Here is a 72,089-nt window from a genome sequence, read left to right as displayed (position 1 = left end):
CCCATCTCTTACATGTTAGGAAGTTCAAGAGGAAAATCAAGAAATGTCTCATTGTTTTGTCTTAGAAACATCTACAGAATAGCGGAATCTGAGTGTAACAAAGGTTCTTCTCGCCTCTCTGCTCCGGGTCTTCATGATCTGCCCGGCTTTCCTTTATGTGCTTTGTTCTTCTCACTTCCTGTTTAGAATTTCCACCCCGATCCGATCTCAGACAACAAAAGGGTTAACAATAAACAACCAATCGCAGACATAGGAATGATCGGAAACATTGCATTCCTGGTATTCAAGAAGAACAATTGCATCCAAATGGGATTAGAAATTCGAAAAAGTTCCTTGATTGCTGATATTTTGCTCCAGATGCCAAAATATAATAAATAGAAGGCAGAAAAGGGATTAAAAAATCATAAAATATTTTCGCTTGTCCTCGGTCCACCCCTCTCGCCTGTTCACTGGATTTGTTAGAATCAGATCCCCAAAATTTGAATTCTCCAGAATCTGAAATTTTCAGGAAATTCCAAATAAATTACATTTGCTACAAATGGATTTGCTCAGCTCTACTGGTGACCCCAACGTAGAGACAATGAAGAGCAGACATAAATGTAACAGTGGAGGAAAGTTATGTAATCATTTTTTCTTTTTATTAGATTTCAGTCTGTAGATGAAAATAATTTGCTTATTACTAGAGATGAGCAAAAAGATTTGCGCAACGTCTTGTCCGATACTCCATGTCCACCGGACCAGAACTGACTTCCCTTCTACAGTCAGCAGCCTTAGTCTGGGTGTCTCTGCCATTTATTAGACCTTCAACGCCATGACATTTGGTCTGGGTGTCTCTGCCATTTATTAGACATTCAACGCCATGACATTTGGTCTGGGTGCCTCTCCCATTTATTAGACCCCCAATGCCATGACATTTGGTCTGGGTGTCCCTGCCATTTATTAGACCCCCAACGCCATGACATTTGGTCTGGGTGCCTCTGCCATTTATTAGACCGCCAACGCCATGACATTTGGTCTGGGTGCCTCTCCCATTTATTAGACCCCCAACGCCATGACATTTGATCTGGGTGCCTCTGCCATTTATTAGACCCCCAACGCCATGACATTTGGTCTGGGTGTCTCTGCCATTTATTAGACCCCCAACGCCATGACATTTGGTCTGCGTGTCTCTGCCGTTTATTAGACCCCCGACGCCATGACATTTGGTCTGGGTGCCTCTGCCATTTATTAGACTCTCAATGCCATGACATTTGGTCTGGGTGTCTCTGCCATATATTAGACCCCCAACGCCATGACATTTGATCTGGGTGCCTCTCCCATTTATTAGACCGCCAACGCCATGACATTTGGTCTGGGTGTCTCTGCCATTTATTAGACCCCAACGCCATGACATTTGGTCTGCGTGTCTCTGCCGTTTATTAGACCCCCAACGCCATGACATTTGGTCTGGGTGCCTCTGCCATTTATTAGACCCCCAATGCCATGACATTTGGTCTGGGTGTCTCTGCCATATATTAGACCCCCAACGCCATGACATTTGGTCTGGGTGCCTCTCCCATTTATTAGACCGCCAACGCCATGACATTTGATCTGGGTGCCTCTCCCATTTATTAGACCCCCAATGCCATGACATTTGGTCTGGGTGCCTCTCCCATTTATTAGACCCCCAATGCCATGACATTTGGTCTGGGTGTCTCTGCCATTTATTAGACCCCCAACGCCATGACATTTGGTCTGGGTGCCTCTGCCATTTATTAGACCGCCAACGCCATGACATTTGGTCTGGGTGCCTCTCCCATTTATTAGACCCCCAACGCCATGACATTTGGTCTGGGTGCCTCTGCCATTTATTAGACCCCCAACGCCATGACATTTGGTCTGGGTGCCTCTGCCATTTATTAGACCCCCAACGCCATGACATTTGGTCTGGGTGTCTCTGCCGTTTATTAGACCCCCAACGCCATGACATTTGGTCTGCGTGTCTCTGCCGTTTATTAGACCCCCAAGGCCATAACATTTGGTCTGGGTGCCTCTGCCATTTATTAGACCCCCAATGCCATGACATTTGGTCTGGGTGTCTCTGCCATATATTAGACCCCAAACGCCATGACATTTGGTCTGGGTGCCTCTGCCATTTATTAGACCCCCAGCGCCATGACATTTGGTCTGGGTGCCTCTCCCATTTATTACACCGCCAATGCCATGACATTTGGTCTGGGTGCCTCTGCCATTTATTAGACCCTCAACGCCATGACATTTGGTCTGGGTGCCTCTCCCATTTATTAGACCGCCAATGCCATCACATTTTGTCTGGGTGCCTCTCCCATTTATTAGACCCCCAATGCCATGACATTTGGTCTGGGTGTCTCTGCCATTTATTAGACCCCCAACGCCATGACATTTGGTCTGGGTGTCTCTGCCATTTATTAGACCCCCAACGCCATGACATTTGGTCTGGGTGTCTCTGCCATTTATTAGACCCCCAACGCCATGACATTTGGTCTGGGTGTCTCTGCCATTTATTAGACCCCCAACGCCATGACATTTGGTCTGCGTGTCTCTGCCGTTTATTAGACCCCCAACGCCATGACATTTGGTCTGGGTGCCTCTGCCATTTATTAGACCCCCAATGCCATGACATTTGGTATGGGTGTCTCTGCCATATATTAGACCCCCAACGCCATGACATTTGGTCTGGGTGCCTCTCCCATTTATTAGACCGCCAACGCCATGACATTTGATCTGGGTGCCTCTCCCATTTATTAGACCCCCAATGCCATGACATTTGGTCTGGGTGCCTCTCCCGTTTATTAGACCCCCAATGCCATGACATTTGGTCTGGGTGTCTCTGCCATTTATTAGACCCCAAACGCCATGACATTTGGTCTGGGTGCCTCTGCCATTTATTAGACCGCCAAAGCCATGACATTTGGTCTGGGTGCCTCTCCCATTTATTAGACCCCCAACGCCATGACATTTGGTCTGGGTGCCTCTGCCATTTATTAGACCCCCAACGCCATGACATTTGGTCTGGGTGTCTCTGCCGTTTATTAGACCCCCAACACCATGACATTTGGTCTGCGTGTCTCTGCCGTTTATTAGACCCCCAAGGCCATGACATTTGGTCTGGGTGCCTCTGCCATTTATTAGACCCCCAATGCCATGACATTTGGTCTGGGTGTCTCCGCCATATATTAGACCCCAAACGCCATGACATTTGGTCTGGGTGCCTCTGCCATTTATTAGATCCCCAACGCCATGACATTTGGTCTGGGTGCCTCTCCCATTTATTAGACCGCCAATGCCATGACATTTGGTCTGGGTGCCTCTGCCATTTATTAGACCCTCAACGCCATGACATTTGGTCTGGGTGCCTCTCCCATTTATTAGACCGCCAATGCCATCACATTTTGTCTGGGTGCCTCTCCCATTTATTAGACCCCCAATGCCATGACATTTGGTCTGGGTGTCTCTGCCATTTATTAGACCCCCAACGCCATGACATTTGGTCTGGGTGCCTCTGCCATTTATTAGACCGCCAACGCCATGACATTTGGTCTGGGTGCCTCTCCCATTTATTAGACCCCCAACGCCATGACATTTGGTCTGGGTGTCTCTGCCATTTATTAGACCCCCAACGCCATGACATTTGGTCTGGGTGTCTCTGCCATTTATTAGACCCCCAACGCCATGACATTTGGTCTGCGTGTCTCTGCCGTTTATTAGACCCCCAACGCCATGACATTTGGTCTGGGTGCCTCTGCCATTTATTAGACCCCCAATGCCATGACATTTGGTCTGGGTGTCTCTGCCAGATATTAGACCCCCAACGCCATGACATTTGGTCTGGGTGCCTCTGCCATTTATTAGACCCCCAACGCCATGACATTTGGTGTGGGTGCCTCTGCCATTTATTAAACCCCCAACGCCATGACATTTGGTCTGGGTGTCTCTGCCATTTATTAGACCCCCAACGCCATGACATTTGGTCTGGGTGCCTCTGCCATTAATTAGACTGCCAACGCCATGACATTTGGTCTGGGTGTCTCTGCCATATATTAGACCCCCAATGCCATGACAATTGGTCTGGGTGCCTCTGCCATTTATTAGACCGCCAACGCCATGACATTTGGTTTGGGTGCCTCGGACATTTATTAGACCCCCAACGCCATGACATTTGGTCTGGGTGCCTCTGCCATTTATTAGACCCCCAACGCCATGACATTTGGTCTGGGTGCCTCTCCCATTTATTAGACCGCCAACGCCATGACATTTGGTCTGGGTGCCTCTGACATTTATTAAACCCCCAACGCCAAAACATTTGGTCTGGGTGCCTCTGCCATTTATTAGACCCCCAATGCCATGACATTTGGTCTGGGTGCCTCTTCCATTTATTAGACCGCCAATGCCATGACATTTGGCCTGGGTGCCTCTCCCATTTATTAGACCCCCAATGCCATGACATTTGATCTGGGTGTCTCTGCCATTTATTAGACCCCCAACACCATGACATTTGGTCTGGGTGCCTCTGCCATTTATTAGACCGCCAACGCCATGACATTTGGTCTGGGTGCCTCTGCCATTTATTAGACCGCCAACGCCATGACATTTGGTCTGGGTGCCTCTCCCATTTATTAGACCCCCAATGCCATGACATTTGGTCTGGGTGTCTCTGCCATTTATTAGACCCCCAACGCCATGACATTTGGTCTGGGTGCCTCTGCCATTTATTAGACCGCCAGCGCCATGACATTTGGTCTGCGTGTCTCTGCCGTTTATTAGACCCCCAACGCCATGACATTTGGTCTGGGTGCCTCTGCCATTTATTAGACCCCCAATGCTATGAAATTTGGTCTGGGTGTCTCTGCCATATATTAGACCCCCAACGCCATGACATTTGGTCTGGGTGCCTCTGCCATTTATTAGACCCCCAACGCCATGACATTTGGTCTGGGTGCCTCTCCCATTTATTAGACCCCCTATGCGATGACATTTGGTCTGGGTGCCTCTGCCATTTATTAGACCCTCAACACCATGACATTTGGTCTGGGTGCCTCTCCCATTTATTAAACCGCCAATGCCATGACATTTGGTCTGTGTGCCTCTCCCATTTATTAGACCCCCAATGCCATGACATTTGGTCTGGGTGTCTCTGCCATTTATTAGACCCCCAACGCCATGACATTTGGTCTGGGTGCCTCTGCCATTTATTAGACCGCCAACGCCATGTCATTTGGTCTGGGTGCCTCTCCCATTTATTAGACCCCCAATGCCATGACATTTGGTCTGGGTGCCTCTGCCATTTATTAAACCCCCAACGCCATGACATTTGGTCTGGGTGTCTCTGCCATTTATTAGACCCCCAACGCCATGACATTTGGTCTGGGTGCCTCTGCCATTTATTAGACCCCCAACGCCATGACATTTGGTCTGGGTGTCTCTGCCATATATTAGACCTCCAACGCCATGACATTTGGTCTGGGTGCCTCTGCCATTTATTAGACCCCCAACGCCATAACATTTGGTCTGGGTGCCTCTGACATTTATTAGACCCCCAACGCCATGACATTTGGTCTGGGTGCCTCAGCCATTTATTAGACCCCCAACGCCATGACATTTGGTCTGGGTGCCTCTCCCATTTATTAGACCGCCAATGCCATGACATTTGGTCTGGGTGTCTCTGCCATTTATTAGACCCCCAACGCCATGACATTTGGTCTGGGTGTCTCTGCCATTTATTAGACCCCCAACGCCATGACATTTGGTCTGCGTGTCTCTGCCGTTTATTAGACCCCCGACGCCATGACATTTGGTCTGGGTGCCTCTGCCATTTATTAGACTCTCAATGCCATGACATTTGGTCTGGGTGTCTCTGCCATATATTAGACCCCCAACGCCATGACATTTGATCTGGGTGCCTCTCCCATTTATTAGACCGCCAACGCCATGACATTTGGTCTGGGTGTCTCTGCCATTTATTAGACCCCAACGCCATGACATTTGGTCTGCGTGTCTCTGCCGTTTATTAGACCCCCAACGCCATGACATTTGGTCTGGGTGCCTCTGCCATTTATTAGACCCCCAATGCCATGACATTTGGTCTGGGTGTCTCTGCCATATATTAGACCCCCAACGCCATGACATTTGGTCTGGGTGCCTCTCCCATTTATTAGACCGCCAACGCCATGACATTTGATCTGGGTGCCTCTCCCATTTATTAGACCCCCAATGCCATGACATTTGGTCTGGGTGCCTCTCCCATTTATTAGACCCCCAATGCCATGACATTTGGTCTGGGTGTCTCTGCCATTTATTAGACCCCCAACGCCATGACATTTGGTCTGGGTGCCTCTGCCATTTATTAGACCGCCAACGCCATGACATTTGGTCTGGGTGCCTCTCCCATTTATTAGACCCCCAACGCCATGACATTTGGTCTGGGTGCCTCTGCCATTTATTAGACCCCCAACGCCATGACATTTGGTCTGGGTGCCTCTGCCATTTATTAGACCCCCAACGCCATGACATTTGGTCTGGGTGTCTCTGCCGTTTATTAGACCCCCAACGCCATGACATTTGGTCTGCGTGTCTCTGCCGTTTATTAGACCCCCAAGGCCATGACATTTGGTCTGGGTGCCTCTGCCATTTATTAGACCCCCAATGCCATGACATTTGGTCTGGGTGTCTCTGCCATATATTAGACACCAAACGCCATGACATTTGGTCTGGGTGCCTCTGCCATTTATTAGACCCCCAGCGCCATGACATTTGGTCTGGGTGCCTCTCCCATTTATTACACCGCCAATGCCATGACATTTGGTCTGGGTGCCTCTGCCATTTATTAGACCCTCAACGCCATGACATTTGGTCTGGGTGCCTCTCCCATTTATTAGACCGCCAATGCCATCACATTTTGTCTGGGTGCCTCTCCCATTTATTAGACCCCCAATGCCATGACATTTGGTCTGGGTGTCTCTGCCATTTATTAGACCCCCAACGCCATGACATTTGGTCTGGGTGTCTCTGCCATTTATTAGACCCCCAACGCCATGACATTTGGTCTGGGTGTCTCTGCCATTTATTAGACCCCCAACGCCATGACATTTGGTCTGGGTGTCTCTGCCATTTATTAGACCCCCAACGCCATGACATTTGGTCTGCGTGTCTCTGCCGTTTATTAGACCCCCAACGCCATGACATTTGGTCTGGGTGCCTCTGCCATTTATTAGACCCCCAATGCCATGACATTTGGTATGGGTGTCTCTGCCATATATTAGACCCCCAACGCCATGACATTTGGTCTGGGTGCCTCTCCCATTTATTAGACCGCCAACGCCATGACATTTGATCTGGGTGCCTCTCCCATTTATTAGACCCCCAATGCCATGACATTTGGTCTGGGTGCCTCTCCCGTTTATTAGACCCCCAATGCCATGACATTTGGTCTGGGTGTCTCTGCCATTTATTAGACCCCAAACGCCATGACATTTGGTCTGGGTGCCTCTGCCATTTATTAGACCGCCAACGCCATGACATTTGGTCTGGGTGCCTCTCCCATTTATTAGACCCCCAACGCCATGACATTTGGTCTGGGTGCCTCTGCCATTTATTAGACCCCCAACGCCATGACATTTGGTCTGGGTGTCTCTGCCGTTTATTAGACCCCCAACACCATGACATTTGGTCTGCGTGTCTCTGCCGTTTATTAGACCCCCAAGGCCATGACATTTGGTCTGGGTGCCTCTGCCATTTATTAGACCCCCAATGCCATGACATTTGGTCTGGGTGTCTCCGCCATATATTAGACCCCAAACGCCATGACATTTGGTCTGGGTGCCTCTGCCATTTATTAGATCCCCAACGCCATGACATTTGGTCTGGGTGCCTCTCCCATTTATTAGACCGCCAATGCCATGACATTTGGTCTGGGTGCCTCTGCCATTTATTAGACCCTCAACGCCATGACATTTGGTCTGGGTGCCTCTCCCATTTATTAGACCGCCAATGCCATCACATTTTGTCTGGGTGCCTCTCCCATTTATTAGACCCCCAATGCCATGACATTTGGTCTGGGTGTCTCTGCCATTTATTAGACCCCCAACGCCATGACATTTGGTCTGGGTGCCTCTGCCATTTATTAGACCGCCAACGCCATGACATTTGGTCTGGGTGCCTCTCCCATTTATTAGACCCCCAACGCCATGACATTTGGTCTGGGTGTCTCTGCCATTTATTAGACCCCCAACGCCATGACATTTGGTCTGGGTGTCTCTGCCATTTATTAGACCCCCAACGCCATGACATTTGGTCTGGGTGCCTCTGCCATTTATTAGACCGCCAACGCCATGACATTTGGTCTGGGTGCCTCTGACATTTATTAAACCCCCAACGCCAAAACATTTGGTCTGGGTGCCTCTGCCATTTATTAGACCCCCAATGCCATGACATTTGGTCTGGGTGCCTCTTCCATTTATTAGACCGCCAATGCCATGACATTTGGCCTGGGTGCCTCTCCCATTTATTAGACCCCCAATGCCATGACATTTGGTCTGGGTGTCTCTGCCATTTATTAGACCCCCAACACCATGACATTTGGTCTGGGTGCCTCTGCCATTTATTAGACCGCCAACGCCATGACATTTGGTCTGGGTGCCTCTGCCATTTATTAGACCGCCAACGCCATGACATTTGGTCTGGGTGCCTCTCCCATTTATTAGACCCCCAATGCCATGACATTTGGTCTGGGTGTCTCTGCCATTTATTAGACCCCCAACGCCATGACATTTGGTCTGGGTGCCTCTGCCATTTATTAGACCGCCAGCGCCATGACATTTGGTCTGCGTGTCTCTGCCGTTTATTAGACCCCCAACGCCATGACATTTGGTCTGGGTGCCTCTGCCATTTATTAGACCCCCAATGCTATGAAATTTGGTCTGGGTGTCTCTGCCATATATTAGACCCCCAACGCCATGACATTTGGTCTGGGTGCCTCTGCCATTTATTAGACCCCCAACGCCATGACATTTGGTCTGGGTGCCTCTCCCATTTATTAGACCCCCTATGCGATGACATTTGGTCTGGGTGCCTCTGCCATTTATTAGACCCTCAACACCATGACATTTGGTCTGGGTGCCTCTCCCATTTATTAAACCGCCAATGCCATGACATTTGGTCTGTGTGCCTCTCCCATTTATTAGACCCCCAATGCCATGACATTTGGTCTGGGTGTCTCTGCCATTTATTAGACCCCCAACGCCATGACATTTGGTCTGGGTGCCTCTGCCATTTATTAGACCGCCAACGCCATGTCATTTGGTCTGGGTGCCTCTCCCATTTATTAGACCCCCAATGCCATGACATTTGGTCTGGGTGCCTCTGCCATTTATTAAACCCCCAACGCCATGACATTTGGTCTGGGTGTCTCTGCCATTTATTAGACCCCCAACGCCATGACATTTGGTCTGGGTGCCTCTGCCATTTATTAGACCCCCAACGCCATGACATTTGGTCTGGGTGTCTCTGCCATATATTAGACCTCCAACGCCATGACATTTGGTCTGGGTGCCTCTGCCATTTATTAGACCCCCAACGCCATAACATTTGGTCTGGGTGCCTCTGACATTTATTAGACCCCCAACGCCATGACATTTGGTCTGGGTGCCTCAGCCATTTATTAGACCCCCAACGCCATGACATTTGGTCTGGGTGCCTCTCCCATTTATTAGACCGCCAATGCCATGACATTTGGTCTGGGTGTCTCTGCCATTTATTAGACCCCCAACGCCATGACATTTGGTCTTGGTGTCTCTGCCATTTATTAGACCCCCAACGCCATGACATTTGGTCTGCGTGTCTCTGCCGTTTATTAGACCCCCAACGCCATGACATTTGGTCTGGGTGCCTCTGCCATTTATTAGACCCCCAATGCCATGACATTTGGTATGGGTGTCTCTGCCATATATTAGACCCCCAACGCCATGACATTTGGTCTGGGTGCCTCTCCCATTTATTAGACCGCCAACGCCATGACATTTGATCTGGCTGCCTCTCCCATTTATTAGACCCCCAATGCCATGACATTTGGTCTGGGTGCCTCTCCCGTTTATTAGACCCCCAATGCCATGACATTTGGTCTGGGTGCCTCTGCCATTTATTAGACCCCCAACGCCATGACATTTGGTCTGGGTGCCTCTGCCATTTATTAGACCCCCAACGCCATGACATTTGGTCTGGGTGTCTCTGCCGTTTATTAGACCCCCAACACCATGACATTTGGTCTGCGTGTCTCTGCCGTTTATTAGACCCCCAAGGCCATGACATTTGGTCTGGGTGCCTCTGCCATTTATTAGACCCCCAATGCCATGACATTTGGTCTGGGTGTCTCCGCCATATATTAGACCCCAAACGCCATGACATTTGGTCTGGGTGCCTCTGCCATTTATTAGACCCCCAACGCCATGACATTTGGTCTGGGTGCCTCTCCCATTTATTAGACCGCCAATGCCATGACATTTGGTCTGGGTGCCTCTGCCATTTATTAGACCCTCAACGCCATGACATTTGGTCTGGGTGCCTCTCCCGTTTATTAGACCCCCAATGCCATGACATTTGGTCTGGGTGTCTCTGCCATTTATTAGACCCCCAATGCCATGACATTTGGTCTGGGTGTCTCTGCCATTTATTAGACCCCCAACACCATGACATTTGGTCTGGGTGCCTCTGCCATTTATTAGACCGCCAACGCCATGACATTTGGTCTGGGTGCCTCTGCCATTTATTAGACCGCCAACGCCATGACATTTGGTCTGGGTGCCTCTCCCATTTATTACACCCCCAATGCCATGACATTTGGTCTGGGTGTCTCTGCCATTTATTAGACCCCCAACGCCATGACATTTGGTCTGGGTGCCTCTGCCATTTATTAGACCGCCAGCGCCATGACATTTGGTCTGCGTGTCTCTGCCGTTTATTAGACCCCCAACGCCATGACATTTGGTCTGGGTGCCTCTGCCATTTATTAGACCCCCAATGCTATGACATTTGGTCTGGGTGTCTCTGCCATATATTAGACCCCCAACGCCATGACATTTGGTCTGGGTGCCTCTGCCATTTATTAGACCCCCAACGCCATGACATTTGGTCTGGGTGCCTCTCCCATTTATTAGACCCCCTATGCGATGACATTTGGTCTGGGTGCCTCTGCCATTTATTAGACCCTCAACACCATGACATTTGGTCTGGGTGCCTCTCCCATTTATTAAACCGCCAATGCCATGACATTTGGTCTGTGTGCCTCTCCCATTTATTAGACCCCCAATGCCATGACATTTGGTCTGGGTGTCTCTGCCATTTATTAGACCCCCAACGCCATGACATTTGGTCTGGGTGCCTCTGCCATTTATTAGACCGCCAACGCCATGTCATTTGGTCTGGGTGCCTCTCCCATTTATTAGACCCCCAATGCCATGACATTTGGTCTGGGTGCCTCTGCCATTTATTAAACCCCCAACGCCATGACATTTGGTCTGGGTGTCTCTGCCATTTATTAGACCCCCAACGCCATGACATTTGGTCTGGGTGCCTCTGCCATTTATTAGACCCCCAACGCCATGACATTTGGTCTGGGTGTCTCTGCCATATATTAGACCTCCAACGCCATGACATTTGGTCTGGGTGCCTCTGCCATTTATTAGACCCCCAACGCCATAACATTTGGTCTGGGTGCCTCTGACATTTATTAGACCCCCAACGCTATGACATTTGGTCTGGGTGCCTCTCCCATTTATTAGACCCCCAATGCCATGACATTTGGTCTGGGTGTCTCTGCCATTTATTAGAACCTGCAACGCCATGACATTTGGTCTGGGTGCCTCTCCCATTTATTAGACCGCCAGCACCATGACATTTGGTCTGGGTCCCTCTCCCATTTATTAGACCCCCAATGCCATGACATTTGGTCTGGGTGTCTCTGCCATTTATTAGACCCCCAACGCCATGACATTTAGTCTGGGTGTCTCTGCCATTTATTAGACCCCCAGCGCCATGACATTTGGTCTGCGTGTCTCTGCCGTTTATTAGACCCCCAACGCCATGACATTTGGTCTGGGTGCCTCTGCCATTTATTAGACCCCCAATGCTATGACATTTGGTCTGGGTGTCTCTGCCATATATTAGACCCCCAACGCCATGACATTTGGTCTGGGTGCCTCTGCCATTTATTAGACCCCCAACGCCATGACATTTGGTCTGGGTGTCTCTGCCATTTATTAGACCCCCAGCGCCATGACATTTGGTCTGCGTGTCTCTGCCGTTTATTAGACCCCCAACGCCATGACATTTGGTCTGGGTGCCTCTCCCATTTATTAGACCCACAATGCGATGACATTTGGTCTGGGTGCCTCTGCCATTTATTAGACCCTCAACACCATGACATTTGGTCTGGGTGCCTCTCCCATTTATTAGACCGCCAATGCCATGACATTTGGTCTGTGTGCCTCTCCTATTTATTAGACCCCCAATGCCATGACATTTGGTCTGGGTGTCTCTGCCATTTATTAGACCCCAAACGCCATGACATTTGGTCTGGGTGCTTCTGCCATTTATTAGACCGCCAACGCCATGACATTTGGTCTGGGTGCCTCTCCCATTTATTAGACCCCCAACGCCATGACATTTGGTCTGGGTGTCTCTGCTGTTTATTAAACCCCCAATGCCATGACATTTGGTCTGGGTGTCTCTACCATTTATTAGACCCCCAACGCCATGACATTTGGTCTGGGTGTCTCTGCCATTTATTAGACCCCCAACGCCATGACTTTTGGTCTGGGTGCCTCTGCCATTTATTAGACCCCCAACGCCATGACATTTGGTCTGGGTGTCTCTGCCATATATTAGACCTCCAACGCCATGACATTTGGTCTGGGTGCCTCTGCCATTTATTAGACCCCCAACGCCATAACATTTGGTCTGGGTGCCTCTGACATTTATTAGACCCCCAACGCCATGACATTTGGTCTGGGTGCCTCAGCCATTTATTAGACCCCCAACGCCATGACATTTGGTCTGGGTGCCTCTCCCATTTATTAGACCGCCAATGCCATGACATTTGGTCTGGGTGTCTCTGCCATTTATTAGACCCCCAACGCCATGACATTTGGTCTGGGTGTCTCTGCCATTTATTAGACCCCCAACGCCATGACATTTGGTCTGCGTGTCTCTGCCGTTTATTAGACCCCCAACGCCATGACATTTGGTCTGGGTGCCTCTGCCATTTATTAGACCCCCAATGCCATGACATTTGGTATGGGTGTCTCTGCCATATATTAGACCCCCAACGCCATGACATTTGGTCTGGGTGCCTCTCCCATTTATTAGACCGCCAACGCCATGACATTTGATCTGGCTGCCTCTCCCATTTATTAGACCCCCAATGCCATGACATTTGGTCTGGGTGCCTCTCCCGTTTATTAGACCCCCAATGCCATGACATTTGGTCTGGGTGTCTCTGCCATTTATTAGACCCCCAACGCCATGACATAACGCCATGACATTTGGTCTGGGTGCCTCTGCCATTTATTAGACCGCCAACGCCATGACATTTGGTCTGGGTGCCTCTCCCATTTATTAGACCCCCAACGCCATGACATTTGGTCTGGGTGCCTCTGCCATTTATTAGACCCCCAACGCCATGACATTTGGTCTGGGTGTCTCTGCCGTTTATTAGACCCCCAACACCATGACATTTGGTCTGCGTGTCTCTGCCGTTTATTAGACCCCCAAGGCCATGACATTTGGTCTGGGTGCCTCTGCCATTTATTAGACCCCCAATGCCATGACATTTGGTCTGGGTGTCTCCGCCATATATTAGACCCCAAACGCCATGACATTTGGTCTGGGTGCCTCTGCCATTTATTAGACCCCCAACGCCATGACATTTGGTCTGGGTGCCTCTCCCATTTATTAGACCGCCAATGCCATGACATTTGGTCTGGGTGCCTCTGCCATTTATTAGACCCTCAACGCCATGACATTTGGTCTGGGTGCCTCTCCCGTTTATTAGACCCCCAATGCCATGACATTTGGTCTGGGTGTCTCTGCCATTTATTAGACCCCCAATGCCATGACATTTGGTCTGGGTGCCTCTGCCATTTATTAGACCGCCAACGCCATGACATTTGGTCTGGGTGCCTCTGCCATTTATTAGACCGCCAACGCCATGACATTTGGTCTGGGTGCCTCTCCCATTTATTAGACCCCCAATGCCATGACATTTGGTCTGGGTGTCTCTGCCATTTATTAGACCCCCAACGCCATGACATTTGGTCTGGGTGCCTCTGCCATTTATTAGACCGCCAGCGCCATGACATTTGGTCTGCGTGTCTCTGCCGTTTATTAGACCCCCAACGCCATGACATTTGGTCTGGGTGCCTCTGCCATTTATTAGACCCCCAATGCTATGACATTTGGTCTGGGTGTCTCTGCCATATATTAGACCCCCAACGCCATGACATTTGGTCTGGGTGCCTCTGCCATTTATTAGACCCCCAACGCCATGACATTTGGTCTGGGTGCCTCTCCCATTTATTAGACCCCCTATGCGATGACATTTGGTCTGGGTGCCTCTGCCATTTATTAGACCCTCAACACCATGACATTTGGTCTGGGTGCCTCTCCCATTTATTAAACCGCCAATGCCATGACATTTGGTCTGTGTGCCTCTCCCATTTATTAGACCCCCAATGCCATGACATTTGGTCTGGGTGTCTCTGCCATTTATTAGACCCCCAACGCCATGACATTTGGTCTGGGTGCCTCTGCCATTTATTAGACCGCCAACGCCATGTCATTTGGTCTGGGTGCCTCTCCCATTTATTAGACCCCCAATGCCATGACATTTGGTCTGGGTGTCTCTGCCATTTATTAGACCCCCAACGCCATGACATTTGGTCTGGGTGCCTCTGCCATTTATTAGACCCCCAACGCCATGACATTTGGTCTGGGTGCCTCTGACATTTATTAGACCGCCAATGCCATGACATTTGGTCTGGGTGTCTCTGCCATTTATTAGACCCCCAACGCCATGACATTTGGTCTGGGTGTCTCTGCCATATATTAGACCCCCAACGCCATGACATTTGGTCTGGGTGCCTCTGCCATTTATTAGACCCCCAACGCCATGACATTTGGTCTGGGTGTCTCTGCCATTTATTAGACCCCCAACGCCATAACATTTGGTCTGGGTGTCTCTGCCATTTATTAGACCACACAACGCCATGACATTTGGTCTGGGTGCCTCTGTCATTTATTAGACCCCCAAAGCCATGACATCATGGAGCAACACACGTAAGGACATTGCGAGAGACCTAGTGACTAGGATGCCGGGCGATGATCAATGGCAAAGTGTCAGTATTACACCGGAGAGAATGAGACCTTCAGAGAGAGAGAGAAGAACCGTGTTCCATTCTGGCCATGAGATGTGGATGCCGAGCAGAAGACCCCCACACTTCATAATTATCCCCTTTAAATATGAACAATCTGACAATCATTTCAATACACATCTAATCATAAAAGGCAAATCAAAGATTCCCTTTCATTAAAGTTTTTCCTATAAGCTCCAATAATAGTAAAAAAAAAACATGCATTACACACCTTCCTCAGGTCCAGTCTCCTCCTCTGCTCCCGGTTTCTGTTATTGTCTGCAGCGCTGACATCACGTCAACATTGCAGCAGCCAATCAGTGAGCTCATGTGACGGCTACATCAATGGATGTGACAATAGTGCTGCAGACTCATTCATGGACCTGGGCATGGTGAGTAAAGCACAGTTTCTTTGTTTTTACTACTAGCAGATCTTATAGGAAAAACTTTTCTCTTTAATTATAATAATGAATACTTATTTATTAACAGGTGCTTCCTCTTTAGGAATGTAAATGCAGCGCCCTCTAGAGGTGTCGCTCCAAACTTCCCTAATAAGTTACGACGTGATGCAGGTTTTACATCGGCTGCACCTCAGGCTTTTGTGGCTGTGATAACTCGCTGCACAGAAATACACGGCCGACACTTCCGAGGTTGTGTTATTACACTGAAGAGAGGAACTTGTATCCTCGGGTCGTTTCATCGTCCACAAAGAACTAAAATCTTTCTCTACAGTGAAATCATTTTGTGAAACAGACCAGCCCATGAGCTGCAGCCCCTTCCCTGGTCTCTGCTGGTACCAGAACATGGTGTATGTCCCTGATGGTGCTTTGTAACCACAATGGAGAAGAAAGGATTCCTCGGCATGGACTATTGTAAAGTTTTTGTCTTGAGTGACCGTCACCTGCTGGCAGAAACCTGGGAAGGGAAGCGAAAAAGAAACCCATGAAGGTGCAACCGAAATATCAAAGATCATCAGTCCATTGTTTACAGACCAACTCCTTTAAGAAAATGTTTAGTATAAGTTCTTACATGTAAGAAAGTTCAAAGTGAAACTAAGGAGAATGGCGCTCATTGTCCTACCGCATCTGCAGTAAAATCATCAAATTGTACATGTTCTGGTTTCAGGTCCTCAGATATTCCTCATGTCATTTCCTGCCATGAAGTTCCACCCCTGGATTTCCACCCATCATGAATGCAGAATGGAGCTGGTGTGAGTCCAGTTAAGAGTGGAAATATTGGCCGATGAGAGAGGAAAGGGAGAGGGGAGAGAGAGGAGAGGGAAAGGAGAGAGAGTGAGAGGAGAGAGAAGGAAGAGAGAGAGAGGAGAGGGAAAGAGAAGAGAGAAAGAGAGGAAAGAGAGAGGGGGAGAGGGGATAGGGAAAGAGAGGAGAGGGAAAGGAGAGAGAGTGAGAGGAGAGGGAAGGAGGAGAGAGAGGAGAGGGAAAGAGAAGAGAGAAAGAGGAAAGAGAGAGGGGAGAGAGGAGAGGGAAAGAGAGGAGAGGGAAAGGAGAGAGAGTGAGAGGAGAGAGAAGGAAGAGAGAGAGAGGAGAGGGAAAGAGAAGAGAGAAAGAGAGGAAAGAGAGAGGGGGAGAGGGGATAGGGAAAGAGAGGAGAGGGAAAGGAGAGAGAGTGAGAGGAGAGGGAAGGAGGAGAGAGAGGAGAGGGAAAGAGAAGAGAGAAAGAGGAAAGAGAGAGGGGAGAGAGGAGAGGGAAAGAGGGGAGAGGGAAAGGAGAGAGAGTGAGAGGAGAGAGAAGGAAGAGAGAGAGAGGAGAGGGAAAGAGAAGAGAGAAAGAGAGGAAAGAGAGAGGGGGGAGAGGGGATAGGGAAAGAGAGGAGAGGGAAAGGAGAGAGAGTGAGAGGAGAGGGAAGGAGGAGAGAGAGGAGAGGGAAAGAGAAGAGAGAAAGAGGAAAGAGAGAGGGGGAGAGGGGATAGGGAAAGAGAGGAGAGGGAAAGGAGAGAGAGTGAGAGGAGAGGGAAGGAGGAGAGAGAGGAGAGGGAAAGAGAAGAGAGAAAGAGGAAAGAGAGAGGGGAGAGAGGAGAGGGAAAGAGAGGAGAGGGAAAGGAGAGAGAGTGAGAGGAGAGAGAAGGAAGAGAGAGAGAGGAGAGGGAAAGAGAAGAGAGAAAGAGAGGAAAGAGAGAGGGGGAGAGGGGATAGGGAAAGAGAGGAGAGGGAAAGGAGAGAGTGAGAGGAGAGGGAAGGAGGAGAGAGAGGAGAGGGAAAGAGAAGAGAGAAAGAGGAAAGAGAGAGGGGAGAGAGGAGAGGGAAAGAGAGGAGAGGGAAAGGAGAGAGAGTGAGAGGAGAGAGAAGGAAGAGAGAGAGAGGAGAGGGAAAGAGAAGAGAGAAAGAGAGGAAAGAGAGAGGGGGAGAGGGGATAGGGAAAGAGAGGAGAGGGAAAGGAGAGAGAGTGAGAGGAGAGGGAAGGAGGAGAGAGAGGAGAGGGAAAGAGAAGAGAGAAAGAGGAAAGAGAGAGGGGAGAGAGGAGAGGGAAAGAGAGGAGAGAGGAGAGGGAAAGGAGAGAGAGTGAGAGGAGAGAGAAGAGAGAGAAGGAGGAGAGAGAGAGGAGAGGGAAAGAGAAGAGAGAAAGAGAGTAAAGAGAGAGGGGGAGAGAGGAGAGGGAAAGGAGAGAGTGAGAGGAGAGAGAAGGAGGAGAGAGAGGAGAGGGAAAGAGAAGAGAGAAAGAGAGGAAAGAGAGAGGGGGAGAGAGGACAGGGAAAGAGAGGAGAGATGAGAGGGAAAGAAGAGAGAGTGAGAGCAAAGAGAAGAGAGAGAAGGAGGAGAGAGAGAGGAGAGGGAAAGAGAAGAGAGAAAGAGAGGAAAGAGAGAGGGGGAGAGAGGAGAGGGAAAGGAGAGAGAGTGAGAGGAGAGATAAGTAGGAGAGAGAGAGGAGAGGGAAAGAAGAGAGAAAGAGAGGAAAGAGAGAGGGGGGAGAGAGGAGAGGGAAAGAGGAGAGAGGAGAGAGAGGAGAGAGAGAAGAGAGGAGAAAGAGGAGAGAGAGGAGAATGAGGGTAGAGAGAGAAGAGAGGGAAGAAAGAAGAGATAGAAAGAGGATAGAGAAAGGAGAGAGAGTGAGAGGAGAGAGAAAGAGGAGAGAGAGAAAGAGAGAGAGGAGAGAGAAGAGAGATAGAGGAGAGAAAGAGAGAATTCGGGTGTCCATTATCTTCAATGGGGTTTGGGTTTTGGTGGAAGTTCGGGTACTGTTCTGGTACCCTAACCAAACTTTCTCAAAAGTTTGGGTCAGGTACCAGAACCCGAACTTCCACCGGTCCGCCCATCCCTAATGGTGATGTGATTTTTTTAAGCATGGCCAGTACATGTCCAATTTAAAGGGGGGAGATGAATGTGTCGAAATTTCAGACTTTGAAGTTTAATTATGTGTAAATTGGGAATTATTTTTTATGCAGCTTTTTAAGTGTTTTTTTCTGGTACCGTTAATATTGATGGCCTTTCCTTAGGATAACTCACCAATACTAGATCGGATGGGGTGCAACACCTGGCACCACTGTCAATCAGCTGTTCCGGCTAACGCAGTGGAAAAATGCATATCCTCTCCTAATGCTTTGAATACTGGCGGATGTGCAGTATCCAGCTGTGGCCACTATAGAGTTGATGGAGCTGTGCTGTGCAGCTCCACGACTGGTCACATCCCACCACTGACACCAGGAACAGCTGATCGGCAGGGCTGCTGGATTTTGCGCCCACACCGATCTGGTATTGATGACCTATCCTAAGGATAGGCCATTAATATTAAAGTGCAGGACCAGTCCTGTAAGAAAGTTGTTACAAGGAAATGTTGCAAACTGCACAAAAATTGGGGTAGCAATGTAATGTTAAATCGAATTTAGAATTTCCGCGCTGGTCCTCCACAGGCTTCCTCCTCTGCAGTGTCGGTCTCCTTTTCACTCTTTGTCGGTACTTCCGATGTGACCATATCATGATGTCAGAATGTGCATCGAAGTCTAGTCGGCATCGGAGGTACAAAGAGTGAAGAGGAGATCGGCGCTGGAGCGGCGCCGGGTCCTAGGAAGCCAGCCAGGGATAGGCACGGAGCAGCAACGGCAGGGACAGGTGATGGGTGTGGCGCCCCTGAGGGTTCGACCGCCACAGGGATGCTGCACTTCTTTAATGGAGTGTAGTGTTCCTCCTCTGAGGTAAGACCAGTGTGATAATCGTGACCCAACCTTTGCATCCAACACCACACTTCTCCACCAGAGGGGGCTGATATGCACTAGGTGCTGCCCTCCTGGTTACAGGGAGGCTGGGGAACCAAGAGTTAGGGGAACCAGTTAGTGGGTGAGGGTGGAGGACTTACAAGTTAGTTACACTTTAAATTTCATATTTAATAGAAAGCCATCTTTGGTCTTGCTCTTTTGTCTGTCAAGCGGTCTTTGTGCTGTTAAATACTGTGTGTTACTGTGACCTCCCTCCCGGAGCGCAGATCCTGTGTGGGCCTGCAGGGTTGGGAGACACAGCCCTCGTACCCCGGCCTTGGGACGAGGGGCAGATTGTAGACGGGAAATGTCTCAACCCGGCCAATGACCAGGACCAAGAAGGCCCAGAGCTTAAGAGCGTGGCTCCACAGCAAATGGATCCCAGGCAGGATGCAGACTTAGCTGTGTACGCCACCTGTCCTCGCCATGCTGATATATTCAGAGGGACTCCGGCTGCAAGAGGGGTACCGGCCCCCGACACCCGACCTTGCTACTCCATGTCCTGGTCGGGAAAGCCCGGTAGGCCCAGAGAATCCCACCGGGTATCGGACGGAGCGGAGCTGCCACGCGTGCCCTTGTTCTGAGAGGAGCTCAGAGGGAGTCCCGGCCTATTTGCACACACACGGACAGGAAAGGATTCTGTCTGTAGTTCAGAAACACTCTGCTGTAGGGTCCCGACTGAATGCTGGACTTACTCGGAGGTTGTCGGACCCCCGTCTCTGGTGAGCGCAGGACTCCGCGGGGAGCAAGGAGTCGCCTTCCTTTGCCAGCTATGTGAGTAAAGCCTTGGAAGTTCACCCCTATGGCCTCCGGACTCTTCATTTTGCGCCACACCGTGAGACGCGGAACCCGCACTCCTCTACTACTACCGCCTCCATCCTGTCCTTCTGCCCTGAGGCCACGCTCCGCCTGTGGGGAGTAGTAATAACTTTGGCCGCCATAACATCATGCCTCAGCAGACTGCGGCGGCGCTGGTGGCCCTTCACCAGGCGCCACAGGTGGTGTAGTCGTTAACCAGCCACTCAACCCGGATAAGCCCACACCATCTCTTTTAACTGTGACGGCCCTGAGCACGGGTCGGGTCTGGGCCACGGCTGCACCCCATCTCTCCATCATAGGACCCGACACCGAGTCCCCCATCACCCAGGGTAAACACGGGCTTTACGAGTGAGAGGCGTCACAGAACTGGCGTAGTCGGCAGGATTGCGTGCCCGCAGCAAAGGAAGGAGTTGCCCATTGCTACCGGGTACTGTGTGCCTTACACCTTGAACTGTCGTTTTACACTTAAAAATGGCGCCCGCCCTAGAAGAACAGGTGCCATAATACTGTGAAAAGACTGCCTTTGAACACCTCCCATCGTGGGCTGGGCTCCCGCTTGGCACCAAAAATGTGGACTGCCCCTTCCATCAGAGACTGTCCGCGGGGTAATGCCCGTCAAACCGGATGGGCTGAACGAAGGCGGGCCTGTCAACATGCCGCCCAGGAACCGCCCTGAAAGAGTAGGAAGAAGAGAAGGAACGAGGTGCGGCCATGGCAGTCTCAGCATCGCCACCACTGGAAGCTGACATGGATTGTGCGGAGGGAACTCGAAAAGAGCCTTCTGCAGCTGGCCCAGCTGCCGATACCGGTGGAGACAGAGCTAGCAGATATTCGTACTTGGGAGTACCCCTGATTCCCGCCGATGGACCGAGCTAGCTGGCCCGAAGGTGCATGGAGGCGGCTGCGCAGCGGTAGGAGGAGCAACGGCGGGAGTATGGAACACTCCGCCAAGGAGCAGCAGATCAGGAGAAAGAGGCTTCGGAGGGCGCTTGCGGCCTAGAGAAGGGTGAGTCGGAACCCCTTAACCCGCTGATGAAATAGTGCCCCTCCTAGACTTCTGGTCTGAGTGCCTACTGCCCTGCTCAGTGACCTAGGAGCAGGCTCTAGCCCCGGAGCTTTAGGCTGCCACCACCTCCGGAGACCTCTGTGGTCTCCCACCTCCGTTACCGGAAGATCCCGGGCCTGTATGGGAATCTATGGGCCCCAGCCAGGAAAGGCCCATGGACTCGGGCCTGCTGCAGCGCCCCCTAACACTGCTTTCGGGCCCCACAGTTATCTGCCTGGCGGCGGAAGAGAGGGCTTGGGATAACCAGTGGGGCAACCAAGAAGGCTTCCCCCGGGAACCCCAGGCCGAAGAGAGGAGAAGGGAGCAGTGCCTCCAGCAAATTCTCCAGCTAAACCGGGAGCAGCAGGAATGGGAGGCACGGTGCGAGCTGCTCCGAGTTCAGGCCAAAGCTGCGAAGTCTAGAGCCCGCCAAAGGCAGGCGTCCCACCCAAGCCCCCATGAAGAGGGGCAGGTGGTCCGCTTCCACAAGGAGGCAGGATGGGGCTTCATCAGGAGTCCCGGGCTGAGGCAGGAGGTCTTCTTCAACCGTCGCGACGTCGAGCCCCAGCTCAAAAAGGGACACCCTGGCCGGAACCTCACCCCGGGTGATGTAGTGTCCTTCACCAGCCACAGTGGGGTGCGAGGGTGGTACGCCCTGGATATTCACAAAGTCTCCAGGGGTGAAGCCCCCGCGTACCCACCTGTGGAGGGCCAGCCAGCCTCTGTCAGGAGGAATGAGCCCTTTCCCCGGCGGGATTACATGGACTGAACAGCCTCCCCCCCCCCCCCCCCGGCTGCTGTTGTAGTTAAATTGTTTTTAGAATTTTTGTTGATTTATTTCCCGTTACCAGAGACATTGGTCCCTGTGGACCATGGCAGGCGGCAGACTTTACTTGTATATAGTTTGCATCTTTTCAGGTGCTCCATATTGATTTTATGCAAAACCGTGTATACTTTTCTACCTCAACGCATCAGGAGGAAAACCTGTCGGGGTGGCTCTCTGGGAGGTCCAACTCGGGATCTTCATGCCCTGCAGCCATCCCAGGGCCCACGTTGAGGGATTGGGACAGGTACCTTGCACTTCTGAACTGACTCTGTGTCTTTGCACTTTAACCCGCCTGTCTGCACAAAAATGTCTCTGGAAAATGCTAGCACTTTTATAATTTTATATTTTGTACTTTTATACTGTATACCCTGCTATGCAACGTTCAAGGAAATGTGCCTCCCATAAAGGGAAGATAGTTCTTGTTATTATAAAAAAGACATTTCCTGGGTGTTACTTCTTTTGCAGCCCGCGGACGTGCTGTGTTTTACCAGGGGGGAATGTGGCACCCCTGAGGGTTCGACTGCCACAGGGATGCTGCACTTCTCTAATGGAGTGTAGTGTTCCTCCTCTGAGGTAAGACCAGTGTGATAATCGTGACCCAACCTTTGCATCCAACACCACACTTCTCCACCAGAGGGGGCTAATATGCACTAGGTGCTGCCCTCCTGGTTACAGGGAGGCTGGGGAACCAAGAGTTAGGGGAACCAGTTAGTGGGTGAGGGTGGAGGACTTACAAGTTAGTTACACTTTAAAATTCATATTTAATAGAAAGCCATCTTTGGTCTTGGTCTTTTGTCTGTCAAGCAGTTTTTGTGCTGTTAAATACTGTGTGTTACTGTGACCTCCCTCCCAGAGCGCAGATCCTGTGTGGGCCTGCAGGGTTGGGAGACACAGCCCTCGTACCCCGGCCTTGGGACGAGGGGCAGGTTGTAGACGGGAAATGTCTCAACCCGGCCAATGACCAGGACCAAGAAGGCCCAGAGCTTAAGAGCGTGGCTCCACAGCAAATGGATCCCAGGCAGGATGCAGACGGAGCGGTGTACGCCACCTGTCCTCGCCATGCTGATATATTCAGAGGGACTCTGGCTGCAAGAGGGGTACCGGCCCCCGACACTCGACCTTGCTACTCCATGTCCTGGTCGGGAAAGCCCGGTAGGCCCAGAGGATCCCACTGGGTATCGGATGGAGCGGAACTGCCACCCGTGCCCTTGTTTAGAGGAGTTCAGAGGGAGTCCCGGCCTATTTGCACGCACACGGACAGGAAAGGATTCGGTCTGTAGTTCAGGAACACTCTGCTGTAGGGTCCCGACTGAATGCTGGACTTACTCGGAGGTTGTCGGACCCCCGTCTCTGGTGAGCGCAGGACTCCGCGGGGAGCAGGGAGTCGCCTTCCTTTGCCAGCTATGTGAGTAAAGCCTTGGAAGTTCACCCCTATGGCCTCCGGACTCTTCATTCTGCGCCACACCGTGCGACGCGGAACCCGCACTCCTCTACTACTACCACCTCCATCCTGTCCCTCTGCCCTGAGGCCACGCTCCACCTGTGGGGAGTAGTAATAACTTTGGCCGCCATAAAATCATGCCTCAGCGGACTGCTGCGGCGCTGGTGGCCCTTCACCAGACACCACAGGTGGTGTAGTCGTTAACCAGCCACTCAACCCGGATAAGCCCACACCATCTCTTTTAACTGTGACGGCCCTGAGCACGGGTTGGGTCCGGGCCACGGCTTCACCCCATCTCTCCATCACCATCACCTGACACCGAGTCCCCCATCACCCAGGGTAAACACGGGCTTTACGAGTAAGAGGCGTCACAATGGCAATATACATATGATATGTTACTGTTTTTTAACCCATTCTTGGCCCATCAATTTATTATGAGGTCGGCTAGTGCCACAGGATTGGAGGAGGCCAACGTGGTACCGATATTTAAGAAAGGTAAGAAGGTGGATCCAGGTAACTACCGTCCGGTAAGTCTGACATCAGTAGTGAGTGACATATATGAGGGCATCATAAGAGATGAGCTGCGGAGATATATCGAAGAGGATAATATAATAAATGATAACCAGCACAGATTCCTGAAGAATAGGTCGTGTCTGACAACATGTCGGGTTCTATGAGGAGGTAAGTGCAGATCTGGATGTTGGTAATGCGGCTGATGTGATTTATCTGGACCTTGCGAAGGCATTGGATACTGTACCACATAACAGCCTTATACTGACGCTTCAGAAGCCGGGACTGGGGGAACTATATGTAGATGGGTAAGGAACTGGCTAAATGATAGGAAATAAGAGCCGTCATAAATGGTACGTTCTCTAAATGGGATCTAGTCAGCAGTGGGGACCGCAGGGATCTGTACTAGGAGCATTGAGGACCACAGGGATCTGTACTGGGAGCAGTGGGGACCACAGGGATCTGTACTGGGAGCAGTGGGGACCGCAGGGATCTGTATTGGGAGCAGTGGGGACCGCAGGGATCTGTACTGGGAGTAGTGAGAACAACATGGATCTGTACTGGGAGCAGTGGGGACCGCGGGGATCTGTACTGGGAGCAGTGGGGACTGCAGGGATCTGTACTGGGAGCAGTGGGGACCGCAGGGATCTGTACTGGGAGCAGCGGGGGCCGCAGGGATCTGTACTGGGAGCAGTGGGGGCCGCAGGGATCACAGGGATCTGTACTGGGAGCAGTGGGGACCACAAGGATCTTTTCCTGGAGCAATGGGGGCTGCAGGGATCTGTACAGAGAGCAATGGGGGCCGCAGGGATCTGTACTGGAAGCAGTGGGGACCGCAGGGATCTGTACTGAGAGCAGTGGGAACCACAGGGATCTGTACTGGGAGCAGTGGGGACTGCAGGGATCTGTACTGGGAGCAGTGGGGTCTGCAGGGATCTGTACTGGGAGCAGCGGGGGCCGCAGGGATCTGTACTGGGAGCAATGGGGGCCGCAGGGATCTGTACTGGGAGCAGTGGAGATCACAGGGATCTGTACTGGAAGCAGTGGGGATCTGTAATGGGAGCAGTGGGGACCGCAGGGATCTGTACTGGGAGCAGTGGGGATCACAGGGATCTATACTGGGAGCAGCGGGGACTTCAGGGATCTGTACTGGGAGCAGCGAGGACTTCAGGGATCTGTACTGGGAGCAGCGGGGACTTCAGGGATCTGTACTGGGAGCAGCGGGGACTTCAGGGATCTGTACTGGGAGCAGTGGGGACCGCAGGGATCTGTACTAGGAGCAGTGGGGACCGCAGGGATCTGTACTGGGAGCAACGGGGGCCACAGGGATCTGTACTGGGAGCAGCGGGGACAACAGGGATCTGTACTGGGAGCAGCGGGGGCCACAAGGATCTGTACAGGGAGCAACAGGGGCCACAGGGATCTGTACTGGGAGCAGTGGAGACCACAGGGATCTGTACTGGGAGCAGCGGGGATCACAGGGATCTGTACTGGGAGCAGCGGGGACTTCAGGGATCTGTACTGGGAGCAGTGGGGACCGCAGGGATCTGTACTGGGAGCAGCGGGGACCACAGGGATCTGTACTGGGAGCAACAGGGGCTGCAGGGATCTGTACTGGGAGCAGTGGGCCGCATGGATCTGTACTGGGAGCAGTGGGGACAACAGGGATCTGTACTGGGAGCAGCGGGGGCCACAAGGATCTGTACTGGGAGCAGCGGGGGCCGCAGGGATCTGTACTAGGAGCAGTGGGGACAACACGGATCTGTACTGGGAGCAACGGGGACCACAAGGATCTGTACTGGGAGCAGCGGGGACCGCAGGGATCTGTACTGGGAGCAGTGGGGACAACAGGGATCTGTACTGGGAGCAACGGGGACCACAAGGATCTGTACTGGGAGCAGTGGGGACCCCATGGTTCTGTACTGGGAGCTATGGGGGCCACAGGGATCTGTACTGGAAGCAGTGGGGACCGCAGGGATCTGTACTGGGTGCAGTGGGGACCGCAGGGATCTGCACTGGAAGCAGTGGGGACCACAGGGATCTGTACTGGGAGTAGTGAGGACAACATGGATCTGTACTGGGAGCAGTGGGGACCGCGGGGATCTGTACTGGGAGCAGTGGGGACTGCAGGGATCTGTACTGGAAGCAGTGGGGACCATGGGGATCTGTACTGGGAGCAACGGGGGCTGCAGGGATCTGTACTGGAAGCAGTGGGGACCGCAGGGATCTGCACTGGGAGCACTGAGGACCGCAGGGATCTGTACTGGGAGCAGTGGGAACCACAAGGATCTGTACTGGGAGCACTGGAAACCACAGGGATCTGTACTGGGAGCAGTGGGAACCACAGGGATCTGTACTGGGAGCAGTGGGGACCACAGAGATCTGTATTGGGAGCAGTGAGTACTGCGGAGATCTGTACTGGGAGCAGTGGGGACCACAAGGATCAGTACTGGGAGCAGTGGGAACCACAAGGATCTGTACTGGGAGCAGTGGGAACCACAAGGATCTGTACTGGGAGCAATGGGGACCACAGAGATCTGTATTGGGAGCAGTGGGGACTGCAGGGATCTGCACTGGGAGCATTGGGGACTGTAGGGATCTGTATTGGGAGCAGTGGGGACCGCAGGAATCTGTACTGGGAGCAGTGGGGACCACAGGGATCTATACTGGGAACAGTGGGGACCACAGGGATTTGTACTGGGAGCAGTGGGGACTGTAGGGATCTGTACTGGGAGCAGTGGGGACCACAGGGATCTGTATTGAGAGCAGTGGGGACAACAGGGATCTGTACTGGGAGCAGTGAGGACAACAGGGATCTGTACTGGGAGCAGTGAGGACAACAGGTATCTGTACTGGGAGCAGTGGGGACCGCAGGGATCTATACTGGGAACAATGGGGACCACAGGGATCTGTACTGGGAGCAGTGGGGACTGTAGGGATCTGTACTGGGAGCAGTGGGGACCACAGGGATCTGTATTGGGAGCAGTGGGGACAACAGGGATCTGTACTGGGAGCAGTGGGGGCCGCAGGGATCTATACTGGAAACAGTGGGGACCACAGGGATCTGTACTGGGAGCAGTGGGTACTGTAGGGATCTGTACTGGGAGCAGTGGGGACCACAGGAATCTGTATTGGGAGCAGTGTGGACAACAGGGATATGTACTGGGAGCAGTGGGGGCCGCAGGGATCTGTACTGGGAGCAGTGGGGACCGCAGGGATCTGTACTGGGAGCAGTGGGTACTGTAGGGATCTGTACTGGGAGCAGTGGGGACCACAGGGATCTGTATTGGGAGCAGTGGGGACAACAGGGATATGTACTGGGAGCAGTGGGGGCCGCAGGGATCTGTACTGGGAGCAGTGGGGACCGCAGGGATCTGTACTGGGAGCAGTGGGGACCGCAGGGATATGTACTGGGAGCAGTGGGGACCGCAGGGTTCTGTGCTAGATCTGATTCTTTTTAACCTTTCTATTAATGACCTTGGGGATGGGATTGATGGTAAAGTGTCAGTCTTTGCTGACGACACCAAACTATACAAAACTAGAGGAAAAACGAGTGTACTGGCATAAAAAGAACTTTATTTATAGACCATTAAAATATCATATAGATAAATGCATAGTATAAAGTGCAGACATGCAGATCAAAACCCCATTAGGTCTCCAGCCCAAAAAATGTGAGGACGTATACCAATCACTCAGGGCAACATATAAACGTTCCTAGATAATCCTAACATCAAATCAAGCAATAAGAGAGGAGTGAAATATAAAGATACATAAGAATAGTAAGGGGTAAGATGTTTAAAGGAATGTGACACAAATAAAATTGGGATAATATAGACACAGTCAAATGTTCAATATTAGCTTCCAGCGTACAAAGCATTCATAGAACAATAGTCGCTTACCCCAAAATATAGTGTCACAGATGGTGCAGGGACCACAAGAGGGGGAGTGCCAGGAGTACAAGGAGGCCTCGACGCGCGTTTCGCGTGAGCTTTTTCAAGAGGCGTCATACGTCATCAAACTATGTAGGATATTAAAATCTGATCTTGACGTTACGATGTTGTAGAATGATCTGAATAAGAGACTGAATGTAGAGTAGGATAAATGTAGAGTAATGCACCGAGGACGGAGTAATCCTATTGCTGCATATACATTAAATGGGAGTATACTCGGGACTACAGAACAGGAGAAGGACTTGGGCATTCTGGTTACAAGTAAGCTGAGCAGCAGTACTCAATGTCAAGCAGCAGCCGCAAAAGCAAACAAGATTTTAGGATGTATAAAAAGAGAAATAAAATCCTGCCATCTGAAGGTATTGTTACCCCTGTATAACTCACTGGTGAATCCACATCCAGAATATGGGATCCAGTTTTGGGCTCCACATTTTAAAAAGGATATTCAGAAGTTAGAGTCAGTTCAAAGGCAGCAACTAGATTATTACACGGGATGGAGGCCTCTCCTATATTACACGGGATGGCGGCCTCTCCTATATTACATGGGATGGAGGTCTCTCATATGATGAGAGGTTGAAAAAGTTGAGTCTGTTTAGCTTGGAGAAACGATGCTTCAGAGGAGATCTCATTTACATGTATAAATATGTGTGTGGTCAGTACAAAGGACTAGCACATGACTTATTCCTTCTAAAGACCATACTAAGGACCAGGGGGCACTCATTATGGGTGGAAGAAAGGCGATTTCGGCACCTAAACAGGAAAGGGTTTTTGGCTTCTTCTGGATCAACAGATTTAGGCATAGGGATTTTAGTAATACCATTATTAGAATCACAAGAGTAATACAAAATATAAAACTAATTTAAAAAATTATAAACAATTTAATTTTTAATTGTAAAAGTGCAGCAATAATAAAAATGGTAATAATACCTTGGTGAGGCCAAGTCCCAGTAAGTTAGTAAGTTAGTGTAGGGAGTACAATTCGGGGAGAAAGGTTGAACTGGATGGACCTAGGTCTTTATTCAATCTACGTTACTATGAAGCACAAAATCAATTGGGGCTCATTAGACTCACATGGAATAGATTGGATGCAAATCGAATTTTCCGACCGGTTTTGAGTAAATCCACCAAATTTGAATTTTGTCAGATTCGCTCATCTCTAGGTATCATCCATCTTTGCCACGAGAAGATACAATGTAACCAAGAGATAATTGAAAATAGAATTTGTTACAACTTGTTCTCATTCTGTAAGGAAGGAATGAGCGCCTCCTGTTGGAGGAAGTTGGTATTTTTCTTCAAACTTTAATCTAAGTTTTCTCCTGCCTCGCCCATGTTGTGTATGGCTGTGTACTAGATGCGCAGAAGTAGACGGCAGAGTCCAGAACTCCAGCTTTTTTTATTTTTAAGTAAGATTCCAGAATGTCCGGTCTTTCCAAACCCCATTTCTCTTTATTTTCCTTATCTTCTATGTCATGATGACCTTTTCCCGTGGAATAAACGATGAGCTTCATCCCTCCTTCCTTTTTCTGTTGGTACCAAAGCATCGTTATGTAGCTCTGGTCATTGTGTCTGCAGGACATGGTCACCTCATCTCCAGCCGAGCAATTTAGGAACTTCTCTTTCTGTATAACTTCAATTCCCAGACATAGACCTGGAGTGGAGTAATAACGGCAAGATGGGTCAGATACCCCAAAAATCTCAATATGTCATAGTTTGTTTTCTATAAGTGTACAGTACCCCTCAAGGCACAACCTTCTCAGGATGCTTCATGAAGCCTCCTTAGATAAGTAAGGTGGCCTTTATAATATGGTTTTCTCAGGTTGCCAATATAATACTATATAAGACAGGACCTTCACCTGCAAGAAGAAAATCTCAAGGGTTTTAACTACACAAACCATGAAGGTCCCAAGTCTTGACCTTCTTCATGACCTATACAGGTAATACCCAGATGAGTACGGTGGCGGTCTCCTTCTAGTAAAGTTACTACTCCTTCTTCTTGTGGGCTTCACATGATCTGGAGACCCTCTGCATGGACCACCACTACTTACAAAGGAGAAGATTTTCCACCAAGATCAGTTCCAGCAGTTTCTTCATTGCATCCAAGTGTTGGGGGCTTCGTAGACTTATGTTCTCGCTTGTGTTTCCTGCCCCCGTCTCCCTTGTTCTCTCGGTTCCTCTTCATTATCTGCAGGTCCCTGGTTTCCGGCTTCTGTACAGGAAACATCTTCACTATTTCTTCTCTTCATCTTTTAACGTAAATTCTTGTCCTGTGTGAAACTTCCACTGTTGTTTGAATCTACAGGAAGCGTACGTTACCTCCGCTGCATCGGACATTGCTCCAAACTAGAGCCATAAATCATGGCGTAGTCTTAGGTAGAGACACAGTAGAGCCAAATTTGTCATTGGAATATATGGGATGATACGTTTGCACACAATGGGGTCTGCTAACCACTGCAATCTGCAATCTAGCTATTGAGAAACTACATCTCCCAGAATGCCCTGATAGCGGCCTGACACCATAATTCGTTAGGGAAAGCTGGGAGTTGTAGTGTCACAGCAGCTGGAGTGCTGAAGGTCGCTGACCCCCATTTTAGCACTAAATTGACATACGTGTCCATGAACCCTTTTAGGACATTTGCATGTTAAAGGCATGGTGGTCCCTCTCTGAGAATCGCCCCCTATTGGTCAAAGCAGAGAGTTCGTACAATTCTGTAACTGCCTTGTCTTATAGGGCAGTTTCTGTAGCTAATCTTAAGTCAGATAGTCCTAGGCTTGAGCTGACTTTAGACTCCATCCCACCTACAACCTCTTTGCCGTCACTTCCATATTTAATATATTTAGTATGCCTATATGAAAATTGTATCACAGATAATACACCATGTGTAGCACTCCTCTAGCCATTACAGTTTAGTCCAGCTTGCATAGGTAGCATTTTCCTGCAGAAGCCACAAGGAGGAGCTCTTTAGATTTGTTCTGCTCCCATTGAGTTCAATAGCAGATATATAAATCCCCATAGCATGAGCTCCCCCTAGTGGTGGCAGCAGGCAGCCAGAATTTCATCATGTAGCTCTGTGTCTGTGCGGAGCTTTATTCTGCAGCTCCAAAGTCTATTATATATTTATATATAGTATAGATGCATTAAAAATGAAGAGCGAATAAAGAATAAACACAATCTCTCAATGTCTCTATATACAAGGATGATGCTGTCCCATGAAAAGCTGAAACTTTATTACTTTGACTGTCCCCAGTAAATTGTGGAAGGATAAGAATAATTTGGCCATACCAACAATAGATTCAAAAGGGATTTTCCAGGCTCCACATAGAGTGACAGAATATTGGTGAATCCTGTAATATACACACTGTCAGGACTCCCCTTTGCTGCATATAATGTCCCCCATCTTGTGCCCTTCCAGGAATAATGTCCTGCATCATGGGCCCCGTGCTATAACAATGTCCCCCATACAGCACCACTTTTTTGTACAATGTCCCCCATCCTGGGTCCTTCCAGTAATAATGTCCTCCATCCTGGGCACTTCCAGTAATAATGTCCCCCATCCTGGGCCCTTTCAGTAATAATGTCCCCCATACTGCGCCCCTTCCAGTAATTATGTCCCCCATCCTGGGCCCTTCCAGTAATAATGTCCCCCATCCTTGGCCCCATGCTATAACAATGTCCCCCATAATGTGCTCCTTCCTGCTATAATGTCCCCCATCCTGGGCCCTTCCCAGTAATAATGTCCCCCATCCTGGGCCCCATGCTATAACAATGTCCCCCATACTGTGCCCCTTCCTAGTATAATGTCCCTCATCCTGGGCCCTTCCAGTAATAATGTCCCCCATCCTGGGCCCTTCCACTAATAATTTCCCCCATCCTGGGCCCCTTCCAGTAATAATGTCCCCCCATCCTGGGCCCTTTCAGTAATAGTGTCCCCCATCCTGGCCCCTTTCAGTAATAATATCCCCCATCCTGGGCCCTTCTAGTAATAATGTCCCCCATCCTGGGCCCTTCCAGTAATAATGTCCCCCATCCTGGGCCCTTCCAGTAATAATTTCACCCATCCTGGGCCCTTTCCAGTAATAATGTCCCCCATCCTGGGCCCTTCCAGTAATAATGTCCCCCATCCTGGGCCCTTCCAGTAATAATTTCCGTCATCCTGGGGCCCTTCCAGTAATAATGTCCCCCATCCTGAGCCCTTCCAGTAATAATTTCCCCCATCCTGGGCCCCTTCCAGTAATAATGTCCCCCATCCTGGGCCCTTTCAGTAATAGTGTCCCCCATCCTGGCCCCTTCCAGTAATTATGTCCCCCATCCTGGGCCCTTCTAGTAATAATGTCCCCCATGCTGGGCCCTTCCAGTGATAATGTCCTCCAGCCTTGGACCCATGCTATAACAATGTCCTCCATACTGTGCTCTTTCCTGCTATAATGTCCCCGATCCTGGGCCCCTCTCAATAATAACGTCCCCCATCCTGGGCCCTTTCAGTAATAATGCCCCCCATCCTGTGCCCCATGCTATCACAGTGTCCCACATACTGTGCCCCTTCCTTCGATAATGTTCCCCATTGTATAATAATGTCCCTCATCCTGGGCCCTTTATTTAATAATGTCCTCCATTTTGGGAAACTTCCAGTAATGATGTCCCATCTTGGCCTCTTCTAGTAATAATGTCCCTCATCCTGGGGCCCTTCCTGGTACAATGTCCCCCTTCCTGAGCCCCTTCTGTTCTTCTCCAGCACATTTTAAAAAGAAACAAACAATTCTTATTACCTTCTTGCGCTCCCACAATGCGCAGCGTCCTCCTCTATAGCCAGCGCAGAAGCTGGCAACGGACTTTGGTGCCACCTGCCACTGCCATGTGCCACCTGTCAAGCACAAGCCAACGTCCGCTGCCAGCCTCTGATTGGCCGACAGTGTGTATTACATCGCAGTCGGACCCTCTGCGACCGTGATCGTTGCGCCTCGGAACGTTTGTATGAACATGTTTGGATGTGTCCATTGTTACTTTGAATTGTTAAAAGACTGCAATTTTTCACAATACAAATTTGTTACATTATTGCAACATTCTTGCAAAATCCTGGACAGGCTGCAATTCACATCACAACCACTGGGTGGCCATGTGCAGACACATATAGCATAAGCATCTCCCAACAGAGTATCGCTAATCATGTTTTTAAAGCTGATCATGTGCTGAGTCAAGAAGAAAGGTAAGAAAGGGCACATCTGAAGCCCAGCCCCAAATTGTTGTGTACCCCCAACCCTGTTTGTTATGTATAATCCCCCCTGTACTTTATATACTGCTGGATCAGTAACAGGATTAAACGGCAACCAGGACAGACATTGCTCCACATCCGACAAAGAATAATCCCTTCAAGACGTTTTTGGTTGTTGGGGTTTATTCACTGCCACAAACTGAGATTTTGGAAATGCTGTAAAATTTAAACAAAACAGCGGCCTTGTGTGAACAGCGTTCAACCTCTATTTACTTTAAATCAGGAAACTCCTATAACCCCATAAGGACCAAACATTTATTTCAGATTTTTATTTTCTTTTGCAACAGTTTTCCTTGTCTTTTCTTCTTTAATAAATATTATTTTGGTAGATTTTATCATAGGTTCATCACTAAACCTCTGCAAGAAATTAGCAAAAAAAAGTCAGCACACATCCCGTGCCGCAGGGTCGGGGGTGCTATGTTGGGTGCATAGACTGTGGTGGAGCTCTAGTCTGTAGTAATTAATAGCCCATCATAGGTCTATGTGGAAAGTCCGACTAGGAAACCATAAATGAATACAGTGTGGTGAGTGTCCATAGCGTGTATCACCTGCTGGGGGCGCTGCTCTGGTGTCAGTTCTGCACACTCTCGCCCTCCCTCTGTGCCGCTGTGGAGGCTGCTGGCACAATAATACACAGCACTGTCTGCAGCCGACACCTTGGAGAGACTCAATGTGTTTCTCTGAGCACCATCAGGCCTCATAGATATTCTCGTGTCATCGACCTCCATGGTGGCGGCGTCCGTCCTGTATGCATAGCCGAGAAGCTGCAGAGCTTGGCCCGTCTGCTGCCGGTACCAGTACTTGTAGTTCTGACTGGAGTCCTCATGGGAGCAGTTCACGGATACGGTGTCCCCCGGAGATGCCAGGATCAGCGGCGGGGTCTGATCTACATCCGCGGCCAGAGACCCTGCAAACACAAAAATAAAATAAATCCCTAAAAAATCAATCTATTATCTATCACATATCTATCTATTATCTATCATCTATCTATCATCTATCTATTATCTATCATCTATCTATCATCTATCTATTATCTCTCTATCATCTATCTATTATCTATCATCTATCTATTATCTATCTATTGTCTATCTATCTATCTATTATCTATCTATTATCTCTCTATCATCTATCTATTATCTATCATCTATCTATTATCTATCTATTATCTATCTATTATCTATCATCTATCTATTATCTATCTATTATCCATATATTATCTATTGTCTATTTATTATCTCTCTATTATCTATTATCTCTCTATTTATTATCTATCTATCACAATATTACTATGCGTTGTGCCGGGTGGCAGTCTCGGCTCTGCTGCATCTCCCCTGCTCTGTTACAGACTCTGCTGTGTGCAGGTTCCTCCTTTGCTGCGGTTCTGCACAGTCTCTCCCTGCACTTTCCCCGCTGTGGAGGCTGCTGGCACAGTAATAGGTCGCACTGTCCTGGGGGGACAGGTTGTAGATCTGCAGGGTGGTCTTCTGGGGGGTATCAGGAACCATCATCATCTTCTGCTCAGGAAATTCCTTTTCCATATCAGCTTTTTCTGCATTATAGGAATATCCGATCCGATCCATTTTTCCATCCTTCATTCGGTACCAGAATTTGGTCAGAAAGCTGGAGTCAGCATGAGAACAGTTCAGGGAAACGCTCTGCTCGATCTTTGCCCCCACAAACAGAGGCGTCTGCAGCACATCTGCTGACCAGGCGGCTGCGGAGGAAGAGGCGAGCGGTCAGGAGAGTCCACTGGTGTCCAACTGGTCGGCCCAGTAATTCCCAGTGGTGCCACATATTGGACTGGACTCAAACTTACAGATGTAGCAGCGCTGATTAAGTCTTAATTGTGGATTTACATAGGACTGCAGGAAAATCTTGCATTATATTAACATGTAAAATTATCAATTCAGCAGCACCAAATGTTAACTGAAGTAGCAAATTCAGCTCTGCTATAACTGTATGTATTACTTAGCCTTTATATAGTAGAGCAGTAACAAGGAATCTATACAGCGGAGCTGAGTTTGTCACTTAGCACAATTTTCTGCTATAATAAAACCTACAGAACTCACTGATATATCAGACACATTCAGCTCCGCTCTACCCACACAGCATAAGAAAATGCACAATTTGCATATAAATCTCATAATAAATTATAATATTTGTATTTATGAACTAAGTATCAATAAGTAACGGACAACACAGATATCCTTACAATGTATCCACCAGAGCGTCAGACACCAGATCACGAGTCCCATCATCTCTAGGCTCCAGGCACAAGTGACAACCTGAGCAGATGAGAACCCAGGAAGTGACATCATCACATGTGGATCTACATACAGTGACATCATCACATGTGGATCTACATATAGTGACATCATCACTGTGGACCTACAGTACAGACCAAAAGTTTGGACACACCTTCTCATTTAAAGATTTCTCTGTATTTTCATGACTATGAAAATTGTACATTCACACTGAAGGCATCAAAACTATGAATTAACACATGTGGAATTATATACTTAACAAAAAAGTGTGAAACAACTGAAAATATGTCTTATATTCTAGGTTCTTCAAAGTAGCCACCTTTTGCTTTGATGACTGCTTTGCACACTCTTGGCATTCTCTTGATGAGCTTCAAATCATCAATTATGTTACTATATACTGTATATAAGTATAAAATGACGATGTGGCTAAAAAAACAATATAAGTATAGTAAAACTTAAAAAACTGGAGGCGAGAACACAACTGTACCTGCACCGAGGTTGCTGTTGTGTAACTATCATATCCTATCCAGGGAAAAAATATATATATATGCATATTTTTGTACCGTGTTATCCAGGAGATAGAAAAATATTTAGATTTGAGAGTCCTCAGTGGTTGATACCTTTTAATGGCTAACTGAAAAGATGGTAATAGGTTGCAAGCTTTCGAGACTACTCAGGCCTCTTCATCAGGCATAGAATAACACAAAATCTGAAGAGTCACATATTTATACCCAATAGGGCACAGAAATAATGCAATAGATGAGACAAGTGATGAAAAGCAGAGTTATTTCTATGGGAGAGATAAACATTTCAGGCTGTAAATATTTAATATTGCCCTGTCTCCTCTACATAAAGACCCCCAGCTGGACATTTGGTACATATAATTAAGTACACTACATTAGATGTGATACAGCTGAACGTACCTGGGATCTTATAGTCCTGATGTGAATTGGGGATCTTTATCTTGTCTGTGGTCGTTATACACGGACAGGTTTCCCATTTTTTCTTGTTTCAGGGAAAGGTTCCTGTAGCTGGTGGAGATGACAGGGAGCTTCTGACAATGATGCTTCTTAGATTTGGGGGCTGCCTGAAACACTGAAGTGGGGGGTCTGGAAATATGGATTGTAATCAGGCATCTTTTTGTAGTAAAGGTTGTAGTTTCTGTACAGCTCTCCTTAGCGCCTCCAGATTTGTAGGTGACTACTAGAGACACCCGGTTGCTTTCTTGTTCGGTTTTGTAATGTAGGAGATGATTCCTTGATATTCTGGTGGCTCTTGTAATCTGGTTCTCAATTGTTCTTGGATGGTGGCCCTGATTCAAAAAGGTCTTTCTGAGGCCATCAAGGTGTTTGTCTCTATAATAGTGATGATGAACACATCAGACTACATGAAGGAAGCAAACAGACAACTGATGGACACGCGCTACTACAAAAAACTGGAGTCTGACCCTACACAGGACTATTACAAGGAACTAAACGAGTTAGTATCTTGTCTGCCTGACGAATCCATCAGAGCCGATGACCTGATACCAGAGAGTCCAAGAATAGGTACATTCTATATGCTCCCCAAAATTCACAATCTGGAAATCCAGGAAGACCAATTATTTCATGTGTGGGCACCCTTACTGAGCAAGTTTCTGGATGGGTAGAGGGTGTTCTTAAACCACTGGTACAGATTACACCCAGCTACATTCAGGACACGACAGACCTACTGAATAAACTAGCAGCAATAGGTCCTCTACCAGAAGGAACCATCCTGGCCACCATGGATGTGGAATCTTTGTATTCTAATATCCCACACAAGGATGGATTAAATGCCTGCAAAATCTTCATGAAAAATACAGGAATTAATGCTGATTCCGTGGTCAAACTTACAGAATTCATCCTCATCCACAATTACTTTGAATTTGATAACAACATATATCTACAGGAGACTGGTACAGCGATGGGAAGTAAAATGGCTCCACAGTACGCAAATCTTTTCATGGCCAAGCTTCAAAGTGACTTTTTGTCCTCATGTCCCATCAGGCCTCTGACCTACTGTCGTTACATTGACGATATCTTAATCATCTGGACGGGGTCTGAACAACAGCTGAAGACGTTCCATCAACACTTCAATCGATTTCATCCCACCATCAACCTAACACTCAACTACTCCTGTACTGAAATTAACTTTTTGGACACCATCATCAAGCTACAGAACAATGAAATAGAGACATCCTTGTACCAGAAACCAATTGACCGTCCAACATATCTTAAATGGGACAGTTTCCATCCGAAACACATAAAAAAATGTATTGTCTACAGCCAAGTCATCAGATACAATCAGATATGCTCCAACCTTACGGATAGAGGGTGACAAACACCTTGATGGCCTCAGAAAGACCTTTTTGAATCAGGGCTACCATCCAAGAACAATTGAGAACCAGATTACAAGAGCCAAGGTACAAGATATCAAGATATCAAGGAATCATCTCCTACATTACAAAACTAAACAAGAAAGCAACCGGGTGCCTATAGTAGTCACCTACAATCCAAATCTGGAGGCGCTAAGGAGAGCTGCACGGAAACTACAACCCTTACTACAAAAAGATGCCCGATTACAATCCATATTTCCAGAACCTAATGATGACCTTTGACACCTTCAGAGGAGGAATGAATGTGTCGCATGGATTTATGTCTTTCTACATCAACTAAGGAATGTGCTCATCAGACTTTTGGGATCATCACAACACTGCACCAAACAATAAAACTTTCACAGTCCGTATCTATGATCTGCTAAAATATTTACAGCCAGAAATGTTTATCTCTCCCATAGTAATAGCTTTGCTTTTCATCACCTGTCTCATCTATTGCATCATTTCTCTGCCATATTGTGTATAAATATGTGACTCTTCAGATTTTCGGTTATACTAGCCTGATGAAGAGACCTGAGTAGTCTCGAAAGCTTGCAATCTGTTACCATCTTTTCAGTTAGCCATTAAAAGGTATCAACCACTGAGGACTCTCAAATCTAAATATAATGTCCTATCTGTAAAGTGTCCCACAATCGTAGAGGTGAGTTCCTGCTCTTCTCCTTATTACTACATGTTAAAAGTGAGAAAGGGGACAATGTTATCCAGATATTATGCTAAAATGTATCGTGATAAAATGTGAAAGAGGGATCAAGTTCCTGGAGGAAAAATAAGGAACAAATTCTGAAATGTGTCAAGATAAAAACACAAAAATCTAAGACCAGATGGTGATTTAGCGCCGTCTAGTGTTCATTTAGTGACATTGCTGCCTGTTCAAAGAATGCAGTCAAGAAAACAGCAAAAAGGAAAAAATGGAAGGAAATTAGTTACTAAAAAAGAGATATAGCCATACAATTTATGGGAAATAGTGCAGAACAGTATGCATCATGGGGAAAAAAAGCTTAATTTATAATGTTCAGTATTGGCCGATTAGTACCTTATAGAAAGAACAGGATGTAAAGTGGAGAGGTGACCCCAGTATTTAACACACCAAACCTGGATAGTTACTCATCCCCTTTGGAGCCACCAAGAAATCTTCTCTTTTTGAAGTTTTGATGAATCAGGTACCAATCTGATTCATTCAGGTAAATTAGGCCTTATGTGTTCACCAAAAAGTTACCTTCAGACTGTCTGTGGTAGAACAGTGCAAAATTATTTTGCTGTGGCAGAGAATCTGTCTGTCCTTCCCCTAGCTGCCAAATCTGCAACATCCGACATCCATCAGAGCTCCTGCTCCTGGTGCTGATGGTTCTCTCTGCTCTCCCCTCCTATCAGCAGGAGAAGGTGGGACTTTTACAGGTAGATCAGAGAGGAAGGAAAGCATTTAAGGTATTAGGGTGGGTAGCTCACTCAAGTTGTAGATAGGGAGGAAAGCACATATGTAATCTTTCATGAACATTAGATGGGGAAATCAGTCCAGGAATAAAGCTGTGCTAAGACATGATACACAGCAGCACCTAGGACTCAAAGAGCTGACATCTAGCAAAAAGTCTGAATATACCTTATTCTTGCAGTAGAAATGCTGGGGAGGAGAACAAGCACAAATGGTAAAAGGAAATAAAATAGGAGAGTAATTCGCTCACCTGATAAGGTTGCACATTTGCAACCTTTCAAAGGCATAAATCAGCTGCTGCAGGACACGGCTCATCAGACTGAATAAATTGTGGTTCCAGGCAAAATGTGTATAACCTGGGCTGCTGATGAAGATTCCAAGACGACGATGTGTTCTTAATACATTTTATTTGTACAGGTTAAAAAGTCAACGCGTTTCGAAGTCATACACAACTTCTTCCTCAGGACATAAACTCCTGTCCTGAGGAAGGTTATGTCCCAAGAAAGAAGTTGTGTATGACTTTGAAACGAGTTGACTTTTTAACCTGTACAAATAAAATGTATTAAGAACACATCGTCGTCTTGGAATCTTCATCAGCAGCGCAGGTTATACACATTTTGCCTGGAACCACAGAATCTTATTCTTCTCATTTACATTGTGACAAACAGAGCAAAACAAGAAATGGTGGAGTTTCAATAGTAATAATAAATGGGTGATGATGTTATTGATTTTTACATGGTAAAGTGACATCACACCATTAGGCACCACTGGTGAGGAGGACACCTGACTATGCTGATCAATGGCCCAGCCATACGTAAATCTTGTGGGATGCCCAAAGGTTGTCCTCGAGATTGGTCACTATGATGTATGACATTTGACTCTACACTGGGTCAGCACATGGAAGACACACCAAATAGATGGATTGGCTTCAAAAGGGGCAGCAACAGGAACCTGAGGCCACTTTCTTATTAAACATTTAGGATTGGTGGTTTTGACTTTTCTCATTGACCTCATCTATGTTCTTGGGCCTTGTATACACCATCCTGTTGCATGTGAAGAACTCGTAAATAGGCGTGATAGCTCAGTGTCCATCATGGAAACCCATTCTGGAGCCCATGTTATACCATGAGACGGCTATGATGCAACTAGGAAGGGTTCCAGCTCTGGGACATCTCATCCCCTCCCTTTGTTCCCTGGTGGCAAAAACATGTCCAGGTTCTCCTCTCTAAGATATAAGAGTCATGAGCGTCATGAAGAGGGTTTAGAGAGAGAAAGCAACACCAGGCTCTACATAAAGGGCAGAAAACCTGATTTTGATTGATGCTATGAAGCCCTTTCTCTATTATGTGTGCCTCCACCTGGTTTTTAAGTTTGGGGCTTCAGTACACTTTCAACTTTCGACATTTGGAATTTTTTGCGATCATGTTCATTTGCATTATGGATCTATGTAGCAGTGGCCATGGGACTTGCATTGTGGTCTAACTCGTAGCCCCAAAATGTAATATGATTCAAGATGACCATACATATTAGACTTAGGTTATAGCGATGTGTTTGGTAGACAGTATAATGTGTATGGGGGCTCCGGTCAAATGAGGGTCGGGGGAGATGTCGATCGAACATGTCTGATTTCGGACTGATGATCACATTGTTCTCCCTGAGATAAGACGCCAACCTAGGTGTAAGTTGTTGGCTCTCTCGTGGAGAACAAAAGAGAGCTATGCAGAATGAATGCACCTGCTTATTGGAGAGTCGGAGGAGATGGATGCCAGCTGAACGATATTTTAGCCAGTGGCCATCTCATATGTATTGCCGGCCATAGTCTATGTAAGTGTTAGAAGATTGTTGAAGCTGTAACCTATCATCAAATGAGTGATACATAGACGACATCACGTTTGTGGGAAGTGAAGAAGAGATCTAACACATCTGTAGAATACACCCGTTACTTATCAGTCATTATCTCCACTATCATATCCACACTATAAAACTGTCATGTCATGGGGAGGGGGCTCTGCGTCTGAGTTTTGCACACTCTCTCTATACGATTCTCTCGCTGTGGATGCTGCTGGCACAATAATACACAGCACTGTCTTGGGCAGAGACATTAGAGATGTTCAAGTGACTGACATTGGTGCCGTTGGGCTGGATGATTATTCTATCATCTTTGAACTTGTTCTCCATGGTGACTTCACTATAGACGGTGAATCCGATAAGAACAAGTCCCTGCCCTCTCTGATGTTTGTACCAATATTTTGTGTTGTAGCCGGATTTATCATGCACACAGGTCAGTATCACATTGTCCATGGAACGAGCAGGATGAAATCTTGGCTTCTGGATGACATCTTCTGCCAGGCACGCTGCGGAGTAAGATAACAGGTTATAATTGTGGTCTGAATGTCATCGATGTAATGTAACCCATTTATGCAAATTCCCAAATTTTATTCATTGACTATTTTAATCAAACTTCTCTACTATTTTGAGGATGCACTAGGCTTTATAAACTTTTTAGATCCTTCAGAACAAAAAAAAAGAATGTAAATAGTGTTTTGAGGAACCTTCACCAGTAACATTCGGAAGGGAACTGGAGTGCATAACTACACCCAGGAATCTACATCATGTACCATGGAGATGATCCAAAATAGAACCTGATGAATAATGAATCATGTTGGATTGTAATAGTTAAAAGTGTAAGAATTAAAGCCATGATGCCGGGGTAGAAGCACTGGTCCAATTCTCCAAAAATATCACACAATAGAAGATCTACATGTGTTTTGTATACTGTTCAGCTTCCTATATATAATTCATAAGGTGTCAATCTCTTAGATGTTTTCTACTCACTCCGTGACCAGCAGAGAAGAATGAGAAGCTGTAGAATGATTGTCATCTCCTGGAGCCAGGGTCAGCAGTGACACAACGCAGCTCAGGATACAGCTTACTATGAATAAACGAGTGACATCACGGCTGTCAGTGACATCACGTCAGCTCATTGGTCTATACTCCTCTAATCATAAGGATGGAAAACACAACTTCTGAAGTGTCCGAACACTGGAGTCCATAATTACTGATGGAACAAGGATTTTTGAAAGAGCACGAACTCCATTTTTTTTATCCTACATCATTTGACCACATTTTTGAGTGCAGTCAGTTGGAGACAACTTGGAACCTACCACTTACAACACAAAAAATGTAGTCATATTTGTGATATTTTGTAGGCAGCTGTATTATGTTAGGTCAGGCACATGTTTTGATCATGTAGAAGCAAGCACCGGTGGTGTTGCTTTTTGGTTTCAGTACATGTTGGTGGGGCTAATAGACTCAATAACTCTACTTTTCTCTACAATGTTGGGGAGATACACAGATTCCAATGGAATAATTGAAAATACAGATGTAGCAAAGGTTCTCATAATCCACAATTCACCATCTTCATAGTTGGTCACATAAGGTTCTCATGATTCACAATGCACCATCTTCATAGTTGGTCACATAAGGTTCTCATGATTCACAATGCACCATCTTCATAGTTGATCACAGAAGGTAAGAGTATTTAGGTCACTTAATAATGCACAAGCCATTGACCGACGTCAAGTTCGGTGTCGAATTATCCAAGTGCTGAGCTCTCTGAGTGAAAGTAACCTTTGCTAGGTCTGAAGTAATGTCAGCTATGTTTTACCCATTGGCAAGAATTAGGCACCTTTTAGTTGCTACTTGGCTGAACAAACTTGTAATCACCACCAAAAGGTGGTCCTGGTGGCCTCATATCATTTTTATGTTTGTCCACTTTATAGCACCTCTGAAAAATGGCTGAAAAAAGTCTGATTCTCATACTACCGTTACATCTTGTCAATCTCTTTACTTTCCTCGGCTTAGTTGCCCTTCTTCTTCTTCTCCATTGGACTGAAGGCCACAGTATTCATGGTGTGATTAATGCAGAAATCACAATATCTGACAACCTCATTAAGCAAGAAACACACATTCCCTGCCTAATGGCACTGTCAGGTGAAAATTACAGATAAATTACAGATAAAAAATTGATTCTAAACGAATCAAATTTGTTTCGAATTTTCCAAAATTCGATTCAGGCCAAACCAAATTTGAGAATTTCACTTCATAGGACTCCAGCAAAATGGTGGCCACAATTTCACTTGATTCTGAGGGTTGGGAATGGATTAAAAAAATGAGTTTTTTACTCACCTCTCCTCTGACCTCTCCATACCTGTCTCCACCTGGTTCTTCAATTGGCTCCTCTTCCTTCTTTTTCTCCATTCGGGTCTTCTGGCGGACGCTGCTGTTAAGCCCCAACCAGTCACTTCGGGCATGATGCATTTCAATGACTGCATGGGCCTCATCAATGGCAGACCCACCGAAAGACTTGGAGAATAAGAAGAAAGAAGAAGATCCAATTCAAGGAATGGTCTGGGAGCAATGGGAGTGGGAGAGGATAGGGGATAAGAGTTTATTCTTTTTTAACCCCTTTTCAATAGTTTTTATTTGCACCCAATATCTTCAATCCAAACTGAATCTTCCCCTCTGAAAAGAGAAAATTTACCTGAAATTGAATTTTGGGAGATTCCCTCAACTTTATCACATAGACCCTTTTAAAGTGAAAGGCCACAAAAAAGTATATTTAATAATATTATGCACATTCAATATTCTGATTTATTTATTAGCAAACCTTTATAGTTGATAGAGCCCCATTTTTTTTAAATACAGAGCTCCAAATTCCTGCCATGGACAGAATTAAAAGCCAAAAATCTGATCTCTTCTAGCCACCACTAGGGGGAGCTCATTTCATGTGTTTGTATATTGAACTCAATGATAAATCAGTGTGCAGTGAGCTCCCCCTAGTGGTAGCAATAGGTAGCACTTACTGGCAATGCAAAGGATATGAAGTTTCAATATCAGCAATATAAAGGTCTGATCACTCTACAGATATATTAAGAAACCCAGCATAGAAGTGCTGGACCGTGCCAGGTATTATAGCTAAGCATCTTTGAAGTGATGGAAGCTGAACTTGAATATTATACATGACCTTCAGGACAGAGGTGGAACTGTTTTTGGAAGAAATCAGCCATATTTTTCTAATCTTGGACAGCCCCTTTATTGTATCTGCCATGTACTGGTGGGAGATAATACTGGGTAGATATTAGATAACATCATGTATTCCAGGAAGGAAGACGTGACCACACACAGCTGTACTTTATAACGGTTCATTATAACATCTACTTTCTCTGCCTCTCACTTCTACCCTCTGTTTCCATACGAGTCTCTCGCTGTGGATGCTGCTGGCACAGTAATACATGGCACTGTCTTGGATAGAGGCAAAATAGATGGTCAGGACACTGATTTTATTGCCATTAGGTTGAATTTTCGCTTTTTTATCATTAAACTATCCAATAAGCACAAGTTCTTTCCCCATCTTCTGTCTGTACCAGTATTTTGCGTAGTAGGCGCTGTCATCATGTTCACAGTTTAGTGTGATATTGTCCTCAGGAAGAGCAATGTGGAGCTGTGGCTTCTGGATGACATCTGCTGCCAGACACCCTGTCGGGATAGATGACCATGTTATGTGGCTGGTATGTATATCGTCTATGTAGCGTTATGTTAATTGCCTATCTCTGTTTATCATATTTATGGATGTAGATCTCATTCAATTGTGACCCAAATGATTATTGTTAGAAATATAACACACTATCGGGATAAAAGAACATCGTCTATATAACGTTCCTCAAACTCTCGACATAAAAGAACATCATCTATATAATGGTCCTCAACCTCTCGGCATAAAATAACATCATCTATATAACGTTCCTCAACCTCTTGACATAAAATAACATCATCTATATAATGGTCCTCAACCTCTCGACATAAAAGAACATCATCTATATAACGTTCCACAACCTCTCGACATAAAAGAACATCATCTATATAACGTTCCTCAACCTCTCGACATAAAATAACATCATCTATATAATGGTCCTCAACCTCTCGAAAGAAAATCATCTATATAATGTTCCTCAACCTCTCAACATAAAATAACATCACCTATATAATGGTCCTCAACCTCTTGAAAGAACATCATCTATATAATGGGCCTCAACCTCTCGACATAAAATAACATCATCTATATAACGTTCCTCAATCTCTAATTTGTTTTTTACTGTTAAAACCTTTATCACACAGTTAAAATTTTTATTTGTATATGATTTAATTAAAATAAACCCAGATTTTAGAGTCAAACTATGTGATCTAAATGACTAAACCTTGACTTACGCAATGTCACAACACACAGAACATCTATAACTCCACTAATTCTGGAGGACCGTTCATTGTTTCCACTCACACTGAGTCCAGCAGATCAGAACGAGGAGCAGTGGAGCTCGTGTCATCTCCCAGGGATGCAGTCAGGGGATACAGAGGCCGGGTGTATGTAATGCTACAGGTGAAAACAGGATGAAAACTCACAGCATTTTACTGCCATCTCCTCCTACTCTATAGAGCCTCCAATGACTTCAGGAGGTTGTAACACAGGTACGTTAGATGCAGTGACACATAAACACAGACCAGCCAGTACATGGTTAAATAACAAGGGGGGTTTACTGTAATAGGGTCAATCTCCACGCAGGGAGTAACAGGGGAAATATGGGGACAACAAGGGGAGTAGCAGGTAATATGCTATAACTGACAATCCACAGTTGTCCTAGATGCAGCAGAGTCGACACCATAGGCGGATTATAATGAGGTCAATCTGGGCTACCGCCCGGAGCCCCGGGGCTCCAGGGGGCTCCATGGCCAGATTTCCCTCATTATAATATGTGCGGCGCCTCAGCACATACCGGCAGTCAGAGGCGGGGGGGCCCCCGGACCGCTCCCCCAGCAGCAGCGCAAGGCCGATACTTCTTCTTTGGCCGGGCCAGCACTTCACCTGTTAACTTCCCTGTGTGCTGGCCTGGCCGCGTCACAGCTAGGAGACACGGCCCTGTGCGCGGCCGTCTCTGCTAGTGTGACGTCACGCAGTACGCGCCCTGCAATGCTGCACCGGAGAGGAGCTGGAGGACTGGAGCCGAGCCAGGGGATGGTGAGTGAGTGTGTGTGAGTGTGTCAGTGTGTGTGTGAGTGATTGAGTGAGTGTGTGTGTGTGCAGGCAGATATTATTGTGTGATGTCTGTTTATATGTATTTTTGTGTTTCAAATGTGTTTATGCGTGTATGTATATGTCTGTATATGTTTTGAGTGAATGCGTGGGGCCTCCCCCTGTGTATGGATGGCGCCGTGCGGCCTCCTGCTGTGTATAAATGGCTACGTGCGGCCTCCTGCTGTGCATAGATGGCTACGTGCGGCCTCCTGCTGTTTATAGACGACTACATGCGGCCTCCTGTTGTGCATAGATGGCTACGTGCGGCCTCCCGCTGTTTATAGATGGCGACGTGCGGCCTCCTGCTGTGTATAGATGGCTACGTGCAGCCTCCCGCTGTGTATAGATGGCTACGTGCGGCCTCCTGCTGTGCATAGATGGCTACATGTGGCCTCCTGCTGTGTATAGATGGCTACGTGCAGACTCCCGCTGTGTATAGATGGCGCCGTGCGGCCTCCCGCTGTGTATAGATGGCTTCGTGCAACCACCCGCTGTGTATAGATGGCGCCGTGTGACCTCCTGCTGTGTATAGATGGCTATATGCGACCTCCCGCTGTTTATAGAGGGCTATGTGCGACCTCCCACTGTGTATAGAAGGCTACGTGCGGCCTCCTGCTGTGTATAGATGGCTACATGTGGCCTCCCACTGTGTATACATGGCTACGTGCTGCCTCCCACTGTGTATAGATGGCTACTTGCGGCCTCCCGCTGTGTATAGATGTCTACGTGCGGCTTCCCACTGTGTATAGATGGCTACGTGCGGCCTCCCGCTGTGTATAGATGGCTACGTGCGGCCTCCTGCTGTGTATAGATGGCTACGTGTGCTCAACATTAAGTCATGCAATTAATGTAAGGCTATGTGCCCACGAAGCAGAAATGCTCCGGATTTTTTTTGAGCGTTTCTGCATCTCCCTGGCAGAAAAAAAAGCATGCAGATTGTACATGCGTTTTTCCTGCCAAGGACATGCGGATGTGAAGCGTTCTTCACATGCATTTCTGCATGCGGGTTGTCAAGCGCTTTACAAGCGATTTTAGCATCATCAAAGTACTTGACCACTTGGTCATACTATATAAATCCATGCAACCGGAACTGTGTGCCCACTATGCGTTTTTTAAGCTTTTCCGCAGTGGCAATTCCACTGCAGAAATGCTTAAAAAACACTTGGTAGAAGGTCTGCCATGTTCCCCAATGATAATCCGCATGTGCTTTGCACATGCTGCGGAAATTTCCGCTGCGGATTATCATTGCGGAAAAATCCGCACCACTACCAATTATTTTGCAGAAGCGCGGCATTTTCGCCGCCATTGACTTGCATTGGCACGCATGGATTCCGCATCACTGCATCTGTACATGCGGATTCCATGCGTTTCAATGTGCGGATGGTACCGAGGTCTGGAGAAGAGGAGACTCTCCTCCAGACCCGGGTACCACAGTACCTGTAAAAAAAAGAATGAAATAAAAAATAAATATTATACTTACCTTCCGATGGCCCCCAGTGTCTTTATTCGATGCGTCCTGGCTTGCTGGCGGCTCGCGGTAGACTAAAGGACCTGTGATGACGTCATTTAGTCATGTGACGGGTCACGCGACCACTGACGCCGGCAGGCCATCAGAAGGTAAGTGTATATTTATTTTCTATTTTTTACCATTCTTTTACAGTCACACTATATAAATCCATGCCGGTTGCATGGATTTATATAGTGTGACCAAGTTGTTAAGCACTTTCCAAGTGATGCTAAAATCGCTTGTAAAGCGCTTGACAACCCGCATGCGGAAATGCATGTGAAGAACGCTTCACATCCGCTTGTACCTGGCAGGAAAAACGCATGTAAAATCCTCATTTACAATCCGCATGTACAATCCGCATGTACAATCCGCATGCGTTTTTTCAGCCAGGGAGAGCAGAAACGCTCAAAAAAATCCGGAGCATTTCTGCATCGTGCGCACATAGCCTTACATTAGTTTTATGGCTTAATATTGAGCACACGTACCCATCTATACACAGCAGGGGGCTGCACGTAGCCATCTATACACAGCAGGAGGCCGCACGTAGCCATCTATACACAGCAGAAGGCCGCACGTTGCCATCTATACACAGCAGGAGGCCACACATAGCCATCTATACACAGCAGGAGGCCGCACGTAGCCATCTATACACAGCAGGTGGCCGCATGTAGCCATCTATACATAGCAGGATGCCGCACGTAGCCATCTATACACAGCAGGAGGCCGCACGGTGCCATCTATACACAGCAGGAGGCCGGACGTAGCCATCTATACACAGCAGGAGGCCGCACACACCCATCTATACACAGCAGGAGGCTGCACATAGCCATCTATACACAGCAGGGGGCCGCAAGTAGCCATCTATACACAGTGGGAGGCCGCGCGTAGCCATCTATACACAGCAGGAGGCCGCATGGCACCATCTATACACAGCAGGGGGCCGCACGTAGCCTTCTATACACAGCAGGAGGCCGCATGTAGCCAGCTATGCACAGCAGGGGGCTGCACAGCACCATCTATACACAGCAGGGGGCCGCACGTAGCCATCTATACACAGCAGGGGGCGCATGTAGCCATCTATACACAGCAGGGGGCCACAATTAGCCATCTATGCACAGCGTGAGGCCGCAAGTAGCCATCTATACACAGCGGGAGGCCGCACGCAGCCATCTATACACAGCAGGAGGCCACACGTAGCCATCTATAAACAGCAGGAGGCCACACGTAGCCATCTATACACAGCGGGAGGCCGCACGTAGCCATCTATACACAGCGGGAGGCCACACGTAGCCATCTATACACAGCAGGAGGCCGCATGGTGCCATTTATACACAGCAGGGGGCCATACGTAGCCATCTATACACAGCAGGAGGCCGCACGAAGCCATCTATACACAGCGGGAGGCCGCACGTAGCCACCTATACACAGCAGGAGGCCGCATGGCGCCATTTATACACAGCAGGGAGCCACACGTAGCCATCTATACACAGCAGGAGGCCGCACGTAGCCATCTATACACAGCAGGGGGCCTCACAGCACCATCTATACACAGCAGGGGGCCACACATAGCCATCTATACACAGCAGGGGACCACATGTAGCCATCTATACGCAGCATGAGGCCGCACATAGCCATCTATGCACAGCAGCGGGCTGCACGTAGCCATCTATGCACAGCAGGAGGCCGTACGTAGCCATCTATAAACAGCGGGAGGCCACACATAGCCATCTATACAAAGAAGGAGGCCGCACGGCGCCATTTATACACAGCTGGAGGCCGCACGTAGCCATCTATAAACAGCGGGAGGCCGCATGTAGCCATCTATACACAGCAGGAGGCCGCACGTAGCCATCTATACACAGCAGGAGGCCGCACATAGCCATCTATACACAGCAGGAGGCCGCACGTAGCCATCTATACACAGCAGGAGGCCGCACGTAGCCATCTATACACAGCGGGAGGCCGCACGTAGCCATCTATAAACAGCGGGAGGCTGCATGTAGCCATCTATACACAGCGGTAGGCCGCACGTAGCCATCTATACACAGCGGGAGGCCGCAAGTAGCCATCTGTAAACAGCGGGAGGCCGCATGTAGCCATCTATACACAGCAGGAGGCCGCACGTAGCCATCTATACACAGCGGGAGGCCACACGTAGCCATCTATACACAGCGGGAGGCCGCACGTAGCCATCTATACACAGCAGGAGGCTGCATGTAGCCATCTATGAACAGCGGAAGGCCACACATAGCTATCTATACACAGCGGGAGGCCACACAGTGACATCTATGCACAGCGGGAGGCCGCACGTAGCCATCTATAAACAGCGGGAGGAGGCACGTAGCCATCTATACACAGCAGGAGGCCGCACGTAGCCATCTATACACAGCAGGGGGCCGCACGTAGCCATCTATACACAGCAGGGGGCCGCACAGCGCCATCTATACACAGCAGGGGGCCGCACGTAGCCATCTATACACAGCAGGGGGCCGCATGTAGCCATGTATACACAGCAGCGGGCCGCAAGTAGCCCTCTATGCACAGCGTGAGGCCACAAGTAGCCATCTATACACAGCGGGAGGCCGCACGTAGCCATCTATACACAGCAGGAGGCCGCATGTAGCCATCTATACACAGCAGGAGGCCGCACGTAGCCATCTATACACAGCGGTAGGCTACACGTAGCCATCTATACACAGCGGGAGGCCGCACGTAGCCATCTATACACAGCAGGAGGCCCCACGTAGCCATCTATACACAGCAGGAGGCCACACATAGCCATCTATACACAGCAGGAGGCCGCACGTAGCCATCTATACACAGCAGGAGGCCGCATGTAGCCATCTATACATAGCAGGATGCCGCACGTAGCCATCTATACACAGCAGGAGGCCGCACGGTCCCATCTATACACAGCAGGAGGCCGGACGTAGCCATCTATACACAGCAGGAGGCCGCACGCACCCATCCATACACAGCAGGAGGCTGCACATAGCCATCTATACACAGCAGGGGGCCGCACGTAGCCATCTATACAAAGTGGGAGGCCGCGCGTATCCATCTATACACAGCAGGAGGCCGCATGGCACCATCTATACACAGCAGGGGGCCGCACGTAGTCTTCTATTCACAGCAGGAGGCCACATGTAGCCATCTATACACAGCAGGGGGCTGCACAGCACCATCTATGCATAGCAGGGGGCCACACAGAGCCATCTATACACAGCAGGGGGCGCACGTAGCCATCTATACACAGCAGGGGACCGCAATTAGCCATCTATGCACAGCGTGGGGCCGCAAGTAGCCATCTATACACAGCGGGAGGCCGAACGTAGCCATCTATAAACAGCAGGAGGCCACAATTAGCCATCTATACACAGCGGGAGGCCGCACGCAGCCATCTATACACAGCGGGAGGCCGCACGTAGCCATCTATACACAGCAGGAGGCCGCATGGCGCCATTTATACACAGCAGGGGGCCACACGTACCCATCTATACACAGCAGGAGGCCGCATGTAGCCATCTATACACAGCGGGAGGCCGCACGTAGCCATCTATACACAGCAGGAGGCCGCATGGCGCCATTTATACACAGCAGGGAGCCACACGTAGCCATCTATACACAGCAGGAGGCCGCACGTAGCCATCTATACACAGCAGGGGGCCGCACAGCGCCATCTATACACAGCAGGGGACCGCAAGTAGCCATCTATGCACAGCGTGAGGCCACAAGTAGCCATCTATACACAGCGGTAGGCCGCACGTAGCCATCTATACACAGCAGGGGGCCACACGTAGCCATCTATACACAGCAGGAGGCCGCATGTAGCCATCTATACACAGCAGGGGGCCGCACAGTACCATCTATACACAGCAGGGGGCCTCATGTAGCCATCTATACACAGCAGGGGGCCGCAAGTAGCCATCTATGCACAGCGTGAGGCCACAAGTAGCCATCTATACACAGCGGGAGGCCGCACGTAGCTATCTATACACAGCAGGAGGCCGCATGTAGCCATCTACGCACAGCAGGAGGCCGCACGTAGCCATCTATACACAGCGGTAGGCCGCACGTAGCCATCTATACACAGCGGGAGGCCGCACATAGCCATCTATACACAGCGGGAGGCCCCACATAGCCATCTATGCACAGCGGGAGGCCACAAATAGCCATCTATACACAGCAGGAGGCCGCACGTAGCGATCTATACACAGCAGGAGGCCGCACATAGCCATCTATAAACAGCGGGAGGTCGCACGTAGCCATCTATAAACAGCGGGAGGCCGCATGTAGCCATCTATACACAGCAGGAGGCCGCACGTAGCCATCTATACACAGCGGGAGGCCGCAAGTAGCCATCTATAAACAGCGGGAGGCCACATGTAGCCATCTATACACAGCAGGAGGCCGCATGCAGCCATCTATATACAGCAGGAGGCCGCACATAGCCATCTATACACAGCGGGAGGCCGCACGTAGCCATCTATAAACAGCAGGAGGCCGCATGTAGCCATCTATACACAGCAGGAGGCCGCACGAAGCCATCTATACAATGCGGGAGGCCGCAAGTAGCCATGTGTAAACAGCGGGAGGCCGAATGTAGCCATCTATACACAGCAGGAGGCCGCACGTAGCCATCTATACACAGCAGTAGGCCGCACATAGCCATCTATACACAGCGGAAGGCCGCATGTAGCCATCTATAAACAGCAGGAGGCCGCATGTAGCCATCTATACACAGCAGGAGGCCGCACGTAGCCATCTATACACAGCGGGAGGCCGCAAGTAGCCATCTATAAACAGCGGGAGGCCGCATGTAGCCATCTATACACAGCAGGAGGCCGCACGTAGCCATCTATACACAGCGGGAGGCCACACGTAGCCATCTATACACAGCAGGAGGCCGCATGTAGCCATCCATAAACAGCGGGAGGCCACACGTAGCTATCTATACACAGCGGGAGGCCACACGGTGACATCTATGCACAGTGGGAGGCCGCACGTAGCCATCTATACACAGCGGTAGGCTACACGTAGCCATCTATACACAGCAGGAGGCCGCGCGTAGCCATCCATACACAGCAGGGGGCCGCACAGTGTCATCTATACACAGCAGGGGGCCGCACGTAGCCATCTATACACAGCATGGGGCTGCATGTAGCCATGTATACACAGCAGGGGGCCGCAAGTAGCCATCTATGCACAGCGTGAGGCCGCAAGTAGCCATCTATACACAGCGGGAGGCCGCACGTAGCCATCTATACACAGCAGGAGGCCGCATGTAGCCATCTATACACAGCAGGAGGCCGCACATAGCCATCTATACACAGCGGTAGCCTACACGCAGCCATCTATACACTGCGGGAGGCCGCGCGTAGCCATCTATACACAGCGGGAGGCCCCACGTAGCCATCTATACACAGCAGGAGGACACAAATAGCCATCTATACACAGCAGGGGGCAGTACGTAGCCATCTATACACAGCAGGAGGCCGCACGTAGCCATCTATACACAGCGGGAGGCCGCACGTAGCCATCTATAAACAGCGGGAGGCCGCACATAGCCATCTATACAAAGCAGGAGGCCGCACAGCACCATCTATTCACAGTGGGAGGCTGCACGTAGCCATCTGTAAACAGCGGGAGGCCGCATGTAGCCATCTATACACAGCAGGAGGCCGAATGTAGCCATCTATACACAGCAGGAGGCCGCACATAGCCATCTATACACAGCAGGAGGCCGCACGTAGCCATCTATACACAACGGGAGGCCGCACGTAGCCATCTATACACATCAGGAGGCCGCACGTAGCCATCTATAAACAGCAGGAGGCCGCACGTAGCTATCTATACACAGCGGAAGGCCGCACAGTGCCATCTACTCACAGCAGGAGGCCGCATGTAGCCATCTATAAACAGCAGGAGGCCGCACGTAGCCATTTATAAACAGCAGGAGGCCGCACGCAGTCACGCACACACACAATCATATACAGACATGTACATGCACGCATAAACACATTTGAGACACAAAAATACATATAAACAGACATCACACACACACTCACTGCACACACACACACACTCACTCACTCAATCACTCACTCAATCACTCACACACACACTCACACACACTCTCACACACACACTCACACACACACTCACTCACCATCCCCCGGCTCGACTCTAGTCCTCCAGCTACTCTCCGATGCAGCAGTGCAGGGCGCGCACTGCGTAACGTCACTCTAGCAGACACGGCCGCGCACAGGGAAGTTAACAGGTGCAGTGCTGGCCTGGCCGAAGAAGAAGTAGCGGCCTTGAGCCGCTGCTGGGGGAGCAGTCCGGGGGCCCCCCCGCCTTTGACTGCCGGTATGTGCTGCGGCGCCACACATATTATAATGAGGGCAATCTGGCCATGGACCCCTCGGGGCCCCGGGCGGTAGCCCAGATTGCCCTCATTAAAATCCGCCTATGATAGCACTGCTCTCTTTGTCATGCTCACATATTGTTAGAACTCTCCTGTTAGGTTTTTTTTAGTTTGCTGGTCACATGACCATTTTTGCCTATTTAATCCGGCTCCACCCTCCTGGCCTTGCTGGACTTCATTGTATTTACTACTCTTGAGCTAGCTAGGTGCTCTGTTGCCGTTCTCTGTTAGTTTTGCTAGGTCTTCTGACCTCTATGCTTCTTGTTGTGTGTTTGTCTTTGACTGCTACTATTTCTGCTAGGAGGTGTCCAACTTATCCCAGTCCCTAGTTCTTGTAGGGATCCCTCCCTCACATCTATAGGTCTTCGTACAGACTAGCCGAGGACTTTAGCGGGTCTGATTGCAGGATCAGGTTCCCCGTTACATCGTAGGGATCTAGTTTAGTTCTATTGTAGGGACAGATCTCCTGTCTTTCCTTAGTCCCTGTAGCAGATCATAACAGTAAGTCCAGCCGGAAAAATTTCTCTAAGGAAAGACCTCCAGTTTCCATCATGGTCTCGGTTCAAGATTTGGCTCAACGCTTGCAGGGACTCTCTCTGGAGGTGGCCAAGCTCCAACAACACGTGAGTAGCTGTTCTGGAGCACATTTTGTGGAACCAAAGGTACGTCTGCCTGATTTATTTTTTGGCGAACAACAAGATTTTTTTTCTTTTAAAAATGCTTGTTTATTGTATTTTCGTTTGAGACCAGGATCCTCTGGTGATGAATCACAGCGCATAGGGTTCATAATGTCACTTTTGCGCAAAGATCCTCAGGGATGGGCCTTCTCTCTCCAACCTAGTGATCTGTGCTTTAGATCAGTGGATAGTTTTTTTTCTGCTTTGGGTTTGTTGTACGATGATCCTGATCGTGTCTCATCTGCTGAGTCTGAATTGAGACGTTTGAGGCAGGGATCAGGTATTGTGGAAAAATATTGTTCTCACTTCCGTCGGTGGTCTGCCCAGGTGGGGTGGAACGATTCAGCTTTGAAAAGCTTGTTTCTTGCAGGGCTAGGTGAAAGGGTTAAGGATTTACTGATTGCTTATCCCACACCTGGAAACTTGCAGGAGGCAATGCAATTAGCTATACGGGTGGACAGGAGACTGCGTGCAAGGGTTAATGAGAGCAAATCCTCTGCTATGTCAGCTCCGAGTCCTGAGAGGGTCTGTGCTGACAATGGAGAGCCGATGGAGATTGGAGCGATGGCACCCCGCTCTCAGGAAAAAGACCGCAGGCTTTCTGAAGGCTTGTGCTTCTATTGCGGAAATTCTGGTCATTTTATTAAGAACTGTGTGCTTCATATGAAGAAAGAAAAAAAAATGGTCAGTCATGCACGTATTGCCTGTTTAAATTCTAAGGGAGTATTCCTATCTGCTACTACCGCTGCTCAGGATGAATTAATTGAATTTCGGGTATTTGTGGATTGTGGTTCTACTCTGAATGTGATTGATGGGGGATTCTTGTAAAAACTTAGATTAGAACCTAAAACTTTGTCATCCCCTATTGCTGTGGTTTCTGTTGATGGCTCTCCCTTGAAGAGTGTTACTCATAAGGTCTGTGAATTTCCCCTCACTATTAATGGTATTCATCAAGAGAATTTGGATTTGGTGGTATTGGATAATTTGCCTTCTCCAGTAATATTGGGGTTACCCTGGTTAAAATTGCACAATCCTGTACTGGATTGGTCTACCAATGAAATTAAGTCCTGGAGCCCTAAGTGTTATGACAAGTGTTGTAACGGACGTATTGCTGCGGTGGAAAAAGGGGAATTACCTGTACCTATTCAGGATTTTTGGAGAGTTTTTTCTGAGGAGGAGTCACAAATTTTGCCTCCCCATAGAGACTATGATTGTACCATTGAATTTGTCCCTGGAGCGACTCTTCCTAAAAGTCGTTTATTTAATCTTACTATTCCTGAGAGAAAGGCTTTGGAGGAATACATACAGACAAGCTTGGCCGCCGGTCACATTAGGCCTTCCAAGTCTCCTGCGGCTGTTGGATTTTTTTTTGTAAAAAAAAAAAGATGGCGGTTTACGTCCTTGTCTGGACTTTCGTGAGATTAATAAAATTACTGTACGCAATCCTTACCCACTGCCATTGATTCCTGATTTATTTAACCAGTTAGTGGGGGCCAAGTGGTTCTCTAAAATTGATCTCCGGGGGGCATACAATTTGTTGCGCATGAAGGAGGGTGATGAATGGAAGACTGCTTTTAACACTCCTGTGGGTCATTTTGAGAATCTGGTGATGCCTTTTGGTCTTACCAATGCTCCAGCATTTTTTCAGAATCTTATTAATGACATCCTTAGACCTTTAATCGGCAAAAATGTGGTTGTGTATTTGGATGACATTCTGATTTTTTCGCCTGATCTGGAGTCTCATTGGCGGAGCGTACGTGAGGTATTACAGTTATTAATGGACAATTCGCTTTTTGCTAAGCTGAAGAAATGTGAGTTCGCTGTACAGAGTATTTGTTTTTTGGGTTACATTATCTCCAGTGAAGGTTTTAAGATGGACCCGGTTAAAGTTCAAGCTGTGCAGGAATGGCCTAGGCCTATTGGTTTGAAATCGATACAGAGGTTTTTGGGTTTCGCCAATTATTACAGAAAATTCATAAAAAAATTTTCTATTATTGTCAAACCGCTGACCGATCTCACCAGGAAAGGTGCTAATGCGGTTCAGTGGACTTCTGAGGCCATTGAAGCTTTTGTGTTTCTAAAGGAGAGGTTCACCTCTGCTCCCATCCTTATGCAGCCTGATGTGACTAAGCCGTTTTTGGTTGAGGTTGATGCTTCTTCGGTGGGGGTCGGTGCGGTGTTGTCTCAGGAAAACAAGGATGGAGTACATCCCTGTGCCTTTTTTTCAAAAAAATTTTCTGAGACTGAACTTAATTACGATATTGGTAATCGGAAATTGCTGGCGATTAAACTCGCATTTGAACACTGGCGTCACCTCTTGGAAGGTGCTGAATTTCCCATTCAGGTTTTCACTGATCATAAAAATCTGATCTATCTTGATGCTGCCAAGCGCTTGAATGCCCGTCAGGCTAGGTGGCCACTTTTTTTCTCGCGGTTTAATTTTTCCGTTACTTACATCCCGGGTACCAAGAATGTTAAAGCGGATGCTTTGTCTCGCAGCTTTTCTCCCATGGTCGGTGTTGAGGAGGAGGGGAGCATTTTACAAGAAGGAGTTGTGATTGCTGCGTTGGACTCCGTTTTGGAGGATGAGATTCTTAAAGCTCAGGAGAATGCCCCATCTAACACTCCCCATGGGAGGTTGTTTGTGCCTAGGACCTTTAGGAGAGATTTGTTTGTTGAGTGTCATGAGTCTCGGTTGGCAGGTCATCCAGAAATTTCTGAGACCAAGAGACTTGTGGGTCGCAGTTTTTGGTGGCCTGGATGGCAGAAGGAAGTCATTAAGTGGGTACGCCAATGTACTGTGTGTGCTAGATCCAAGTCTTCGCATGCTCCTGCTGCGGGGTTGCTTTGCCCTCTGGAGGTTCCTAGTGCACCTTGGACACATCTGGCTATGGACTTTATTACTGACCTTCCCCCCTCTGAAGGTTTCACGGTCATCTGGGTGGTCGTGGACCGTTTTAGCAAGATGTGTCACTTGGTTCCCTTCATCAAACTGCCTTGCGCTAAGACACTCGCTAAGGCCTTTGTCAAGGAAATTGTCAGACTACATGGTGTTCCTACTGACATTGTTTCTGATAGGGGACCTCAGTTCGTGGCTCGTTTTTGGCGTGCCTTTTGTGACAGGTTGGGAGTTCATTTGTCGTTTTCATCCGGATATCATCCTGAGTCTAATGGCCAGACAGAAAGGAAGAACCAGGATGTTGAGCAGTTCTTGCGTTGTTTTGTGGCAGACAATCAAGAGGGGTGGTCTGAGCTTCTGCCACTTGCTGAATTTGCTCTTAACAACCATACATCCTCTTCTGCTGGGTGTTCGCCTTTTTTTTGTTGTTCTGGGAGACATCCGTCTTTTGGGTCATTCTCCAAATTGGTTTCGGCTGTGCCTGAGGAGGAGAGTTTTTCCGGTGATTTGGAGAGAGTTTGGACGGATGTGCATGGTAATCTTCAGGAGGCTAACAAAAAATCTAAGAGGTACTTTGATAGGAAACGGCAAGAGGTTTTGTTTGCTGTTGGTGACATGGTTTGGTTGTCCTCTAAGAATCTGCGATTGAGGATTCCTTCTAAAAAATTGGGTCCCAAGTTCGTAGGGCCCTTTAAGGTGCTTCAGATAGTTAACCAATCTGCTGTTAGGTTGGAGGTTCCTACGTCCTGGAAGATTAACCCGGTGTTTCATGTTTCTCTGTTGAAAAAAGCTGATGTGACGGATGGTGACGCCTCTGCCACTGTTCCTCCGGTGGTGGAGGACGGGGAATATGAAATTTCCTGCATCCTAAATTCTAGACGGTATAGAGGGAGTTTGCAGTATCTCGTCGCTTGGAAGGGTTTCGGACCTGAGGATAACTCATGGGTGAGGGTAGATGATGTTTCTGCTTCCAGACTTGTCAGAGCTTTTCACAGGAGGTTTCCTGGTAAGCCTGGGCCTAGGGGATCCCGAGGATCCTCTTAGAAGAGGGGGTACTGTTAGAACTCTCCTGTTAGGTTTTTTTTAGTTTGCTGGTCACATGACCATTTTTGCCTATTTAATCCGGCTCCGCCCTCCTGGCCTTGCTGGACTTCATTGTATTTACTACTCTTGAGCTAGCTTGGTGCTCTGTTGCCGTTCTCTGTTAGTTTTGCTAGGTCTTCTGACCTCTATGCTTTTTGTTGTGATTGTTGTGTGTTTGTCTTTGACTGCTACTATTTCTGCTAGGAGGTGTCCAAACTTATCCCAGTCCCTAGTTCTTGTAGGGATCCCTCCCTCACATCTATAGGTCTTCGTACAGACTAGCCGAGGACTTTAGCGGGTCTGATCGCAGGATCAGGTTCCCCGTTACATCGTAGGGATCTAGTTTAGTTCTATTGTAGGGACAGATCTCCTGTCTTTCCTTAGTCCCTGTAGCAGATCATAACACATATTGTGCTGCTCTCCGCCATGCTCACATATTGCGCTGCTCTCTCCCCCGACTCACATATTGAGCTGCTTTCTTCCCCATGCTCACATATTGCGTTGCTTTCTTTCCCATGCTCACATATTGTACTGCTCTATCCCCCATGCTTACATATTGCTCTGCTCTCTTTCCAATGTTCACATGTTGCACTGCTCTCTTCCCCATGCTCACATATTGCTTTGCCCTCTCCCCCGTGCTCACATATTGCTCTGTTCTCTTCCCCATGCTCACATATCGTTCTGCTCTCGTCCCCACGCTCACATATTGTGCTGGTCTCTTCCCCATGCTCACATATTGCGCTGCTCTCTTCCCCATGCTCACATTTTGCTCTGCCCTCTTTCCCACGCTCACATGTTGCACTGCTCTCTTCCACATGCTCACATGTTGCGCTGCTCTCTTCCCCATGCTCGCATATTGCCCTGCTCTCTTCCCCACGCTCACATATTGTGCTGCTCTGTTCCCCATGCTCACATAATGCCCCTGCTCTCTTCCCCAAGCTCACATATTGCCCTGCTCTCTTCCCCACACTCTTATTTTGCACTGCTCCCTTCGTCATGCTCACATATTGTGCTGCTCTCTCCGCCATGCTCACATATTGAGCTGCTTTCTTCCCCATGCTCATATATTGCGCTGCTTTCTTCCCCATGCTCACATATTGCCCTGCTCTGTTTCCCATGCTCACATATTGCCCCTGTTCTCTTCCCCATGCTCACATATTGCCCTGCTCTCTTCCCCACACTCTTATATTGCACTGCTCTCTTCGTCATGCTCACGTATTGTGCTGCTCTCTCCGTCATGCTCGCATATTGTGCTGCTCTCTCCCCCATGCTCACATATTGAACTGCTTTCTTCCCCATGCTCACATATTGCGCTGCTCTCTCCCATACTTTCACATACTGCGCTGCTACTGGTACATGAGATAATGATATTGTTCCTCCAGTCACTGGCATACCTCTCCTGGCCCTCGTCTATCATCATCCTGATTCTGTTTTTTTTCATGCTGCTGTGATTGGTCTTTTGGTACGATTAGGTTTGGGTGAGCTGTTCCGGGGGTCTTGGGTTGGGTGGACCACCTATATTTAGCAGAGCATTATGGTGATGGGAGCGTGGATTGCTACTCTGTAGGTGAGCCTGGAAGGACAGCGCCCTCTTAAGAACTGCTAGGTGCAGTGGGAATCTGCCCAGCTCAGCCCGTCATGCACTGTTGGTGGTGCTCCGATGGAGCTGGAGAAGGTGCTTACAGAATTCTAGGTGGAATATTTCTGTTGGGCTGGAATCCCACCTTGACCAGTCTGGGTACGTGTGTGGAACCCAGACTTCGCCGCCATACAGGAGGATTGGGATGATGATGGCTTTGAAGATTCTTAGCCAGACCCTCACAGGCAGCTTCAGATGCTAGAGTTTCCTTCGGATGGCATAGAAGGTTTTTCAAGCCTTGTCCTTCAGGGTCTCTATGGCTTTTTTGAAGCTCCCTGTCTGGTTAATTTCCCGGCCCAGGTAGGTGTGTATTTTTCCGTTCCTGTTAGAGTACAGTTGTTTAGCACAAATGATGGGTGCTGGTCTGATCTTGTATTTCTCCTCTGGAACACCATGATGTTGGTTTTCTTTGGGTTGATCGATAGTGTCCATTTGGAGCTGTATTTCTCCAAGATTTTCAGGTTGTCTTGGAGCCTTTCTAAGTTGGTGACAGCAGCTGTAGGTCATCTGCATATAGCAAGAATTTCCCCTGGGCATCATGGAGGGTGAGACAAGGTGCTGTGGAGGACTATTTATTTTATTTTCTTAAAAAAAAATGTAAAAACACATCGCAAACGCATCATGTGAATACGGCCTAACAGTAAGATTTTTATTTGGACTATGACCCCTACTAGGTGCTGTACTTGGTTTGGACAGTCATTTTGTGCTGGCAGACTCCCCATAAGGACACAGATAGTTTTAACCTTAAGAATGAACGTTACTTTTCCTTTTATTATTATTTTTATTGTCACATTTCTGCAGTCATAACTTTTATATTTTTATGCCTATATATTAAGGAGAGTTTGATTTTGCAGGTTTTCGGGGTACTTACAAGGTATTATATGTCTTTTGAGACAACTGTAAATTCTTCATAAAATTTTTCATTCTTTCATTATCTATTATCCTGTAGGAACCACATAAAGGAAACAGTGTTTTGTATAAGTAGTTGCGCTGCGCCCCCTCTTGTCGAATCAACCATAATGACATCTGTGATATGAGGAATATGAGACATCTGGCGCAGCTGTGCGCTATAGCTGATCCTATGCCTTAGATCTTCTGACATTACTAACGGGGGCTCAGTTTTATACACCCTCCCTATATAAGTATCTCGCTGTGGACACTGCTAGCGCAATAATGAACTCCATTGTCTTGTGCAGAGACAAAACTGATAGTGAAGAGACTTTTCTGGCTGCTGTTTGGTTGGATTTGTATCCTTCCATCATTAAACTCATTCTCCATCACTGCAGCTTCTTCATAGTCTGTGTATCCCATAAGGACGAGTCCTTTCCCCTTTTCTTGCCGGTACCACAATTTTCTGAATTTGCTGCTGTCATCGTGCTCGCAGTTCATAGAGATGTTTTTCTCGGCAGAAGTGTTGGATACTGGCTGACATCTGGTGCCAGGCTGACTGCAGGGAGAAAACACAATTTGGATGTCGTCGATGTAGCGGCGACACATCTGAGTTCTAAACAGAATCTGGTTGTCCCATTGTTATACATGTTATAATGTGTGTAATTACTTTATCATTTGTAATCAGAATACATTGCTAATATTTTACATTGACAAAATTGGAGAAATTATAAAGAACATACCTAAACCGATTCCTAGAAACTAACAGAATATATGGAGACATCTTCCTTGGTAAAAAAAGAAAACATCTCCAAATGTATCACTTATCCACAGATAGATGAATGATGATGGTCCTAAAGTTCCCTGTGGTAATGGAGCACAAGTGTGACCACTACTGTATTCACCTCCACTGAACTGACATGACGGCTATCTCCATCCTTGAATGAGGCAACGATGGTCCATTTTCTGTAGGACACTTTCAGACCCATGTTCTCAGTTTTGTGGGAGCCTTGTAGTCAGAGCTCCTGTGATCGCACATTGTTCACCTCTCTTTTGAGTAAATTTAGTTTGAAACCCCCTTTAATTCAGTGAAAGGATAACACAATATTTTGCTGCAGGTAGAATATACATGAATATATTTCAGACTCACAGTTTAGACACCAAGAGAGAATCAGGATCTGGAGGACAAGTGACATCTTGAATCAACAATGCTTTTATGAGACAGAGAAATGGTGAATTTGGTTGATGAAACCACCCCTAACCCGTCCTTAAAGGGGTTGTCCCTAAATATAGCAAAAAAAAAAAACACTTTTGCATTATCTTCAAGCGTTGTCCTTGCTGATAAGGGGAAATGCTTCAACAGTTATATATCATTTCATGGGGGCACTAACCTTCAATTATTTTTAATTTGCCATAAGAAAGGCTGGATAGATAACAGAAGAGATTTTTCTTTCTCATAGTTGTTGTTTTCCTTTCTTCTTTCTTTCTATGCAAATTATCTCTTCAGAGACGAGGAGGCCTGGAACTCTAGCGCCACCTATTGGAAGCAGCAATCATTAGGTGGCGCTAGAGTTCTAGTTCTCTTTCTCTCTGAAGAGACAGTTTGCATATTTCATTTCCCAGAGGAGCATGCAAGGCTTAAACGTCTCCTCATTCTGACATGCCAGGCTTGGCTTGTCACTCTCCACAAGGAGAAATGTTACCCCTTAGACCCCAGTGAAGAGCCTCTCACCCAGCCAAATCAGATCTCATACTTTGCACTGATGAGGGACTTCATCCCGAAACACCGTGTCTGCAAATTGAGATTCTGGTTTGGCTTTTATCCTGAGTCATATTGCGAGGCTCGTTAAAGGGTTGATTGTGACTTATAGGATCACTGCTTCCAATAGGTGGCGCTAGAGTTCTAATTCTCTTTCTCTCTGAAGAGGCAATTTGCATATTTAATTTCCCAGAGGAGCATTGCATGGCTTATATTTCCATATACGTATTCTCACCTATAGAAAAAGGCTCTGATCCGGGCTGTTTATTGCTATCTTGTTAAAACCTCAGTCAGGATACAATGAGGTTCAAAATGAAGTTTCATTGACGCTGCACCAGATAAGAGTTTCGATCAGTGACGCATGGCTTGGCTTTGCATTGACAGCGCCTGTTTTATGCTTAATATTGTTCAAAAATGATAAAAAGATGATTCCCAGCTCATCTCTATGAAGGCGATTGCAGGGTTCTCGGCACAGAGAGAAAGCCGTTCCTGCCCAGTGTGGCGCAGCGAAAGTCCGAGAAAGTGATTATTCTCCAGCCGCTTATATACCTGAGAATGTCACGATTTTAAGATGTTGGAATAAAGCTTATTATTTTATTTGGAAAACACCTGGAGCATCACTCTCCTTCTTGAATGCCTAATATTGCCCCCTGATATCTATGGGGTTCATATTTTCAGAACCATTAAAAGCATAAATTACTAAATAAATAAAAACCATAGGGCAAATATATCAGTGCAGTTTAAGACTATGTGCACATGTCATATTTTTGCCGCATTTTTTCCATGTGGTTTCTGCTGCAAAAAAACGCAGCATTTATTACTGTCCCATCAAAGTGAATGAGATGTCTGAAATGTCATGCATATCTTGCTTACTTCTTTCTGGTAGCACTTTTAGACGACCGTCAGCGCGTCAATTTGAATTCTCAGTATTTATCACCTATTTTATTTAAAGAGAAAAAAAAAACATAAAAAATGCACTAAAAAATGTGGCAAAAAAATGTGCTTATTATACCATGCATTTTTCCTGCCAACACTTCAGTATTTGCAGAAGAAATGTCTGCAGCAAGTTCTTAACGTTTGCACATTCCCTAATTCTCAGACCAAACAGTCTTAAAATGCAATGTGATGTATTTTTACACCGCTTTGTATAGGTTTACACCACCTATTAGATGACTGAAGAGGGCGCTAATTTTAACACTATTTTTTTAAATACTGGCACTAGTTTTAGCGCATGGTGTCACCTGTTAGGCCACGCCCCTTCCCAGTGAAGCCACGCCCATTTAAATGAGATCACACACTCTTATTGGGTAAGACATAGAAAGTGTCAAAAACACATAATAGATATGGTGCAAAGTCAATGAAAGACAGTTTTTGGATACAAATTTCACCAGAATTCTGATTTATTTAACTTGATATATCTCCCAAATTATGTAATTCTATTTGACTATATGTATATTTATACACAGTTTATTTTTATGTTGCGTTTTGATACTTAGATCTAAGGGGTAACATATCTCCTTGTGGAGAGTGACAAGCCAGGCTTGGCATGCCAGTGTGAGGAGACTTATAGGCCATGCAATGCTCCTCTGGGAAATGAAATATGCAAATTGCCTCTTCAGAGATTGACGTCACTGCTTTCTGGGTCTTCTATCCTTGGATTACGATATCAGAGAGAATGAGACACAGGACAGGATGTATGTGTCAAACAAGCTCTAACTTTATTACAAAGCATAGGGTTTATATACACCCTGAAGGCAGGAAACGGATTTACCATATATGGTCCGATTATACAATTTAGCACACAAAGACTGGTTTCTGTTCTCGTGATGTCTATGCTTGTGTTGAAACATCTAATCGGACACATTTAATTAGACACATTTAATCAGATACATTCTGATGACTAGCAAGGAAACGTTAGTCTCTATTGATATAAGGAAGGAACATTTAGCTGTTGTTTTGACCTAAAGTAACTGTCAGACTTATATAGCATAGATTGGGCCTTTAAACTTGAGGGACCTCATCTTCTGCTATAACATTCCGTCCTTTTATTTCTTCATTTATCAATATGAATTTTTATATTTTCTTTTAGTACAACACTGAATACACAATAGAAAAAACTTAAAAACCAAATAAACCGCAAGACACATTAGCAAAACCTGAAAAAATAGCTTGCACTATACCAGCCAACCACCCACCGATACCTTTAAACCAATTAGAAGTGTGTAGATATCTTTCCAACAGGGAAGGTTTAAAGGCATCACTGCTTCTTGAAGTGGCATTAAAACTTATTTTTAATCCTTGTTCAGGTATTTTCCCTAGATCAGTAATTTTTGTTTTGTTACGAGGTACCCACTCCCCTCCTTTAAATGCTATATACAACCTGGGAATTATTTGACCCGTCAGGTTCCCTTGCCACCAGAGAAATTTTGTCTACCCTACTATGGGAATCCCAACAGTGGTATTCCACAATCTCTGTGTGGCATTATTGGCCCAAGTATCTGAACAGTTCACCCAAAAGTTTATCTCTTCCCATGAGACTGGAACAGCGAGAAAGGGTATGCTAGTGGATGTCACAGGGGCATGTGTACATATCCAACAATTAGCAATGGTCTGGTTTTGCTCCTTTAGTCCATTGATTAGAGCAAGATGGTGTTTAATGAATCTATTGTCGCCTCCATCTGTAGTGCCCAACGTAGTCCATGCACCTGTGGTCGCAAGGATGCAGGTAAGTATAAACAATGTCTTCATTCTTTGTCCGCTGGTTCTCCTAGTATCTTTTTGCAATGGGACGCGTGGATCCAGGCCTCTTTTCCATCTAGCTTAACAGCTGTGCTTGTGGTCAGCAGAACTTGAAAGTGTCCGTCAAACCGTGGATCTAGGCTTTTCCTTACGTGTCTTTTTATAACCACCCAGTCTCCAGGTTGCAGCGTATGGCTGCTAGAGTCTTGATCTGGATCTGGAAGAGAACTGAAGACATTATCATGTATTTGCTTAACCTTTTTGTGTAAAGCCCTCACGTAGGAACTTAGCACATGGTTGTTCATTTCTAATGCTTGCGGATAGAAACACCCTAGGCTGGGTACATTGCCAAACAATATCTCATATGGAGAGAGTCCAGTCTTTTTATTGGGCGTATATCTTACTGAAAACAGAGCAAGCGGTAAACAGTCCGGCCATGGTTTTCCTGTCTCAGCCATGGCTTTCTGAATTTTTAATTTCAATGTCCCATTCAGTCTTTCCACTTTACCACTACTTTGCGGGTGATATGGGGTGTGGAATGCTTGTTGAATTCCTAGAGATGACATGACTTCTTTCATTATTTCACCTGTGAAGTGTGTACCTCTGTCACTCTCAATTACCTCTGGTACCCCATACCTGCAGACCACCTCCGCAAGCAGTTTCTTTGCGGTTGCCACAGCCGTGGCTTTGGCAATCGGGAAAGCCTCTGGCCATCCTGAGAACAAATCAATACAGACCAACACATATTCCCATGATCCTGACTTTGGCAGCTGAATATAATCAATTTGCAGTCTCTGGAATGGATAGAGGGGCTGGGGGGGGTGTTTGGGTGGTGTTTTAATTACTCTACCCTCATTATGTGTAGCACATATCATGCACCCTTGTATCAGGCTTTCTATACAGGTGGAGAATCCTGGTGCCACCCAATGTTTCTGCATCACACTCATCACACCCGTTTTAGATTGGTGTACTGGCCCATGTAGCATCTGGGCAGCCGCTGGGTACAGTGCCCTTGGAAGGCATCGTCGTGTCCCTTTCCCCCACACCCCATTTTCTTCATTCAGGCATGCACCTTCCTTTAACCACTTATCAACCTCCTCCTTTTGAGCCTGAGCCTGCATTTGGGATAAGATGTCCTCCGACACAAAGGGGGTACTGTTGGCCCTTGTTGCGGCTTACAGGCTGCTGTTTTTGCTGCTGCATCTGCCATCGCGTTTCCTCTACTCACCTGGTCGGTGCATCTGGTATGTGCTCTTACCTTTATGACAGCTACTTTTTTGGGTAATTGTAGCGCATCAATTAACTGTGAATTCTGGGCACCCTGTGGCAACACTGTCCATGTATATTGACTGCCCTGGAACGTGAAAGCAAACAAGTACTGGCAGTCAGGATGTAATGGTACACTGAAAAATGCATTTGCCAAATCAATCACTGAAAAGCAAAGAGAGTTAGAAGGTATCTGTGACAGAAGAGTATGCGGCTTGGGCACAACTGGTGTTAGAAGTTCTGTGGCTTTGTTAACCAACCGGAGGTCATGGATAGAGATGAGCGGTGTTCGACTAGAACTGTTCGCCAATCTCAAATTCGAGCTGTTTTGGGCGGTGTTCGAGTTGATCGACGAACCCGAACGATTTGCAAAAAATTCGGCTGTTCGAGGTTATGTTCGATAACTGTTCGTGCACCAAAAGCGTGTCCTGCATGTCTGGCGCTATTTAGAGCACCAATCATGCAGGGATTGTCTGCCACTCACTGTAATGCCACAGCCATGGTGGTTGTGGCATTACAGTGATTGCCCAAATCGATAGGAACAGTGCCAACAGTGAAACATGAAAAGCCGGCAATTCAGCAGCGGCATACACCTGTACCCGACAATTTAGAACCGAAAGAATAGAGCTTCACACATAGATTAGATAGATATAAACATGTCAGCCACATATATACGAAGTACAGTGAAAGTGCTGCTTACTGTACTTGTCATTTAGCGTAAAGGATTTATCAAAAAAAATAATAGTGTTTTCATGCACCGTCTCTTTAAAAAAGCCGGCCGGCAATTCAGCAGCGGTACCCGACAATTTAGAATAGAAAGAATAGAGAATCACACATAGATTAGATAGATAGAAACATGTCAGTCACATATATATGAAGTACAGTGACAGTGCTGCTTACTGTACTTGTCATTTAGCGTAAAGGATTTATCAAAAAAAATAATAGTGTTTTCATGCACCGTCTCTTTAAAAAAGCCGGCCGGCAATTCAGCAGCGGTACCCGACAATTTATAACAGACAGAATAGAGCTTCACACATAGATTAGATAGATAGAAACATGTCAGTCACATATATATGAAGTACAGTGATAGTGTTGGTTACTGTACTTGTCATTTAGTATTAAAATAAAGGATTTATTATTAAAAAAATTGGCGTGGGGTTCCCCTTAATTTTAGGCTCTAGCGGAGGTTAAGCAGACGGCTGGGGCAGATGTTTGAAGCCTGGGAAGGGGGTAATACCCACGGAGCTTCCCAGGCTACTAATATCAGCCCCCAGCTGAATACATAGCCTTTACTAGCTATTAAAATGGGGGACCCCCCAAAAAAAATGACGTGGGGTCCCCCCTAATTTAATAGCTAGCAAAGGCTAGGCAGACAGCTGGGGGCTGATATTAATAGCCTAGGAAGGGAGCCATGAATATTGGCCCCCTCCCAGGCTAGAAACACCAGCCGTCAGCCGCCCCAGAAATGGCGCATTCATAGGATGCGCCAATTCTGGCACTTAGCCTCGCTCTTCCACGCTGCCCTGGTGCGGTGGCAGGGGGTAATAGGGTTGGGGTTGATGTCAGCTTATAATGCCAGCTGACATCAAGCCCAGGTTAGTAATGGAGAGGCGTCTATAAGACACCCCCATTACTAACCCCATAGTCAAAGTTAAAAAAAACACAAACACCCAGAATAAAGTCCTTTAATTGAAATAAAGACACAATCCTTTATTGTTCTAAATTAAACCATACTTACCGTCACGCCCATTCCAGCTGAAGCCAACGATCTCCTGCAATAAAAGAAAAATAATAAAGCAACCTCATCCTTACCTTTCCATGGTTCCCATGACAGCTTCAGCTCTGCTACATCGAGATGACAGGCTGGACCGCAGCAGAACGCTGCCATCCAGCCTCTCATCCCGCAGACACTGAGAAGCGCAGGCTTGCTTGCGCTGCTCAGCGTCTCTCTGTGACGACATCCAGATGAGCCGAGTTCATGTCCAATGAACTCGGCTCACCTCATGCACGTCACTGACAGCGTGGGAAAATTCTCACGCTGAAGCGGTGAGTGCAGGAGAATTCTCCCACGCTGTCAGTGACGTGCATAAGGTGAGCTCATGTCCAATGAACTCAGCTCACCTCCTGCACGTCACTGACAGCGTGGGAGAATTCTCCTGCACTCAGCGCTTCAGCGTGAGAATTCTCCCACGCTGAAGCGCTGAGTGCAGGAGAATTTTCCCACGCTGTCAGTGACGTGCATAAGGTGAGCTCATGTCCAATGAACTCAGCTCACCTCCTGCACGTCACTGACAGCGTGGGAGAATTCTCCTGCACTCAGCGCTTCAGTGTGAGAATTCTCCCACGCTGAAGCGCTGAGTGCAGGAGAATTTTCCCACGCTGTCAGTGACGTGCATGAGGTGAGCCGAGTTCATTGGACATTAACTCGGCTCATCTGGATGCCCTCACAGAGAGACACTGTGGAGCGCAAGCAAGCCTGCGCTTCTCAGTGTCTGCGGGATGACAGGCTGGATGGCAGCGTTCTGCTGCGGTCCAGCCTGTCATCTCGATGTAGCAGAGCTGAAGCTGTCATGGGAACCATGGAAAGGTAAGGATGATGTTGCTTTATTATTTTTCTTTTATTTCAGGAGATCGTTGGCTTCAGCTGGAATGGGCGTGATGGTAAGTATGGTTTAATTTAGAACAATAAAGAATTGTGTGTTTATTTCAATTAAAGGACTTTTTTCTGGGTGTTGTGTTTTTTTTAAATACTTTACTAGAAATTCATGGTGGTCATGTCTAATATTGGCGTGACCCCATGAATTTCGGGCTTAGGGCCAGCTGATAATGCCAAGCTGGCCCTAACCCCTTTATTACCCAGTGAGCCACCGCATCAGGGCCCTGGATGAGTTGGGTACAGCGCCAGAAGATGGCGCTTCTATGAACGCGCCATTTTCCGGGGTGGCTGCGGACTGCAATTTGCAGCGGGGGTGGCCCAGAAAGCTTGGGCCTCCCTGCGCTGCGGATTCCAGCCCCCAGCTGCCTAGTTGTACCTGGCTGGACACAAAAACAGGGCGAAGCCCCACGTATTTTTTTTTTAATTATTTCATGAAATTCATGAAATAATTAAGAAAAAAAGGCCTTCCCTATATTGTTGTGTCCGGCCAGGTACAAATAGGCAGCTGGTGGTTGGGGGCAGCCCGTTCCTGCCTGCTGTACCTGGCTGGACACAAATATCGTGCGAAGCCCCACGTCAATTTTTTTTAAATTATTTCATGAATTTCCTGAAATAATTTAAAAAAATTGAAGTGGGGCTTCGCACTATATTTGTGTCCAGCCAGGTACAGCAGACAGGAACGGGCTGCCCCCAACCACCAGCTGCCTATTTGTACCTGGCCGGACACAACAATATAGGGAAGGCCTTTTTTTCTTAATTATTTCATGAATTTCATGAAATAATTAAAAAAAAAGTACGTGGGGCTTCGCCCTATTTTTGTGTCCAGCCAGGTACAACTAGGCAGCTGGGGGCTGGAATCTGCAGCGCAGGGAGGCCCAAGCTGTCTGGGCCCCCCCCCGCTACAAATTGCAGTCCGCAGCCACCCCGGAAAATGGCGCGTTCATAGAAGCGCCATCTTCTGGCGCTGTACCCAACTCATCCAGGGCCCTGGTGCGGTGGCTCACTGGGTAATAAAGGGGTTAGGGCCAGCTTGGTATTATCAGCTGGCCCCAAGCCCAAAATTCATGGGGTCACGCCAGTATTAGACATGACCGCCATGAATTTCTAGTAAAGTATTTAAAAAAAACACAACACCCAGAATAAAGTCCTTTAATTGAAATAAAGACACAATTCTTTATTGTTCTAAATTAAACCATACTTACCATCACACCCATTCCAGCTGAAGCCAACGATCTCCTGCAATAAAAGAAAAATAATAAACCAACCTCATCCTTACCTTTCCATGGTTCCCACGACAGCATCAGCTCTGCTACATCGAGATGACTGGCTGGACCGCAGCAGAACGCTGCCATCCAGTCTGTCATCCCGCAGACACTGAGAAGCGCAGGCATGCTTGCGCTCCTCACTGTCTCGCTGTGACGGCATCCAGATGAGCCGAGGTCATGTCCAATGAACTCGGCTCACCTCATGCACGTCACTGACAGCGTGGGAAAATTCTCACGCTGAAGTGCTGAGTGCAGGAGAATTCTCCCACGCTGTCAGTGATGTGCATGAGGTGAGCTCATGTCCAATGAACTCAGCTCACCTCCTGCACGTCACTGACAGCGTGGGAAAATTCTCCTGCAATCAGCGCTTCAGCGTGAGAATTTTCCCACGCTGTCAGTGACGTGCATGAGTTGAGCCGAGTTCATTGGACATGAACTCGGCTCCTCTGGATGTCGTCACAGAGAGACGCTGAGCAGCGCAAGCAAGCCTGCGCTTCTCAGTGTCTGCGGGATGACAGGCTGGATGGCAGCGTTCTGCTGCGGTCCAGCCTGTCATCTCGA

The 72,089-nt window shown here is 47.7% G+C and overlaps 3 gene segments (V, D, J or C); all 3 read right to left on the bottom strand.

Moving 5' to 3' along the window:
- Nucleotides 1–52, bottom strand: part of LOC141271574 (T cell receptor alpha variable 5-like) — a 539-nt gene extending 487 nt beyond the window's left edge. The window contains 1 exon segment of the V gene segment in view: nucleotides 13–52. Coding sequence covers nucleotides 13–52 — 40 coding nt within the window.
- Nucleotides 53–33,602: 33,550 nt separating this feature from the next.
- LOC141271181 (Ig kappa chain V region 3381-like) lies at nucleotides 33,603–35,773 on the bottom strand. The segment is given in 2 exon segments: nucleotides 33,603–34,392; nucleotides 35,698–35,773. Coding segments are annotated over 2 exon segments (474 nt in total).
- A 5,828-nt stretch (nucleotides 35,774–41,601) lies between these two features.
- Nucleotides 41,602–42,530, bottom strand: LOC141271180 (T cell receptor beta variable 29-1-like). The segment is given in 2 exon segments: nucleotides 41,602–41,948; nucleotides 42,430–42,530. Coding segments are annotated over 2 exon segments (366 nt in total).
- Nucleotides 42,531–72,089: the final 29,559 nt, after the last annotated feature.

Source organism: Phyllobates terribilis, unplaced genomic scaffold (genome assembly GCF_046119375.1).
Source record: "Phyllobates terribilis strain yellow unplaced genomic scaffold, ASM4611937v1 Scaffold_5__5_contigs__length_657084704, whole genome shotgun sequence".
In the NCBI taxonomy this organism is placed as follows: domain Eukaryota; kingdom Metazoa; phylum Chordata; class Amphibia; order Anura; family Dendrobatidae; genus Phyllobates; species Phyllobates terribilis.
This window is presented reverse-complemented; position numbering and strand designations above follow the sequence as displayed.